The sequence below is a fragment of the Meles meles genome, chromosome 3 (genome assembly GCF_922984935.1).
Source record: "Meles meles chromosome 3, mMelMel3.1 paternal haplotype, whole genome shotgun sequence".
Lineage (NCBI taxonomy): Eukaryota > Metazoa > Chordata > Mammalia > Carnivora > Mustelidae > Meles > Meles meles.
In genome coordinates, this window is record NC_060068.1 from 59,224,920 (window position 1) to 59,297,008 (window position 72,089).

A 72,089-nucleotide genomic window follows, 5' to 3' on the forward strand; every position below is an offset into this window, starting at 1 on the left:
AGGGAGACAAACCATAAATGACTCTTAATCTCACAAAACAAACTGGGGGTTGCTGGGGAGAGGTGGGGTTGGGAGAGGGGGAGGGGGTTATGGACATTGGGGAGGGTGTGTGCTATCGTGAGTGCTGTGAAGTGTGTAAACCTGGTGATTCACAGACCTGTACCCCTGGGGATAAAAATACATTATATGTTTATAAAAAAAAAAAATTGGAAGGGGAGGCAAACCATAAGAGACTACAGACTCTGAGAAACAAGCTGAGGGTTTTGAAGGGGCGGGGGTGGGAGGTTGGGGGAACCAGGTGGTGGGTAATAGGGAGGGCACGTATTGCATGGAGCACTGGGTGTTGTGCAAAAATAATGAATACAGTTACACTGCAAAAAATAAATAAATTTAAAAAAAAAAAGAAAAATGTGGATTTTACATTTGACAGGGCTCACAATGGTTAAAGGACTTTACTGCTTTTGCCCTAAAATAAACTGTCATGAAATTCCAAGTTAATTTCTGTCCTGTATCTAAATTTCTGTTGCATGCTATTGGCAATAATGTAAGAATTGTAGCAGAGTTAATAATATATATGTCAACATCAATTTTAATGATTTTTTAAAACATTTTACACAGCATAAAAAATTCACAAGAATATGAATGTCCTTGTAGGTGTGGGTTTCGATTTTGTCTTACTTCATAGGAGCAATCTGGAATCTCCTCAGATTCTTGTATTTTTTCCTCAATACTGTGTCTGTGAGAATTGATCTGAAATGTTGTCTTTAGACATAAGACATTTAATTAAGTAAATTAAAAAATAAGCCTCATTTAAAAAGTGTTCCGTCTGCATCATCAAATTTTTCTTTGGTATATTTAGGGTCTAAAATTTTCATCTCCCATTCTCCCTATTCCATTGCATCCAGACTCACAATACTATCTGATAATAAAATTTCCTGAAATTTCATTTTATATTGTGAGAATTTCATTTCCCATCATAGCTTGCATACACCGTAAAGGCAAGCTTTTAATTTTGTAGGTTATTTAGGACTCAATAACATAATAAATACACACGCAGTATCCTATGTCGTCTATATATGAACTTCTTGAAAAAATAAAAATTGGCCAATGAAATACATTATTCTGCACATCTGAATTAATGAACATAGGGAAGTTAAAGTTAATAATAGTCTAGAAATAAAGCTATTGGTGTTTAGTTAAAGGATTAATACTATGACATATTTAAATTAGTGATTTAACTTTGAAACCAGATAGGAACTGGTTTGACTTTGAAACCAGATAGGAAACATTAAGAACAGAAGGTGGCAGGGCTGTCTTTGCAATGTTTCCTGCCAATAAATGCTTGCATTGCCCTTAGCTTCTTTTCCACATAATAAACGAAACAAGGTTCAGATTTTCATGTTCAGTACTATAAGATGTTGAAGTGACACTTAAATATCACTAGATTAATCATGTCAGTGTAACCATAGCTCACTTTGTAATTTTAAAACATATATTCTCCAAGTTTTAAGCTATTAGAAACAAACAAAATCTTATTTTAAGTATTGAAAACATTTGGCAGGAATGAATTCATGTGGGAGGGATGTGTTAGAATGACATCCCAGGGGTGCCTGGGAGGCTCAGTGGGTTAAGCCTCTGCCTTTGGCTCAGGTCATGATCTCAGGGTCCTTCAGGCTCTCTGCTCAGCAGGGAGCCTGCTTCCTCCCTCTCTCTCTCTGCCTGCCTCTCTGCCTCCTTGTGATCTCTCTCTGTCAAATAAATAAGTAAACTCTTAAAAAAAAAAAAAAGAATGATATGCCATCTGAACATTTTTTCCTTAAAAAGTTCCTAATTTTCGGGGCACCTGGGTGGCTCAGTGGGTTAAACCTCTGCCTTCAGCTCAGGTCATGATCTCAGGGTCCTGGGATCGAGCCCCACATCAGGTTCTCTGCTCAGCAGGGAGCCTGCTTCCCCCTCTCTCTCTGCCTGCCTCTCTGCCTACTTGTGATCTCTCTTTCTCTGTCAAATAAATAAATAAAATCTTTTAAAAAAAATTTCTAATTTTCATTTTATAAACTTCGACAAGATAATACTCTTATAACTGATGACTATTTATTTTGGATAGCAAGATGGTAGACTCCTTGTAATATAAGAGGTATAAAATAGGCCTCCCATAAAAATATTCCTCATGCCTCATTCCTCATGGAACTTGTCTTAAATTTTAGTATAATCGAAGAAAGCTTCCTAGTTTTACAATAGCTAAATAGGTGGTATGTAATGATTTTAGTTAAGGCTATTTGGAACTAAGTCCTCTGGATGTGTTATTAAATATTATAACTAAAGTAAAGACACCGAGGTAAATTTGAATAGTTTTTCCATTCATTCCAAGAGAAAAAAAAATAAAGAAGGAGAACAATTGAAATGCAGTTTTTAATAAAAAGATAATTACTTTACCACTGCTTTGAAAGATAGGCAGATCACTTTCCCTTGATGTTTGCTTAAAAACAAAATATTTCCATATTCATTACCCCAAATTGCCATCCTTCCTATAAATTACTGACCATTTCTTTAACAGCATTACATTTCAAACTAACAATAAAAACCACTTCTGTTTCTTATATAATATAGTTTTAAATATCCTATTGATGAGTACTTTCAAGTTTTATAAGAAAATGTAGTCTGATATTTGGCTCTATATATGATTTATTTATTCTCTAATTTTGTTCACTCACTTTACCAATCTTCAATCATATTTTTCCCCTTACCACCATTGTTCAAAACAATTTCAAACATTACCTAAAGCTGTAATTTAAACTGAATTCATTACATAAATGTGTTTTCATACACAAAAGTTAACAAAATTGATAAAAGATCTATCACCTCCCAGAAACTATACATCTCCCTTACCCAAAAAGATATCCAAGAAAAATCCAAACATTCAAAACCAAGATGATTATTAATGCCTAAAAATGAAAGATTGCAAAAAACCATAAACATAGATTTATGTTTACAAGAAATGATCCTCATATTAATGTATCAAAATATTTGCAAAAAAGATTGTAAAAAATATAAACAACATAGATTTTGTTTATAAGAAATGAGCCTCATATCAATACATTGAAATATTTACAAAAAAGAGCTATTTATAAAAATAGTTGTGAATTCAAATTTTAATCACAAATATATTTTTAACTTTTTATGTGATTGCAAAAGTAAAATGTCTACATGGTAAATACAAAAGGGTGCCTGGGTGGCTCAGTTGGTTAAGCATCTGCCTTAAGCTCAGGTCATGATCCCGGGGTCCTGGGATCAAGTCCCATGTCCCGTTCCCTGCTCAAGGGGGAGTCTGCTCCTCCCTCTCCCTTTGCCTGTCCTCCAGCTTGTGCACTCTCTCTCTCTCATGCACTCTCTATATCAAGTAAATATTTAAAATCTCAAAAAAAAAAAAAAGGAAATGTGAAAAATTATTATCATCATTTAAAAATATCATTAATTGATATCTTGCCAGAGCATAACCTACTTTTAATATCTTTTTATTGCATTTTATTAATATTTCTACTAATCTCTAATTTCAATAAAAATAAAACAATTTGTAGGTGCCATATGCTGTGTAACATATATATGTAATTATTATAACAAATTTATACTATATATGACCATTTTCCTTATTATTCAGAAAAGGAGAATAACATAAAAATAGAGTCAATTATATAACCAAGGTTACTAAGTTAGTAAGAAGTTAAAGGCAAAACTGAACCAAGATAAAAATCTTTAAGAACAGTCTCATCACCTGAACTGAGTCACAGTAACCTGACAACAGCAAAAATAATTTTCAGGGGTACCCAGTTGCCAGTCAGGATTTAATAATCAGAAAATATACCTGTAAAATGGAAATTCTTGAAATAGTGATAAAAACCTGGAAAAAATGTAGCTACAGAAATTTAAGAGTGTTGGTACAGCAGAGAAATACGTTTTCACCCACAAAAAAGAAATGATAATTATGTGACATGACACAGCTATTGGTGAATGTTCTCGTGTTAATCATCACATTGCAATAAATAAATCAATATTTTACACCCTAAATGTACACAATGTTACATCAATTCTATCTTGATTAAGAAAAGGAAAAAAATAGTGTAAATTCCAGTGTTTGGCATAGCTACTTGCTAGTCTTAGTTGTCCTCTAACTATTGCTTGTATCTCTTTTTAAATTATGTTAGTCACTATATAGTACATCATTAGTTTTTGATGTAGTGTTCCATGATTCCTTGTTTGCATATAACACCCAGTGCTCCATACAATCCATGCCCTTCTTAATACCCATCACTGGGCTAATCCATCCCCCCCACCACTCTTCCCTCTAAAACTCTCAGTTTGTTTCTGGGAGTCCATGGTCTTTCATGGTTCATTTTCCCCTCCGCTTTCTACGCTTCATTTTTCCCTTCCTTCTACTAATGTCCTCCATGCTATTCCTTATGTCCCATAAATAAGTGAACCCATATGATAATTGACTCTCTCTGCTTTACTTATTTCACTTAGCATAATCTCCAGTTCTATCCAAGTTGATGCAAAAATTGGGTATTCGTCCTTTCTGATAGCTAAGTAATAATCCATTACGTATATGGACCACATCTTCTTTATCCACTCTTCTTTTGACGGGTATCTTGGCTCTTTCCACAGTTTGGCTATTGTGGCCATTGTTGCTATGAACATTGGGGTGCTTATGGCCCTTCTTTTCACTACATCTGTATCTTTTCAGTAAATAACCAATACTGCAATTGCTGGGTCAAAAAAAAATTAAAAATATCCCAATTGTCCTTCTACTATCTGTACTGTAGTAATAAAAGATTTTATTTGAATAAATATTATACTTAATTGTATCTATTCTTCATCAACAGCTTTTCACTCAGCCATGAATGGTTATGCCCAGGCTATTTTCTCTCTTGTCTGTTCCAGTCAAGTCCCAAGGTTTCTGCTCAGGTCTGCAGCAAAACCCCCCTTCACTCTAAGAACATCCAGTTTTGGGGCTTATTTTCCACAAAGAAAGAGAACATTACTGTATAAATGTGTATTGATACATCATGACATTCTTTTTTCCAAGGGCATTATTTACGTTTCTGAAAAATTCTAACTGCTTTCATTTTAATGTTCAATGTTAGGCACAGTATTGGTTCTTTATTTCCAGCAGTTAGAACATTTTGTACATTTGGAAATGGAAAGTTAGAACATTCCAACTTCACTATTTTTCAAAATATATTTTTATCTTTCTTTCATCCTGATTGTGCTATTCCCCAGCCCCCACATAGCTGCAGTAATTGGGGGGAATATCTTATTATTTAACCTGTTTTCTCTTTGTGAATGTCTGCTTAAGCAATGTTCGTTACTTTCATCATTTCCTTTTGATAGTGTCCTTTCTTTCTCTGGGTGTGTTCTGAATCTAAAAAAGCAATAGAGCTTCTTGCTTTAGATAACTAAATTTATAGTTGACATCCCAATGTTTTAGTTCTGCTGCAAGTGAAGGAAAATAATCATTGCATTTCATATTTGGATGGCACTTTGGGAATTTCAAAATATTTTCACTGGCTCCTTCAAAACAGTCTGGGTAACTATATGTATTTATACCTTTCTCGTATTGTTTTACCAATGTGTAAGTAAAACTCAGAAAGATTAGGTGACATGTGCACCACTTCAGATACTATATGTAAGATATTACCCTGCCTCCAGTGTGCTTTCCTTCCAACCACATCTGACAGCTTTCATAAAAATACATAATATGCAGTGTCTCCTAGGTGGCTCAGTGGTTGAGCACCGGATACTTATTTTCAGGTCATGTCATGATCTCAGGGTGCTGAGATCAAGCCTTGCGTGGAGCCCTGCCTCTGGCTCCACACCCTCCTTGCTGAGTATACAGACTGTTTAAGAGTCTCTCTCCCACTTTCTCCTTAGGCCCCTCCCCGCTGCCCCTGCTCATATTTGTGCTCTCTCTCTCTCAAAAGAAAAAAAAAAGATAAAATTAAAATAAAAATACATAACATGTAAAGACTTTGATGTACTGAGATCAGATGCATGTCAAGGTTGCTTCTAATCACAAGATGATATAATGGCAACTGTGTCTAGAGGAAGTGAGAAAAGTATGCCAGAAACCATTATTATTTAAATTATTTCTTGTTTTCCCTTGGTCTTTCCTATTTTCCCCCATTACACATTTCCTTTCCTCCTTTCTCACCCAAAAGCCAGAGGATAGAACTATGAAAATCAAGGGGGTCACACTTTCCACATCACCTTTCTTCTGTATAGAGATCTGGAAGCTCAGCTTTAAACAACAGCCATGATGTTTCTGTTGATGGGAATGTTTGTGGGAATTTGCGCCTACTTTTCTGTAGATTGTACTACACTGGAATCAAGAGCATGGTTTCTCTGCTGTACTTAGATTTTAGAGCTTAGGCTATGTTAAGTATTGTCCAACTGCTACGAGACAGCAACTTACTATACTTAGAAAAGTTTAGAATTATAGAATATTTGGCAACATGGAACTTTTCTCCTTTGTAGATTTGAGAGAAAAGTCACTTTGTTGGAATTCCACTGGTAGTATAAATAAAATTGAAGTTGCCTGGGTTTTAGACTCAGTCATTCTCATAAGATTAGTAATAAGATACATTTTTGATGACATCTCCACATCCATTGATATATAAGACAATATCATTGCTTGTGTGCATGGATTTATAGATTTCATGGTATTTCTTTTTGCATTTTTTTGTAAATAATATATTTTCCCTCTTTTAGTTTTATTTATATGAACAAGAGTAGATGACCAAACCAATGAGTTTTTGATTGATTATAAACAGAGAACACGGATGGCAAAATTGACAAAAAACATAGAGCTATTGTGAAATGAATGGCATAAATCAAACTGTGTAACTTCACTTTCAGGCCATAAGCAGGTCACAGTTATGACCATATTTATAATTTTCTATGTAGATTTTCCTCACAAAAAGGCCACTCTGTAGGCCTATAAGCATAAATTTAAATCTCCCTATTTAATACTATATGCTAAAAAAGATGACACAATTTGAAGAAGGCATGAGAAGTACATAACATAAAAGGTTTAAAAAGGGGTTGTCATAACCAATTAGCAGTATGAAAAATTTGGTCAGCAATGTTACAGTTCTTGATTATCAGTATTGTGTGCTAACTGACCAGGAGAGGTGAGTAGGAAGGAAACCTTAGACATATTCTGCTTCTAGGTCAAAGAGACCTTGAAAAATCTGAGGCAAACAAAAAAGTGCACCAGGACATTGATTTATGATTTACTTTTTCTGAACAAATACACTGATGCTGTTTTAGTGTCTTTCTAAGGTTTAAGATAGTAATCCTGAGATCAAAGCTAGCTTCCTCTAGCTAGCCCTTTGGCAAAGCAAAAATGCAAATATTTAAGAAGAGGTTGGGTGCGGTGACAATTAATACTGTGTTCTTATTCTATCATACTTGACTAATTGGTCATACTTGACTAATTGCTACTGTCTTCAATTAAATTTATGAAACAAACCTGGAAATTTATTGAAACAAGTTTTACAAGGCTGAAAAACATTGTAAAATAAATAATCAATGGCCCATACAAAACCAGACCATCAGAAAGACAGATACATAAATCCCTTATTATGCTACCTCACAGGACATTGTTATCTATGTGTGATTAACAGGTTGGCCATGATTGAAGACCGAGCACTAAGTCTGACAAACAGCTTGGCCATGATTGAGGACCTAGTGCTAAGTCCTTTAACCAGGGCCGAACTGAACTTTCCTATATGAGAGATCAGTTGCAGTTCCACTCCATTCTCTTTCTGCCCTGAGATTTCAAAATTATCTCCTTCTATCTATCAACTTATATTTTGATCTTAACTACATTCTCAAAAGTTTTATAATTCTGACAAAGAAAAACGGCATGCAATTTCGAAGTTTACTTCATACATATACATCTATTAAGTGCACTTTATGAATGTAGGCAGGGAAAGTATTATTTGGCATATTATTCCTTTTTATACTTGAACAAAATCCATGTTCGTGGAGAGAGAGAGTAGAGCTCTTCGATGAAATCACATAGCTGGTAAGTGTTCTAAGTATTCTAAGTCAATGGCTTCCAGGTCCAATTCTCATTTTCTTTTCATTGTTCTATTAAGTTTCCTAGTAAAAAAGGGTGACTCTCTTGTACTTGACCATATGAAAAGATTTGTATTTCCTCAGATTCTAAAATAAGGATATTTCAATTAATAAGAAAATGTTTTACTTTCTAGGATTTAACATTAATTTTCAGCAAATGTAGGGATAGAAAGCTTATACATTTAATATAATTTGTCACTATTAACACTAATATCTTTTTTTTTTTCATACCAGGACTCAGCGAGGAGAGACTTTTTTTTTTTAAGATTTTATTTATTTATTTGACGGAGAGAGAGAGATCACAAGTAGGCAGAGAGTCAGGCAGAGAGAGAGAGGGAAGTAGGCTCCCCGCCGAGCAGAGAGCCCAATACAGGGCTTGATCCCAGGACCCTGAGATCATGAGCTGAGCCGAAGGCAGAGGCTTAACCCACTGAGCCACCCAGGTGCCCCAAAACTATCTTTAATTGCTCATGTAAAGAATAGTTAAGCACTGAACCCTAAGATGCTTTTCATATTTTGGTCTATTCAAAACATTCATTTTATTAACACACTTAAATCACATTATCCCTTTGTCATTTTACCTAAGGAAGTGAAATATATATATGAGAAGAAGAATATAGCTGAAGAGAAACACCATTAAAGTCTTCAGATTTGGGGTATATTTGAGAAAGAAATAAACAAGGACCTGAAAGTCAAGATAACTGAAAATGAAACTGCCAGTTCAAGCTGAAAAATAAAATAAAAAAGGACAAATTAGTAGGTAGAACTGTGTGCTGTTTTGTCATCAACTATTATGATTCACAGAACTCCCCTGATCTTCGTCTCAGGAAAACAGCTGTGTTGGGGTAGTCAGTTGACTGTTCATGATATAAACAAAGTACTGAGAGAAGCAAGAGTTGAAGCTTTGCCATTTTAAGGTCAGTAATGTTAGACAATCCCATTTCCCTCCCCTCCCCTCAGCATTCCTTCCTCAGAGCCCATAAAAATCTGAATGGAAATGGTAATAAACAGAGGAACTTGCACACACTCACTGTACATAAATATTTGTGTTTGTGGCAAGAATGGAAAGGTGGTGAAGTCGTGAGAGCCCCATAAGTCTCTAAGGTTTTTGAATATGGTTTCGGACATATGTTGGAAAATTCCACTGAGACTTTTGACCAATATGAAGGTGGTCGATGAAGGTGGTTCCTTTATCAGATCAAAGTCTAAAATATGGCTGAATGGATAATGGGTACAAAGGAGGACACTTGTGAGAAAAAGCACTGGGTGTTGTATGTAATTTACGATGAGTTTGTAAATTCTACACCTGAAACTAATATTACACTGTATGTTAACTAACTGGAATTTAAATAAAAACTTGAAAAAGGAAAAAAAAATAATAAAACAAGGTCAACCATGGGAATAGGGTGGAGTGGGCAAGGGGGAGTCTGGTAAGTTATATGACAAAGATTCAGGAGGATGAAAGGAGTTATTTTCTTTAACATCCTTTAGAGGACCACACAAATAATCATTCTCATTAAAATATTTTCAAATGGTTTGATTTTTCACAAAATTTTCCAGCTGTTCCATAGTCTCCTAAAAGAATATGCTTGACTAGCATAAGATGATAGATATCATTTACTTGAAAAGAACTCTATGCTATAAAATATTTTTATAAAAACTATAAAAAGAAATGATTCTATTTGAGCTAAGTCAAATATGAGTCTATATTTTCAAAAATAAATACAGTTGTACATTAGGAAAATGTGCTGTTGTGTGAAAATTGCACCTGTAAAGATTTAGACTTCACTGATACTGTGTCATTCTAAATTTCTACAGTTTTTTGGAAATAAAGCACAAGATATTCAGAAAGAAGAATGGCTTAAAAACATTATTTCTCAATGGTAACATATAGTCAAATTTTTTTTAGTTTTGAAAAATATCAAAAAGCTACATTTATTGTCATACCATATAAATAGAACATTACAGACACTTGAACTGTATTATTATTCATGCTTCATACCTAAAGTTAAAAATTGTAAGCAGTATTAAATTACCTAATTCTGGATTTGTCTAAAGAAGTTAGAGGGTTTTTGCATTTTTTTCTCAGATTTTCTTTTCCGTGTCAAAGACACAATAGCTTATAATTAGTTGTGTGGTTTCAGCCCTTAAAGGTAGAGTCTACAAATGCTTATATCCCTACCATGAGAATTAGCAGTGAAATAAAAGCATTGAATGATAAACCTCTTCTCCCTCTATTCTTAATAACTTTTTTATAATCTGTTCTGTACTTTGCTCTTATTTCCTGGGGATCTAGAGCTATGTGACATTGTTTAAAGCAGCTCTCCCAAGTCTACTTTATTTCCTACTCTTTTGTAATGATTCATCTCTTCATTATGCAATGGCTCTCACGTGCTTCTGTTTTACTGCAGAATTTAAAAATTGTCCACAAAATACGCTCTTTTTAAAGAACATTAATAGGTGCAACAAGTTATAGATTGATAGGTGAAATGAGTTTGTAAAATAGGAAGTAAGAAAAACTGAGCAGGTTTCCTGACTCCAGATACTTAGTTATATAATATACTAACAAGGAATAGGACTTCCAAGAGAAAGGATACAACATGCCACTAAGTGAATCATTCATTGAAATTTTCTGTGCAGTTAAAAGCAGAAATAAGAAGCCTACTCTTGGGATTTCTAGGCCAGCTATTTTGTTGTTGTTTTTCCTTACACGCAGCTAACAGAATCAAAGACACATTACTCTCTGATTTTTTTTTTCAGTTTTGCTACATTTCAATAGTATATATATTAAAGGATTATTTTTTAGGTCTCATCAGCAACATAAAACAAAAGGTAGTGAGTACTCCACAGGGTTGCCAAGCACCTTAGAAAATTTACATGACTTGGAGGAAATGTGGTTCTGATTATGTTTTGCAGATAAACTGTATGTGTAAAACAAAGTAGGTACTATTATTTAAAAGAAAACCTTAAGTTATTAATTGAACATAAGAGATTAAGACTACTTAATTCTACTGAGAAATATACAGCATTCTAGATTAATTCTACAAATATAAAGAGATTTTACACAACTTGTCCTCAAAACAATCCAGTAAAGAATGATGATGAATTGTTCAGTAGTATCACTGTAGTTTAAGCAAATAGCTCCTGGCTATTTAAAATTTATTATGAAATTTAAATTTCATGATATATAATCTTCAGTAGGATTTTTTTTTAAAGATTTTATTTATTTATTTGACACAGAGAGATCACAAGTAGCAGAGAGGCGGGCAGAGAGAGAGAGAGGGAAGCAGGCTCCCTGCTGAGCAGAGAGCCTGATGCGGGACTCAATTCCAGGACCCTGAGATCATGACCTGAGCCGAAGGCAGAGGCTTAACCCACTGAGCCACCCAGGCGCCCCTTCAGTAGGACTTTTAAGAGGTCAGTAAACTAGATGACTCTAGAATTTTATAAATTTGTCGTTATTAATAATGTGTATTGCGGGATGCCTGGGTGGCTCAGTCAGTTAAGCTTCTGCCTTTGGTTCAGGTCATGATCCCAGGGTCCTGGGATTAAGTCTCTCATCAGGCTCCTTGCTCACTGGGGAGCCTGCTTCTCCCTCTACCTGCTGCTCCCCCTACTTGTGCTTTCTTGGGCACTCTCTTTCTCTCTCTGGCAAATAAATAAAATCTTAAAAAAAAAAAAAAGTGAGATTGCCACCTAACTATCCATACCTGGTTTATTATTTATATTATTTTGAAAAACAGCTTACTTTGTGAAAAGTCTACACAGAGAATTTTTTAAAATTTGTATTTAAATTCTAGTAAGTCAACATACAGTGTATTATTATTTCCAGGTGTACAATGTAAGGATTCAACACTTAAATACAACATCCAGTGTTGATCACAAGGGAACCACAAACTAGCTGTTTTAAACAATGTACTGCAGTGGTGATTATCTGTTTTGTTTTCGAAATAGAGGAATTGAAAGTAAAATGGCAAGACATGATTTTTCATATATAAGTTTACATTTCCTGACCAATTTCTATCTGTTGATTGCATGAAGTTGTTACAGGCTGCCAACACTCCCTTTCTAGATCTCAGCCTGGGACTCTACCCCTAGGTGGAGCTCTGGTTTCTTGCTGAGATGGGAATTAAACTTCGTTCTATCTGATTTTCTGGGGACACCACCACAGGAAGAAAAATCACCAGAAAGAATGAATAACTGAAGAAAAGCTAGTCTAAGGAACTCTAAGCTATTAACATTTTCATACAGTTACATCACTGGTACACTCAGCTGATTATTATAAATACATTTCTAATACATTTCTCCTGTGGTTTTATGTAAGACCTTTTACAGGGATACTGATGGAAGAATATCTTATCTGTAATTTTATACTCCAGCATACTCTATTTGAAAATTTATCCTAAAAACATGAAAATGGCATTCTAAAAAAACTAAATATGATATAAATGAAAACTGAGTAAATGAATATAAATCTAAAATTAAATCTAATATTCAATGTGGAATGTTTGTATGATTTGTTTAACATTAAAATGATATATAGGGGTACCTATGTGGCTCAGTCTGTTACACATCCAACTTTTGATTCTGGCTCAGGTCATAATTTCAGGGTTGTGAGATAGAGCCCCGCAATGGGCTCTGTGGAAAGTGAAAAGTCCGGTGGAAATTTTCTCTATCCCTCTGCCCCTCCCCACCTCAAAGAAATAAACAAATCTTTAAAAAATTGATTTGTAATTATTTTGTAGGAATGATATTAGGATAATATAATAATATATTAGTAATTAATATTAAATAGCTAATTAATAAATATTAATAAAACAAATACATAAATAAAATATATAAATAATATAAATGTAATTGCATATTAAATATATATAGTTTTGTTATGTTAGATAATAGATAGATAAAGCTGGGTGGGAGTCAAGATGGTGGAGAAGTAGCAGCCTGAGACTACATCAGGTAGCAGGAGATCAGCTCGATAGCTTATCTAAACATTGCAAACACCTACAAATCCAACGGGAGAGCGAAGAGAAGAAGAACAGCAACTCTAGAAACAGAAAATCAACCACTTTCTGAAAGGTAGGACTGGCGGAGAAGTGAATCTAAAACGACGGGAAGATAGACCGCGGGGGGAGGGGCCGGCTCCCGGCAAGCGGCGGAGGAACGGAGCACAAAATCAGGACTTTTAAAAGTCTGTTCCACTGAGGGACATTGCTCCAGGGGCTAAACCGGGGTGAAGCCCACGCGGGGCCAGCGTGGCCCCAGGCCCCGCAAGGTCACAGAAGGATCGGGGGTGTCAGAGTGTCGGAGAGCTTGCAGGTATTAGAACGGAGAAACCGGCTGCAAAGACAGAGCCGAGGACTGAACTCTCAGCTCGGGGTTACCTTGAACTGGTCGCGGGCTGGGTGAGCTCGGAGCGCGGCTAGAGGCTGGGGATACGGGAGTGATTGGGTGCTGTCCTCTGGGGGTGCACTGAGGAGTGGGGCCCCAGGCTCTCGGCTCCTCCGGGCCGGAGACTGGGAGGCCGCCATTTTCATTCCCGTCCTCCGGAACTCTACGGAAAGCGTTCAGGGAACAGAAGCTCCCAAAAGCGAACCCGAGCCGATTACTTAGTCCGGCCGCCGGTAAGGGCGGTGCAATCCCGCCTCGGGCAAAGACACTTGAGAGTCACTACAACAGGCCCCTCCCCCAGAAGATCAACAAAATATCCAGCCAGGACGAAGTTCATCTATCAAGGAGAAAGCAGATTCAATTCCTAAGACAGCAGAGCAATTCCAGAGGAGGAGAAAGCAAAGCACGGAACTCATGGCTTTCTCCCCATGATTCTTTAGTCTTGCGGCTACTTCAATTTTTTTTTCTTTTTTCAATTTTTTTTTCTTTTTTCAATTTTTTTTTCTTTTTTCTTTTTTCTTCTTCTGATAAATTTTTTTAAAACTTTTACCCTTTTCTTTTTTAACGTTTTTTGACTAGTTCATCTAAATATATATATTTTTTCTTTCTTTTTTATATTTTTTTATTTGTTTTATTTTTTAAATTTTTTTCTTTTCTTTTTTTTTTTTTTCCTTTTTTTTTCAGAACCTGTTTTTTATCCCCTTTCTCCCCCCCACAATTTGGGGTCTCTTCTGATTTGGTTACAGCGCATTTTTCCGGGGTCTTTGCCACCCTATTAGTAGTTTATTTGCTCCTTCATATCCTCTTATCTGGACAAAATGACAAGGCGGAAAAAATCACCACAAACAAAAGAACAAGAGACAGTACCGAAGGCTAGGGACCTAATCAACACAGACATTGGTACTATGTCAGATCAAGAGTTCAGAATGACGATTCTGAACATTCTAGCCGGGCTCGAAAAAGGCATGGAAGATATTAGAGAAACCCTCTCTGGAGATATTAAAGCCCTTTCTGGAGAAATTAAAGAACTAAAATCTAACCAAGTTGAAATCAAAAAAGCTATTAATGAGGTGCAATCAAAAATGGAGGCTCTCACTGCTAGGATCAATGAGGCAGAAGAAAGAATTAGTGATATAGAAGACCAAATGACAGAGAATAAGGAAGCCGAGCAAAAGAGGGACAAACAGCTACTGGACCATGAGGGGAGAATTCGAGAGATAAGTGACACCATAAGACGAAACAACATTAGAATAATTGGGATTCCAGAAGAAGAAGAAACAGAGAGGGGAGCAGAAGGTCTATTGGAGAGAATCATTGGAGAGAATTTCCCTAATATGGCAAAGGGAACAAGCATCAAAATCCAGGAGATGCAGAGAACCCCCCTCCAAGTCAACAAGAATAGGTCCACACCCCGTCACCTAATAGTAAAATTGACAAGTCTTAGTGACAAAGAGAAAATCCTGAAAGCAGCACGAGAAAAGAAGTCTGTAACATACAATGGTAAAAATATTAGATTGGCAGCAGACTTATCCACAGAGACCTGGCAGGCCAGGAAGAGCTGGCATGATATATTCAGAGCACTCAACGAGAAAAACATGCAGCCAAGAATACTCTATCCAGCTAGGCTATCATTGAAAATAGAAGGAGAGATCAAAATCTTCCAGGACAAACAAAAACTGAAAGAATTTGCAAACACCAAACCAGGTCTCCAGGAAATATTGAAAGGGGTCCTCTAAGCAAAGAGAGAGCCTAAAAGTAGTAGATCAGAAAGGTACAGAGACAATATACAGTAACAGTCACCTTACAGGCTACTAATGGCACTAAATTCATATCTCTCAATAGTTACCCTGAATGTTAATGGGCTAAATGCCCCAATCAAAAGACACAGGGTATCAGAATGGATAAAAAAACAAAACCCATCAATATGTTGCCTACAAGAAACTCATTTTAGACGCGAAGACACCTCCAGATTGAAAGTGAGGGGGTGGAAAACAATTTACCATGCTAATGGGCATCAGAAGAAAGCTGGGGTGGCAATCCTTATATCAGATCAATTAGATTTTAAGCCAAAGACTATAATAAGAGATGAGGAAGGACACTATATCCTACTCAAAGGGTCTGTCCAACAAGAAGATCTAACAATTTTAAATATCTATGCCCCTAACGTGGGAGCAGCCAACTATATCAACCAATTAATAACAAAATCAAAGAAACACATCAATAATAATACAATAATAGTAGGGGACTTTAACACTCCCCTCACTGAAACGGACAGATCATCCAAGCAAAAGATCAACAAGGAAATAAAGGCCTTAAATGACACACTGGACCAGATGGACATCACAGATATATTCAGAACATTTCATCCCAAAGCAACAGAATACACATTCTTCTCTAGTGCACATGGAACCTTCTCCAGAATAGATCACATCCTGGGTCACAAATCAGGTCTCAACCGGTATCAAAAGATTAGGATCATTCCCTGCATATTTTCAGACCACAATGCTCTGATGCTAGAACTCAATCACAAGACGAAAGCTGGAAAGAACCCAAATACATGGAGACTAAACAGCATCCTTCTAAAGAATGAATGGGCTAACCAGGAAATTAAAGAAGAATTGAAAAAATTCATGGAAACAAATGATAATGAAAACACAACAGTTCAAAATCTGTGGGACACAGCAAAGGCAGTCCTGAGAGGAAAATATATAGCGGTACAAGCCTTTCTCAAGAAACAAGAAAGGTCTCAAGTACACAACCTAACCCTACGCGTAAAGGAGCTGGAGAAAGAACAAGAAAGAAACCCTAAACCCAGCAGGAGAAGAGAAATCATAAAGATCAGAGCAGAAATCAATGAAATAGAAACCAAAAAAACAATAGAAAAAATCAATGAAACTAGGAGCTGGTTCTTTGAAAGAATCAATAGGATTGATAAACCCCTGGCCAGACTCATCAAAAAGAAAAGAGAAAGGACCCAAATCAATAAAATCATGAATGAAAGAGGAGAGATCACAACTAAAACCAAAGAAATACAGACAATTATAAGAACATACTATGAGCAACTCTACGCCAACAAATTGGACAATCTGGAAGAAATGGATGCATTCCTAGAGACATATAAACTACCACAACTGAACCAGGAAGAAATAGAAAACCTGAACAGGCCCATAACCAGTAAGGAGATTGAAACAGTCATCAAAAATCTCCAAACAAACAAAAGCCCAGGGCCAGATGGCTTCCCAGGGGAATTCTACCAAACATTTAAAGAAGAACTCATTCCTATTCTCCTGAAACTGTTCCAAAAAATAGAAATGGAAGGAAAACTTCCAAACTCATTCTATGAGGCCAGCATCACCTTGATCCCAAAACCAGACAAGGATCCCACCAAAAAAGAGAACTACAGAACAATATCCTTGATGAACACAGACACAAAAATTCTCGCCAAAATACTAGCCAATAGGATTCAACAGTACATTAAAAGGATTATTCACCACGATCAAGTGGGATTTATTCCAGGGCTGCAGGGTTGGTTCAACATCCGCAAATCAATCAATGTGATAGAACACATTAATAAAAGAAAGAACAAGAACCATATGATACTCTCCATAGATGCTGAAAAAGCATTTGACAAAGTACAGCATCCCTTCCTGATCAAAACTCTTCAAAATGTGGGGATAGAGGGCACATACCTCAATATTATCAAAGCCATCTATGAAAAACCCACCGCAAATATCATTCTCAATGGAGAAAAACTGAAAGCTTTTCCATTAAGGTCAGGAACACGGCAGGGATGTCCATTATCACCACTGCTATTCAACATAGTATTAGAAGTCCTAGCCTCAGCAATCAGACAACAAAAAGAAATTAAAGGCATCCAAATTGGTAAAGAAGAAGTCAAACTATCACTCTTCGCAGATGATATGATACTATATGTGGAAAAGCCAAAAGACTCCACTCCAAAACTGCTAGAACTTGTACAGGAATTCAGTAAAGTGTCAGGATATAAAATCAATGCACAGAAATCAGTTGCATTTCTGTACACCAACAACAAGACTGAAGAAAGAGAAATTAAGGAGTCAATCCCATTCACAATTGTACCCAAAACTATAAGATACCTAGGAATAAACCTAACCAAGGAGACTAAGAATCTATACACAGAAAATTATAAAGTACTCATGAAAGAAATTGAGGAAGACACAAAAAAATGGAAAAATGTTCCATGCTCCTGGATTGGAAGAATAAATATTGTGAAAATGTCCATGCTACCTAAAGCAATCTACACATTTAATGCAATCCCTATCAAAATACCATCCATTTTTTTCAAAGAAATGGAACAAATAATCCTAAAATTTATATGGAACCAGAAAAGACCTCGAATAGCCAAAGGAATATTGAAGAACAAAGCCAAAGTTGGTGGCATCACAATTCCGGACTTCAAGCTCTATTACAAAGCTGTCATCATCAAGACAGCATGGTACTGGCACAAAAACAGACACATAGATCAGTGGAACAGAATAGAGAGCCCAGAAATCGACCCTCAACTCTATGGTCAACTAATCTTCGACAAAGCAGGAAAGAATGTCCAATGGAAAAAAGACAGCCTCTTCAATAAATGGTGCTGGGAAAATTGGACAGCCACATGCAGAAAAATGAAATTGGACCACTTCCTTACACCACACACGAAAATAGACTCCAAATGGATGAAGGACCTCAATGTGAGAAAGGAATCCATCAAAATCCTTGAGGAGAATGCAGGCAGCAACCTCTTCGACCTCAGCCGCAGCAACATCTTCCTAGGAACAACGGCAAAGGCAAGGGAAGCAAGGGCAAAAATGAACTATTGGGATTTCATCAAGATCAAAAGCTTTTGCACAGCAAAGGAAACAGTTAACAAAACCAAAAGACAGCTGACAGAATGGGAGAAGATATTTGCAAACGACATATCAGATAAAGGGCTAGTATCCAAAATCTATAAGGAACTTAGCAAACTCAACACCCAAAGAACAAACAATCCAATCAAGAAATGGGCAGAGGACATGAACAGACATTTCTGCAAAGAAGACATCCAGATGGCCAACAGACACATGAAAAAGTGCTCCACGTCACTCGGCATCAGGGAAATACAAATCAAAACCACAATGAGATATCACCTCACACCAGTCAGAATGGCTAAAATTAACAAGTCAGGAAATGACAGATGCTGGCGAGGATGTGGAGAAAGGGGAGCCCTCCTCCACTGTTGGTGGGAATGCAAGCTGGTCCAACCACTCTGGAAAACAGCATGGAGGTTCCTCAAAATGTTGAAAATAGAACTACCCTATGACCCAGCAATTGCACTACTGGGTATTTACCCTAAAGATACAAACATAGTGATCCGAAGGGGCACGTGTACCCGAATGTTTATAGCAGCAATGTCTACAATAGCCAGACTATGGAAAGAACCTAGATGTCCATCAACAGATGAATGGATAAAGAAGAGGTGGTATATATACACAATGGAATACTATGCAGCCATCAAAAGAAATGAAATCTTGCCATTTGCGACGACGTGGATGGAACTAGAGGGTATCATGCTTAGTGAAATAAGTAAATCAGAGAAAGACAACTATCATATGATCTCCCTGATATGAGGACATGGAGAAGCAACATGGGGGGTTAGGGGGATAGGAGAAGAATAAATGAAACAAGATGGGATTGGGAGGGAGACAAACCATAAATGACTCTTAATCTCACAAAACAAACTGGGGGTTGCTGGGGGGAGGTGGGATTGGGAGGGGGGAGCGGGCTATGGACATTGGGGAGGGGAGGCGAACCATAAGAGACTATGGACTCTGAAAAACAACCTGAGGGTTTTGAAGGGTCAGGGGTGGGAGGTTGGGGGAACAGGTGGTGGGTAATGGGGAGGGCACGTTTTGCATGGAGCACTGGGTGTTGTGCAAAAAGAATGAATACTGTTACGCTGAAAAAATAAATAAAATGGAAAAAAAATAGATAAAGCTAATAACGGTATTAGGTAGGCACACATGGACATATAGTCTATATATATATATAAATCTAAAAGTAAATTAGGGATAGATTAAAATAAAAGATTTTTGTGTTGTTATTTGACTACATTAACAGAAAACCAAAGTATTAGGATCTTGATACTTGAAGAGTAGTCAGAAGATTAGCACCAGCATCACCTAGAAGACTGAGAAACACAGACACCCACCTCAGACCTACTGAATCAGTATCTGCAATTGAACAAACCCCAGGTAACTTAGCAAATCATGCAAATTAAATATCTTCTCAGGTTTTTTAAAGCATTACCAGCAATAAAATTTACCAGAGTCCAATCTATCAGTTCTTCTTTATGTATACATTTTGTGCCTTTTTGATCACTGTAATAACTGTTTGTCAGGCTAAAAATTATCTGTGCTACTGAGCTAGTTTTATTATTTCTAGTTCTTTTGTATTGATACAGTCCAATTTACTACTAGCTGTGTGCAATTAGGCCACATTTTTCTAGTATATTCTACCAAAATACAGCTCACTGATAATAAGTGTAGTCAGTCTTGTTTATTAAGTATTCCCAGTGAAGTAAACAGGAACAACAGCTATGAATCTAGGCTGGGAGAGTGGCAGACCTAAGGATAACAGAACAGAATAATAAACAATCAGAAAAAAAGAGGTTCCTGAAAGGATTTAGGATGTTGATCCTGGAGAGAGTCCTTGAAGTGCTAAATGGAAATGCACATCCATTTTATTTGACGCCTACAGCCTCATCAATAGGTGAATGAGCTCCTGAAAGAGTTTAAGTGGTTCACAAAAAATATGTAACACACAGGAGTCAACAGAGATTTCAAAGGAGAGGGTAATTCCTGGCAGATCAGAGAAGTGATGAATTTCATTTGTTCATTCACATTCTGTCATTGCACAACTACTTTTAAATCCCTAGCATCAACCACCTTGCTGGTTACTAAAGATTCAATGACAGATGTAGGGCCCTGCTACCAAAGGTGTTACTGTCTTAAAAGAGGATACATTTTCTTAAAATAAATTTGATTTGGAAATTTAAAAATTGATGTTTTTAATATTAAGAGTGGAGAAACAGGAGGTTATGACACTTTAGAAGAAAAGAAAAAATGTATTTTACAAGAGCATTTTAGATGGTCCCTTGTGTTGGGACCCATGTTCTGAAGAGTCTGGTCAGCTATAGGTAAATGATGGGTCTGTCCTTTCCAAGAAGATTGAAATAAAATGCTGGCTGTTCCTTTGTTCAATCAAATATTACTTAAAAATTATAATCAAAATGTGAACCTTCTTCTCATCACAAAATGAAACAGAGTCTACGGTACAAGTCCATCTGCTCACAGCTATGCAACTTCAAGTAAAATTAATATTTGACTATGTATGATGTGTTATTGATATTTGAAATTCAGTCCAAAGTTCATGTGAAGATACAAAAAAGTCACAGCTTCCCACACTGTGTGAAGGTGACAGGTTTACAATTTTGGTTTTAGAGAAAAGAATTAGGATGTACCAAATACGCAACTCTTGCAAAATTCCACTTTAATTTTTACTGTATTCAAACTATGTATTGTTGTGATGCTCAGATGATCTGCAATTCAAAATTTTAGATGGTGGCTCAGAGCAGCGTAAAAGGAAGTTAGGGATAGTCTACTTTGCAATTTCAAAATTCTTATGAAGCTAGTAAGTCTTCCTTTGAAGCCCTGCCTGTGAGCTTTCCAAAATTAATATTTTTGAGCTTGACTCTCAATGTATTTCATAAATACAGAGTTTTCATATTTTAATATTGTAACGTTTATATATTTAAACCACAATCAACATCTTATTATAGTTTGCAAGTATAAATTATTCTTTTCATTAAATTTAGCTCATATGTTAAAACAAAGTCATTGCATATATGAATAATGAAATTACAGAATGATTTCCAAATTAAATGTGTACCACAGATATTTCCAACTCCTTAAGTGCTTACTTTGTAGCTTCTTAATATATTTAAATTATCTTGGGATAAAGTATTATTCATATTAGTAATGAATGCACCATATGTCTCAATAAATGATGACATGTCAAATATATACTTGTATCTCTCTAAAGAAAATTAATAGAAAGTAATAATTATGTAAAATTGCTTTATCATGTCAGGGTTTACCTAGAGACCAGTAAGAGATATCACAGGCATTTGTTACAGAGAAATAGTTTATATAGTTGTGAAGGTTAGTTAAGAAGTCATTGTAAAGCTGTTGTCTCAGCATCAGATAATGAAGTTTGAAATACACAGGACATGCAATAAGGAAAGAAAGATTACTGGGTAGGCTGAGACCCACAGGTAGTAGCTGGCAAGGGACAAGGATAGACTAAAATCTGGGCCCCTTACTGTTGCTTTTAACCATAGTGACCAGGTTGTTCTGAAGAAAGCACTGTCCAGGGTCCTTTACCATAAAACTAAACACACACCTAGCCCAGTAGTTAGAGAAACTAAAAGAGGATCTAGGTAAGATGGAGTAATTGCAGGCCACTGGGGCTTTATGTCAACAGTGAATCAGCAAATACACAGGGTGTGTGCGCACAGGTGTGTGCAGATAGATGGGCACTCTATAAAATAAAAGGAAATAGCTACTGCTCCCTCTGGCCTCCAAATCTAGCCACGATGTCCCTGTGTGCGACCCTCAAATGAAAACATAAAAGAAATAGATTCTGGGAAATGTAGTTCAGCTTAGTCAGGTTGTATATTCCAAAGCCATTATAGTGATCTTGACATTTAACAAATTTATATAGCCTATTGCAAAGTAATATGTTTTTTTAAAAAGTGATCTCTTCCACTGATTGCTGTTCAACTTATGCTTCATGTGGTTTAACCAAGCCTAATTATGATTCTGTTAATATTATCACTGATTCTATGTTCTATTACACGAGGGGAGGACCAAAAAAAGGAAATATAAGGGAAAGAATTACGTTCATGTCTCATGACAATTATTTTTCGGAGGATGCAATTTGGAAAGAATTCCTGGTTTCAATAGTGAAAGTAATATTAAAATATGTATGATTAACTTAATTACCTGTTTATAATTCATGATTCAGAAATAATCATTTTTCCCTTTATTCAAAATATTTAAAAATTAATTTTTTAAGAGATAATTGCCAAGTCACATGCAGTCTTAAGAAATATTAACAGAGGGGCACCTGGGTGGCTCAGTGGGTTAAGGCCTCTGCCTTCAGCTCAGGTCATGATCCCAGGGTCCTGGGATCGAGCCCCACATTGGGCTCTCCGCTCAGTGGAGAGCCTGCTTCCTCCTCTCTCTCTCTGCCTGCCTCTCTGCCTACTTGTCATCTCTGTCTGTCAAATAAATAAATAAAATCTTTAAAAAAAAAAGAAATATTAACAGACCCCATATACAGTTGACCCATTTTCCCCAAAATTCTCATCTTCCAAAACTATTATAAAATATCACAATCAGAATATTAACATTGATACTGTCCACATATAGAACATTTACATCACCTAAGGGTCCCTCAGGTTACCTTTCTAGCTACATTCACTTTCCTCTCACCCTCACCTCCTTCTCAACTCTTGGCAACCACTAATCTGTTCCCTTTTTCTATAATTTTGTTATATCAATAATGCTATATAATGTTATGTAAGTGGAATCTACGGTATGTAACTTTGGGTGCTTAGATTTTGTCACTCAGAGTAAATCTTCGGAGATTCATCCAGGTTATTTTGTGTGTCATTAACCATAATGACAAGGCTGTTCTGAAGAAATCACTGTCCAGGGTCTTTTGAACTGGTGAATAGTGTTCAGTGCTACAACCACACAACAGTTTAACCCATCGAAAGATACCTGCATTGTTTCCTATTTTGGCTATTTAAAATAAAGCTGCTACGAACAATTCTCTGCAGTTTTTTTTTTTTAATGTGTGATTGATTTCTCCTCAATAAATGTCCAGAAATTTAATTCCTAGGTCTTGAAAACTGGAGGTTTCATTTTCTGCATGTTTGTTAAAAGAAAATGCTAACCTGTTTCCCAGAATGGTTGTACTCTTTTTACATTGCCATTTCCATTGGCACTGTATCCAGGTTTCTGAGTCCTTGCCAACAATTGGTGGTTTGTTGTGGGGCTCCATCCCAGGACTCTGGGATCATGACCTGAGCTGAAGGCAGAGGCTTAACCCACTGAGCCACCCAGGCAGCCCCAGTGGTTACTCTTAATGTCTTCTATTTCTTTGCTGAGATTTTGTTTTTCTTTGATGAGGCTTTCTTTTTTTCTTTTTTCTTTTCTTTTTTCCGTTTGTTTTAGGCATTTTCAAAATTGCTCATTGCACACTTAAAAAAAACATATCTGCTTTAAATCTGTCAGATAAACAGTGCATTATCTCAGTGTTGGTGTCTATTGATTGTCTTTTTTCCCCCAAACAGTTTGAGATATTCCAGGGTCTTAATAAATTTTATGGACTTTCATCTCACAAGAATCTAGATATAATATCTCTCTGGACATTTTCTTATGTTGTGAGAATCTGGATCTTATGTAAAGCTTTGCTTAAGTTGGCTCTATCTGGCAGTTTGGGCACTATCACCCTATTACTTCCAAATGGATTCAGAAGTCCAGGTTTCTCATTTGGCCTCTGTTCACATCCAAGGTAGGGGCTCCTTGCTACTGCTGGGAGGGGATAGGAGTTCTGACTCTTGACGTGGTCTCCACTGACACTGTGGTGACTGTGGCTATTATCTTTGGGTAATGATGAAAGCCCGGCTCTCCACTGGGCCCCTGTTGGGACTACTCCAGAAGGAGAGGGGAGAGGTGATTCACTGATGCCATGTCGGGGTCCAGTAGGTTTCTTTACATGGTCTCTACTGACACTATGTTGGAGAAGGGCCTTGTTAACCAAGCAGTTGGGATAAAAGCTTCAGACTTCTATTTGATCTCTGCATTATCCCAAAGGAGGTGTTGGGGTATATCATCACAGCCTTTCAACGGTGGAAATCTAGGCCACCTTCTTAGTCTTTGCTGGCATGGGTGTAGATGGAGTGTGTTCTATGGTGTTTGGCTAAAAAAGAACAGTTCTTGTCTGAATTAAAATCTTCTTTGATTAAAATACCTATAGTGGTTTGTAGTTTAGGTTTTTTGTTTTTGTTTTTGTTTTCTTCCATTGGAAGCTGACTTATACATCCATTTAAGTGTTTTCCATACTCCTCCTATTAACTTCTTCAGGACAAACAGTGCTTAACAGCCATCTTTAATTAATCGTCTTACTTTCTGTTCTTCCTAAAGTAATATGATGCTACTGAGCCAATGAAGGCAATGAATTTGTTTTGGTTTCTATTTTCTGCTGATATTCTATATATTTTTTTCTATTGGAAACATTTGAGCAAAAAGGGAGCCTTTTTCCACTAGCTAGCTCATGAAATATGCAAAGCTTTCAAAATGATAGCCAATTAATAGGGGTGCCTGTGTGCCTCTGTCTCTAAGCATCTGCTTTCGGCTCAGGTCATGGTCCTAGGGTCCTGGGATTGAACCCCATATGGGGCTCCCTGCTTAGCAGGAAGCCTGCTTCTCCTCTTCCCACTCCCCCAGCTTATGTTCCCTCTCTCACTGTCTCTCTCTCTCTGTGAAATAAATAAGTGGAATGTTTAAAAAAAATGATAGCCAAATAACAATCACTCTTGTCATAAGCAAATATTTACTTAAAGTTGATCACAGCCTTCTGTTTTTAACTTATTTATTTATTCTCATATATGTCTCCATTTTATATGTTCTTTTAAATAAGCTTGAATTATTATTTTTTTTTTTTTAAAGATTTTATTTATCTATTCGACAGACAGAGATCACAAGCAGACAGAGAGAGAGAGAGGAGGAAGCAGGCTCCCTGCAGAGCAGAGAGCCTGATGCGGGGCTCGATCCCAGGACCCTGAGATCATGACCTGAGCCGAAGGCAGAGGCTTAACCCACTGAGCCACCCAGGCGCCCCTGAATTATTTTTTATTAAGTAAAGACCACAATTTAAAGAAAAGAGCAATCAAGCTATACATATGAAAATTCTTGAAAATATATGCACCTTTAAAAGGACAGGAGCTGAACTATCTGTACTTATGTCTCCAATGCCATTCATAGTAATGGGAAACCATCTTTACATACCCAGTTGTAACTGTGCATAGTTAATGTGGCTTCGCATATTTAACTGCCACAAAAAAAAAAAAAAAAAAAGAGCCTCAAGCAAAGCGATGACCAAAGTAATGATTCTTAGCAGAGAAAGAAAACAAAGTGAATAAAAGCAGGTATTAACTCAATTAACATGCATTTGTACCACATACTGCAACACATGTACTATGAAATACTGAATTAGATTTTCATTTAATAGAATAACACTAAGAATATTCAGAGAAGACTCAATATCTCCTGAGTTACTTGTTACTAATTATAACATTTTATTTAAAAGGATTTCTCATAAGAGAATTGTATATATTACAAATTGTAACAAAACCAGCTATAAATATCTTGATATATATTCCTTATTTTCATAGAAGTTTCTTCTTCAAAAAGAATACACTAAAACAAAAGAAACTAATATTTTCATATATCAAAAACTTACAGGTATCCCATACTGTTTTCTCATAATGCATTTATTCATATAGAGATTTTCTTATTCTTCTGTTTATTCTCTCTCTTTACCCCTCCTTACCTCTTTTTTTCTTTCTTGGCCAAGGATTAGGAATAAAATATGTCAGATAAACCTTACTCTTTTTTGTTTTGCTCAGAAAAAAAAAAAAATTCTGGAAAATATGAGTTAAAAGAAGTTCCGAGCTTTTATGATTTTTATCAAGCCCTATCTGTTAATAAGTTTGATCAGCTCAGAGAAAGTTGTTCCTTTTGATAATTAGTGGCGTGTGTGTTTCTTCACATTGATGGTTTCCCACTATAAAGCATCTTATTCCCTTTTTATTCTTGACTTGTTCTTCATCTTCCCACAAATCTCAAGATAAAAACATGTTCACCAAAACCCATGTGGTGCCAACCTCTCTAGAAATGTATGTAGGTCATAATTCTGAAGCCAGTAATTTGGAGAAGCTACCTTAATCTTTTTTCTTACTCTAAAGCAATTTTTTTCTTTTTCTTAAAGATTTTTTTTTAAAAGATTTTATTTATTTATTTGACAGAGAGAGATCACAAGTTGGCAGAGAGGCAGGCAGAGAGAGGAGGAAGCAGGCTCCCTGCGGAGCAGAGAGCCCGATGCGGGGCTTGATCCCAGGACCCCGAGATCATGACCTGAGCCGAAGGCAGGGACTTAATCCACTGAGCCACCCAGGTGCCCCTCTTAAAGATTTTTATTTATTTATTTGACAGAGAGAGAGTACAAGCAGGGGGAGCACAAGAGGGAGAAGCAGACCTCCAGCTGAGCAGGAAGTCTGATGTGGAGCTCAATCCCAGGACCCAGGGATCATGACTTGAGCCAAAGGCAGACGCTTAACCAAATGGGCCACCCAGGTTCCCCATCTAACGTAATTTCTGTTTAACTTTATACAAGGATCATCTAGGAAAAATAGTATGTGTCGCTTCTCCCTCTCTCAGGGAACTTAGATGAAAATGATGAAGAAAGGGAGTATAAATATAATCACAGCAGGTGAATGATAAAATCTTTTAGAAACTAATAGTTGACAAAACAAATATACATACCCGAACCATCTGACATAAGAACCTACATTGTCTACCATCTGCCATGTTAAGAAATTTTGCAAGTTGTTCCTAATCTCCTTTTCAGATGGGTTATTTCCAACAATTGAATTTTTTTCTTTTTTTTTTTTTTACATTGACCAATTTAAGATGAAGATCTGCATAAGGTAAAAGATGAACAGTTGTAAGTTGTAAGTGACTAAATGATATGAAGCTGTAGTGATGTCGTACTCTTGCTGTAGGCTCCTCAAAGTGAACATGCCAAGCTTTCATGGGTAAACATTACACTATCATCACTGTGACACAGTGATTGCTAGTTTACCAACATAAGATAATTGAAACGTTATAATCAGTTGCTGAATTAACAGAGACCAAATAACTATTTTTAAAGTTATCTGTCAAACTGAAAGTTTGTTCACATACCACACACACACACAAACACATTGCTTGTGTTACACATACTCACAAACTGAGCACCAAGGTCCACTGTCTTTTTTTTTTTTCATTAACGATAATGTCCACATTCCCTACCATCTGACTTTACACTGTATAATATTTGTTAAAATTTTAGGTGTTTATTGTTTTACTGTGATTCTTCATTCATCTTTCAAAGCATAATAATGTTAAATGATATTTTAATAATAAACACCCATCAATAGATTTTACCTATTCTATTTATTCATTCTATTTATTCTAGATAAAATCTAGAATTTTGATTATTAAATTTTAACTGCTGAAAATATTAAAAAATATGGAAAGCTGAGATTAACATCAAAGGTTTCTTTGATATAATATATAATTATGATATTTGATATAATATATAATTATGATTATTATATAATATATAATTATAAATATGATAAAATATAATAATATATTATCTGTGTGGAAACAAGAATTTAAAAAACAGGCATATTAATAGAATTAAAAGAAAAATCTTCAAACTTTATAAGTCTTAAACCGTGAACTAAATTATAAGTCAAATGCTAAGTGTGCACAACTTTCATAAATTGTTAAAATCTCAATACTCAGAAGTATTTATTGGGGGAATAACTTCACTTAATATTAACTATTGATTGAAACTATACATTTTCCTTTATTCTATGTTTTTCTAGTTATAAATATGGTAGATCATGAGAGAATCTAATGTTTTAAAAATTACATAGTTCAAAATCACCATAAAATAATCACTTACTGTAATTTAGGAAAATATATTTATATGTTCTCTCAATGGCATCAAGTGAATTTTAAGTTACCTATTTTCACTTATTGGTCTTTCAAAAAAATAGAAATGTTTTAAAGAATAAGTAAATCTTTTGTAAAGTATATTTGTAGTAAAATCAATTCAAGGAAATTTAATTCATGCAGATTTTCTTTCAAACTCTTCAAAGAAAATGAAGGAAAATGTAAATTATACACATAGAAGGAAATATTGAATAAAAATGGATAAATCTGTTCAAGTTAAGACAAAATCTTGAGATTTTTCAAATTAACAGTATATTTAACCAACCAAAAAAATTGACTATTTAAACTAATTTACTTTCATTTAGTCAGAATAGTACCTCTGTCTTGATTAGCTTCTGTCTTAGTAAATGAAATCATTTTCCTAAAACTCACTTAATTTCCACGAATTTAATGCATATTCATTTCAATTATTACATCTAAGTTGAATGTGGTTTACTTTCTAACAACACACACATATATAATTTTATTTACTTACCTAAATACATTTTCCTGCCTACTGTATTTAGTTTATCTATTACCTGTCATAACAACATCTTGGAATTTGAAAATCACACATCTGTTTAGTTTTGTTTTTTATTGTTTTTCAATGCATCCATTTACTGAGTGCCAGAATGCTGAATAAAATATCTAACAAAAAATAGCTCTTATGGAAACAAAAATACTGATCAAAGGATTCCGTAATTTCAGTTCTCATATCACAGCAATGGCTGCTCCCCTTTAGTCTGTCACTACTTATTTACTGCTGTTATTTGGCCTAGGTATTTTACATATATTCCACTATTGTCTCCTTCCAATGATACAGCATAATAAACACGTTATAAACATTGCAGTTTGAGGAAACTGAGGCTCAGCAAGCTCAAATGGAAAGTATGTAGTAAATCAAGGATATAATTCCAGGTTTGGTTGACTGTACACACACACACACACACTATTTCTATGATATGTACAATATATATCTTTCAAGATTCAGCTCAAGAAACAGAATTGACCCTAGGTGTTTCAATAAGAAATCACTTAGTAACAATACTTGAGTCCTAACAATATCACTGGACATGCTGCTGGAAGAGAAGTAAGGGACATTTGGTTTTTATATCAATGCGGTAAGAAATCAGTGGGAAGAAACTGCAGCCACAACTACCAAACACTCATGGAGCTGGAGCTCTCGAACATGGGAACTGTCCACTGTCCCACTCTTTATCCAACCTGTGTGCCAGCTGACACAGGAATATTTTTGGTCTCACACTTCTTTCAACTTCTAACCCTAAACAAATAAATCTCATTGGTAGAACTGATATAAACAATCAGAACCCTAGACACAAAGGACCTGGGAAATGTAGCTATTAATTTTATGTACCCAGTGACATCGAGGAGAACACAGAAGGGGATGGCAATGCTGAACTGGAATGGTCCTTGCTGAGCACAATATGTTATGTATATTCTTCAGTGACTTTCACAGTCCTAGAGAATGACAAAGATGGAGAGTAGTACAAATTCTGATACCCTATTAGGTATTCAATTTATTTTGCTGATATGATTGTGTGAAAATAAACATTAGGACTGTATGACAAAGGGACTTTGAGACTGGTTTATATATTGTGCTTGGTTCAAGGTTCTTTTTGTTGCATGCTCAATCACGGGATGAAATGATCTTACATATGCCAACAAAAAAGCAAGAAGACACCCAATTCTTTAGTGCACTTCAGATATTTAAATATAGCACTTATTTATTTTTGAGGGGAAGGTGAGGTTCAGTTAGCGGAATAGAGTTTTAAAAAGAAATAATACATTGGAATTGGAAGATACAGTAACTTTTATTCAAATTTTTTTTTACATTTCAGTAATGTTTTAGTACCCTCACCATTTTGCAGCACTATTATAATTGTTATTTGGGAATGTAACAATAATTCTCTTTTTATTCTAGAAGGTGTCTCATTTTTTGACTACTTGATCATGTATAATTTTTTTAATATAATTTTGGAGTCCACTTAAAGGACTGGCGCAAAACAAGAAGAAAAGTCAAGTTGTGTGATGAAAATTTCACAAGATATCCAACAGAAAGAAAAACTAACTTATAAAAGAGGAAGAAACAGCATGAAATGATATTTCTCATCTGCAACATTGAAGGCTATAAGATAAAGCAACACTAGGTCAAAACTACTAAGAAGGTAAGATTGCAGCCAAACTATTGTTTATCTGAGCTAAAAAATTTAGACTGTGTTACCCATATACCTAATCTTAGGAAAATACTTGAAAAGTTCCATAGTTAAAATTTAAATAGTTCAAAAAGAACACCTCATTACAGAGAAAACAAATCAAGTAAAAAGAGAAAATACTGTAACCATGCTAGAGTTAGGAATCTTGGATTCATATGTAAATGGATGATAACAACTGCCATTGGGAATTTAAGAACCAAAACATATTCCTGCAGGAAAAAAGGTTTTAGCACTAGATGAAATCATATTTTAAATATGACAGTTATTTACTTAGATAATTAGTGATGAAAAGAAATTATTGGTGATTCTAGTCTAATGGATATCTATTGATTTCGCTACCTAATATCCATGATAACAACAACTTGGATTTCCTTTGGGGAACCATCCTAACCCTGCACATAGAGTCTTGTTAGCACTGACAAGCAAAATACAATGTATCTCTTCAGGGCCAAGTAATGGGCACGAGATCAAAATGCACCCATCAGGCACTCTCTTCTTGGAAATTACATTTTGAACAAGGTCTTAAAATATCTGACAATAACTTAACCCTTTGACAGTACCATAAAGATATTACCCACATGTGCCACCTTCCAAATTCCTATAACCATTTGTTTCTGCTGCCTGCTTATTCAGCTTCCTCATTCTTCCCCATTCTTCCTTTGATTGTGTGGATCAACCCAGTGATCATTCAAAGAATTTTTTTTTCTGTTTAAATTAGCCAGAAGTGGTTGCAGTTGTTGCAACAGAAACAATACACTAATTGACTTATTATGAGAGAAAAATATCAGAGAGCTCAGTAAACAATTACGCATATTATAAATACTTAAAATTTTAAGGGAATATTAACATTTCCCTGACATCTAATGTTTGGAAGGTTTCAAACAAATATTATATATGCAAGTTTGACATGGAATATCTTCATGATTTTTTAAACTGTATTAAATAAATTATCAATCCCTATCATTGGAAGGTTTTTTGGGGGGTTTGTTTTTGGAGGGTTTCTTTTTGGAAGTTTTTAAAAGTAATGTGTGTTTCCAACTACGTATATGAGAAAAACGTTAATTTTAATTATGTTTCAAAACAATTGCATAAATGAGACTCAAGTCAATGCATACTAATTGCAAGCTCAGCAAAACTATATTTAAATATTTATAGTTAAAAGAATGGGTACGGAGAATAATGACAACAATGCAATGTTGAGGGATGCCTGGGTGGCTCAATCAGAAAAGTCAAAGACAATGAGTAGAGATCAGAGTCCCAAAGTCAATATTTTTATGAAAAAATCTTATTTTCGAAATGAATCCAGTGTTTTTTAAGACATTGAAAATGTCAGTGAAATTGAAATAATCCATAGAAGTTAATTCCTCCTAATCCTAACTTGTAGTTCTTGGGATTCAATATTACTATAATAATTTTAAAGTGAGAAAGAAGAGAAAATATTAAGGACATGATGATAACCTTCAGAGTTCATTAATTTTCAAAATATTGTTATAAGGCTTCTTCAGCAGTTTTTAACAAAGTTTATTGGTTTTTTTTTATGTTTTTTAAGTTATTTGTCAGAGAAAAAGCAATAGTGAGCACAAATAGGGGGTACAGCAGGCAAAGGGGAAAGCAGACTCCTAGCTAAGCAAGGAGCCCAATATGGGACTTGATCCCAGAACCCTGTGATTACTCCCTGAGCTGAAGGCAGATGCTTAACAACTGAGCCACCCAGGCATCCCAACAAAGCTTATTGTTGTTGAGATTGTTTTGTTGCCATTTTTTAGAGAAAAGTAGAGGCATCTAATTTAATACTTCTTTGTACATTATGTCAGTATAAGAAAAGTCTATGAAGCCAATATAAGTTCAGTGACATGATACAACTCTAACATTTATTCAGAATTTCCCAACTGATAACAAGTTAGGAAACGACAGATGTTGGTGAGGATATGGAGAAAGGGGAACTCTCCTACACTGTTGGTGTGAATACAAGCTGGAGTAGCCACTCTGGAAAACAGCATGGAGGTTCCTGCAAAAGTTGTAAATAGAGCTACCCTATGACCCAGCAATTGCACAATTGGGTATTTACTCTAAAGATATAAATGTAGTGATCCAAAGGGGCACATGCACCTGAATGTTTATTGCAGCAACGTCTACAATAGCCAAACTATGGAAGGAACCTAGCTGTCCATCAACAGATGAATGGATAAAGAAGATGTGATACCCAAACACACACACACACACACACACACACACACACACACACACACACACACACACAGGAATACTATGATACTACGCAGCCATCAAAAAACTCCCAAATCCTGCTATTTGCAACCATGTGAATGGAACTAGAGGGTGTTATGTTAAGCGAAATAAGTCATTCAGAGAAAGACAATTATCATATAATCTCTCTGATATGAGGAATTTGAGAGGCAAGACCAGGGGTCATGGGGGAAGGAGGGGAAGAAAATGAAAGAAGATGGGACCAGGAAGGGAGACAAACCATAAGAGACTCTTGATCTCAGGAAACAAACTGGGGGTTCTGGGTTATGGACATCGGGGAGGGTATGTGCTATGGTGAATGCTGTGAATTCTGTAAGACTGAGGATTCACAGACCTGTACCCCTGAAGCAAATAATACATTATATGTTAATAAAATTTTTAAAAAGTTAAAAAAAAAGAATTTCCCAATTGATTCTCAAACTAATTTAAAAATGTTCTTTTTACCACCATACATTCATTTCTTTATTTTAAAGAATTATTTATTTACTTAGAGAGAGAGAGTTAGCAGGGGAAGGGCAGAGGGAGAGAATCTCCAAGCAGACTGCCCACAGAGAGCAGAGATGGGATGTGGGGCTCAATCCCAGGATCCATGAGATCATGACCTGATCTGAAACCAATAATCACTTAACTGACTCAGCCACCCAGGCACCCCAAACCAGCATATATTTAAATAAGAACTTATGAAACCTGAAGCAAAGGTAGAGCTTAAGTATGAAGGTATAAGAAACAGCTCCTTTATTCCAGTAAACCAGTTTGAAATAATATCAACAAAACAAACTTATTTTCGATAAAAAATGAGAAATAGGTTTATAAGAGACCTCACCCTTATGTTGTGCAGGGTGTAACTAACTTATTGGTAATAAAAACAGCTATTTATAAAATCATGCACTATATGAAAATGGCTTAGAAAGGAATGTAAATATCATCATATCCAGTCCAAACACAGAGAAATTTTAATTATTACTATCAGGTGGAATAATGAGGAATAATGCTATAATGTTACAACCATGGTTGATCATCACAGGAAAAGAAAAACTACCTGATTTTTAATCTACCAATGGTCATATTAGTAACCACAGGAACTCTTAGTAAAATATAGTTCCAGAAAAAAAGATTTCTGTACATAACCACGAAAGTCATTTATCCACTGAAATGTAAAATGTAGATAGCAGTTTTTAGATGGCTTAAAGTCTGTTTTCACTACCATCACCATCATTGGATAATGGGTTGATAATGATAGCTAAATATGTTTGACTTAAATCTAGAAAACTCAAAGACAATGACTAGAGATCAGAGTCCCAAAGTCAATGTTTTTATGAAAAAATCTTATTTTCGAAATAAATCCAGTGTTTTTTAAGGCCGTGAAAATGTCAGTGAAACTTGAAATAATCCACAGACTTGTATAATTCCTCAGAATTCTAACTTGCAGTTCTTGAGATTCAATATTACTATAATAATTTTAAAATGTGAAAGAAGAGAAAATATAAGGGATATGATAATAACCTTCAAGAGTTCATTAATTTTCAAAATATTGTTATAAGGCTTCTTCAGCAGGTAACAGAAAATTGCACTGATTTTCATAAGAGGGAACAGGAATTGATACGACAGAGTCATCTGAGCACGAACTGAGTGTTGTATGACTGAGTTGGCCACGTATAAAAAGAAAATCAAGAGTTCTGATAAAAATCTGGGGAGTGTAAACATGCTAGAGTTAAAAAGTGGCACAGAACTTCTGAGAGAAGCAGTATTTATGTTTCCGTTTCCTTTATTCAAATGAAATGAGTTGAAAATCCTTTGAACTCAGTGACAGCCACCAGGGTTCTGTGCAGCATCCTCTGAAAATGTGGATAGTTAAGGGGAAAAAAAAAAAAAGCAAAACGCATGCAAGCCTATGTCACACCTGTGGCATGTAGAGGGAAAATGGTGTAGACATTCAAGCTAGAGTCCAGGAGATCCAAATCCAAATCTTGGCTTTGTCATGAGTAAGGTATCCAAGCTCAGTGAGTTGTTTCTCTGAAAGTGGTCAGTATCAGTATCATCTAGTTTGAAGAGTTCTTGTGACAGTTAGTGATAATGCCCGTGAACTGCCTACCATCGTTCCTGTATAGAGTAGCTGCTCAAAATAGCAACTTCTGTTATTTAAGCCTCACAAGTACACATTCTTTTTGAAGTAACTGATTATTATCTATTTTTAGTAAGGCTGTATATGCCACATGTGTGTATATGTAAATTATAAATATTACATAAGTACAAATATAGGTATAAATAGATATATTATAAACCTATGCTAAAAAAGAAAAAAACTTGTTCATTCATTTTGATGATTTCACAATGTCTTAAGGTTGAATACATTCATAAATAATTCCTAAAATATATCTCACCGCTTTTCATTTATGGTCATTCACCCACTGCGTTTTTGACAGTCACACTTCCAACCAGAAGTACATGGGCAGAACACATGCTTCTAAGTGCCATTTTTTTTTCCAACATGTTTTCAGAGGACTCAAAGAAGTTTGGTATGAATAGCTCAAAAATGTCCAAGAGTTATTTAACTCAACCTGTTTGGAAAATGACCAGTATGAGTAATTCTTCAATTTAAAATGCTCTCTTTCTTGTATTCTATTACCACCAAAGCACTTAGAGTTATGAATATTTTATATATAAATAAAAGTGATATTTTATGTACAAAAGGATACAATTCTGTTCAATTTCTGATAGCATTTTTAACTTGCTCCCAAAAAAAGAAGATTCCCGTGGAAGGAAAACTGCTAATATAAAAGGGAATTGTCCTTGCACTTAAAACAGGAAAATCTAAACTTCTCAGAATTACCCATCCACCATGACCATTAGCTTGCCTATGCAACATAGAAGAGTTCTGATGTTTTAAAACATTTAAAAATCATCAGCTTCCCCCTCTGATGGTTTTCAACTCTTTAAGATGTAAATCTACTATAAATACACCATGTACCCTGTGTAGTTTCATTAAGGCCTCAAACAAAGCATATTATTTATCAAGATACATATATCTATATCTGTATCTGTATGTATACCTATCTATCTCTCTAAGAAATCTAGCAACCCCAGTACAAAATTAAAATGAATTATTTTGTCTGGTTTACTCTTAGTGAAATAATCCAAATAATCATCTTTTTTTTTTCTATATTAACTATCAGGTAATATGCCAACCTAAAGTGTTTACACATGATTTAAAATAAAGATAAGAAATGTAAAGTTTCGGGGCATCTGGGTGGCTCAGTGGGTTAAGCCTCTGCCTTTGGCTAAGGTCAGGATCTCAGGGTCCTGGGATCGAGCCCCGCATTGGGCTCTCTGCTCTGCAGGGAGCCTGTTTCCTCCTCTCTCTGCCTGCCTCTCTGCCTACTTGTGATCTCTCTCTCTGTCAAATAAATAAATACAATAAAAAAAAAAAGAAATGTATAGTTTCTGCGATACACCTAAAATCCACATATAAAGTATAGGCATTTGTCCTATCTTTTTTTTTTTTTTTAAGATTTTATTTATTTATTTTGACAGAGAAAGAAACAGTGAGAGAGGGAACACAAGCAGGGGGAGAGGGAGAGGGAGAAGCAGGCTTTCTGCAGAGCAGGGAGCCCGATGCAGGGCTCCATCCCAGGGCCCTGAGATCCTGACCTTAGCGGAAGGCAGACATTTAACAGCTGAGCCACCTAGGCACCCCTGTCCTGTCTTTCCTTTTGGCAACACTCAATCTCCATGATTTCTCATATATTATTTAGAGTCATCTACAGCTGCAGACAGATTCATTGTGGCTAATTTTCTCATGCAAGAAACAACAAGCAGACAAAAGATATAAAACAATGTTTCAGACATTGTACACCAGGGGGAGGAACTAACAGAAGGAAGCTCTTGAGAAGAAGAAGAAAGAGGAGGAGGATGGGAGACCCTGGGGCCGGGGGGGGGGGGGGGGGGGGGGGGGGGGGCGGAGGAGGAGGAGAAAAAGAAGCAGCAGAAGAAGGAGGCTCTTTATCATCCCTGCTCTCTGCTTGAAAACAATTCTAGACCACAGTGCCAGGGGAATAATCCCAAGCAAAGTTTGTGAGTATTGCTGAGTTGAGGAAAAAAAAAACAATAGAGTTTGAAGAGGATAAGCAGTTGGAAACTGCAGGGTAGAGAACTGGAGAGGGGGTGGTGATGTGTATGAGAAACTTGAGGAATCTACACATACGTGCAAGTAAGTCATCAACCCATCCACCTCAAGAAGTCAAAGAAGAGCAGGAAAGAAATTATAAGGAATTCATAAGAGAAGGAAGGAAGGAACGAACGAAGGAAGGAAAAGGGGAAGGGAAAGGAAAAGAAAGAGAAAAGAAAAGAGAAAGAGAAAAAATACAAAAAAGAAAATTCAGAGACCAGTGTTGATTTTTTAAAAATAGCTATAAAGTTGATGTATTCCTAACCAGATGAATCAAGAAGATAAATGAACAATAATGAATGAATGAATGAGGAGACATCACTATAGATTCTACAAACATAAAATTTTAAAGAAATAATTATGAATAATTTCATTCTAACAAATTTCACAAAATTTAAAAATTCTTGCAAAACACAAGTTACCAAACTGACACAAGACGAAACAGAAAACAAGAAGAGTGCCATGTCTATTGTTTCAAAAATATTAATACATAGTATAAAAACCTTCCTGCAGAGAAATCTTCAGGCTCAGATGGCTTTCCTGGTAAATTATAGGAAATAATATCAATCCTACACAAATTATTTCAGATACTAGAAGAGAAAGGAATATTTCCCCAGTAATTACACATCATTGGGTAATTGAAAAGACTCATGAGGCTGCACAGGATACACAGATGTAATGTTTTAATAAAGGTAAAAGATATGCTAAGGGGTAGGGGGGCTAGGCCAAATAAATGAATGAGATTAAGAGTTATAAGTTTCTTATAAACTAAGTAAGTCAAGGGGATGAAAAGTACAGCATAGGGAACATAGTCAATAATATTATAATAATGTCATACAGTGACAATTGGTAACTAGACTTACCATGGTGAACACTGTATTATATATAAACTTACTAAAATACTGTGTAGTACACCTGAAATGAATCTAACATTATATGTCAACTATACTTCAATAAAAATAAAAAAACAAAACACAGACATGGTAAACAGGAGAAACAATTCACAGGCAAACATTACAAAGGCACAGTGCCCTTCTTTCTCAGTCAAGCAAGAAAGACAACTTCAGCTGCAGAGTTTAAACCATCAGATAAATGTGAAACACCTTAGTTTAAGGGGATCCATAGTCTATTCCAAAGAGCTTTTTTATATTCTTCCACTCACAGAACTAAAACCTGGGTGCATGGTAAAACTCAGCAGCAGGAAGCAGGAATACATGAAATAAACTATGTGCAAAATACTAATTAGTTAGCAAAAATTCCAGATTTATATTGTTTGCTAACTGGCTTTCCTCAGGCTTTTCACCTAAATAAACAAAGTTTTACTGTTCATTATTCTATGCCTATATATGCCCATATTGGATTTCAAATATGGCAAAAGAAATAAGAATATGATTTCAAAAAAAAATTAATTAGTTAAATGATGATAAAAAGGTATAAATTGTTCCTGATCTATATCAGTCCCTAACACAGGAGTATATTAATCACTTGATCGCATATTTCTTTTAAGCTTCATCAAGGATTAGCTCTATGACTTTAGGCTACCCAAGAGATAAGCACAAGTTTTAGCATGCAAGCTTAGATTAAGAATGCATGCATACATCTTGCTAACTCTTTTTATGACACCAGCATTACCCCAATAATGTAACCAGTTAAATACATTACAAGGAAAAACAACTACATGTCAGTTTCCTTCAAGAACATGAATGGAAAAATCATTGACAAAATTCCACCTAGTTGAATCTAGTAAAGTATAATCAATATAAAAACCAGAACCAAGTGACATTTATCCTAAAAACCACAGGTTGGTATGACATTTGAAAATAAATTAATGCAATTCACTATATAAATAGCATAAAAGAAAATTACAAGGAAATTATTTCCAGTCATCAAAACTAGGCCTTAATAGATGCAGAAAAAATAATTTGAAAAAATTCAATACCGATTCATAAACAAAAAATTAAAATCTCACCACATTAGAAATAATAAGGAATTCCCTTATTGTGATTAAGGGCATCACAGAAAAATCTAGCTATAACATCATACTTACTGGTAAAATAACAAATATTTTCCATCTTAGATCTGAATAAAGGCAATAATATTGTCAAAAAATTTAGAAATAACAGAAGTAAAACCAATGAAGCACTAAAGTGCTAGTTAGTAAAAATTGGTTGTACACACATAGTTCTAAATAAGTAAATTAATGGAAAGACATAATATGTTCACGGATTGTAGAACATAAGATGTTAATCCTCTCCAAATTTTTCAAAAGATTTAATGTAATTCCAATCAAAATCCTGACAGGTATTCTATAAAAACTGACAAGTTGAATCTAAAATTTATATGTAAATGCAAAGGATACAGTACACCCAGAACAACTGAAAAAGCATAGAATATTTATACAATTCAAACTATTTGATTTCAAGGTAAAGCTACAATAAGATAGTGTGCTATTAGTCTAATGATTGGCATATAGATTAATGGAATGGAAAAGCCCAAAAATAGACCAATATATTTAAATTAAAATAAATTAATTTGGAGGGGAGGGCACCTGGGTGGCTTAGTTGGTTAAGCATCCGACTCTTGATTATAATTTCAGGGTCCTAGGAACCAGCCCTGCGTTGGACTCCAAGCTCAGAACAGAGTCTGTTTGTCCTTTTCCCTCTGCTCCTCCCCCTACTTTCTCTATCTCTCTCTCTTTCTCAATAAATAAAATCCTCAAAAAATTAAATCAAATTAATTTTCTGCAAGTATCTGTCAAGATAATCCAATACACGAAATATATGATGAAATAAATGGTTACCTACATGGCAAAAAACAAACCTCAATTCTCAAAAAAAAAAATTCAAAATGGGTAATGGACATAACTCTAAAACTTTTAGAAGAAAACTCTAGAAGGATATCATCAAGACATGGGTGGAGGCAAATGAGGAGTTCCTGTCTGGTAATGGAAGAGTTCTGAATCTTGATTGTGGTGGTAAATCTGTATCTGTGAAGCTATTTCAAAGAAACACATACACACGGCCACACCCAAACGTGTGTCTGTAAAAAGTGGTATAATTCTATTAAGATCTGCTGTCTAGTTAAGAGTAGTATGACATTGTTAATTTTCTGATGTTGATAATGTTCCATAGCTCTGTGCGATGTGTTAAATCAAGGAGGTCATTAGCCTAGGGTGATTCTGATGCTTTGGTAACCTATTTCTCCAAAACCTATGGTAGGGTCAATGCACTTGGACCAAGGAAAACAAAATTTGAGAACAACCAATCACAAACAGCCAACTAGCCTTTCCAAAATAAGGTAATTGTTCAAGCAGTAACCAATCAAATAATTTCCTTACTCAGCGTTCCCATCTCCTCTACAAAAATCTTTCCCTTAACCCCCAGTGAAAGAGCTCCTAACCACTTTCAGTTTGGCACGGCCCCATTCAAACTGATGTTTGCTCAAGGAAACTCTTGAAAATTTTAATATGCCTCAGTTTATGATTTAACAGACCTTATATTGAGGGAAGCTAGGTGAATGGTATAAAGCTCTCTATGATGTTGTTGCAAATTGTTATGTCTATAATTATTTCCAAATTGAAAGTTTTAATAAGAGCATCTTGTTGTTGTAATGGTCTAATCTGCCTGTTTGGTTCCTTGTAAAACATAAGGCAATCTGCTTGTTCTGGAGGTCATACCGACCACACCAAATTTTAGACTTGAATTTGAAGAAGTGCTATGTGAAATAGTTCTGGAGAAAAGGAGAAGGCATCCAGAGAACTCCTATAGAGTCAAATGCCAAAATATCAGCAATACTACCTTTTTCCATTTTCTGTTCTCTTCAGTCACTTTTTTCTTTAACTGTATATCTCCTATTTGTAGATATGGGTTTTAAGTGTAAGATAAAAGAGTAATGGTCGAAATATAAATGGTTTACTTTAATATCACTTATTTTTTACTTAAAAAGTCAGAGCCCATTTTTAATACCTTGGTTGTATTTTCAATCGTGCCCTTTAATTATAAAGGAAATTGAATATTGCTGTATCTCTCCAAAATAAAAAATGACATTTGAGAGCAATGCATTTTTATAGCACTTAAATGGTATATTAAATAACATTTCCTAGATAATATCTGACTATGATTGTAAGTATTTTCATTTTGTTCTTTTGCTGGACACTGAACTTTTTAGATGGAGGAGGGAATGACAATGACTTGACTCTTCTAGAATCTGTCTTGTGGCTTTGAAACTTACGATTTTTAATGTGTTCACAAAGTTCAGCCAGCCCTAGCTATCATGAATCACATTTGTATTTATGCTCAGTTGTTAAACGGTCTCTTTGAGTTAATATCTGCTAAGCCCAAATAATCCTCCTATTTTGTTATTCAATAGATTAATCACATTTTTATTATAAATTGAAGGTTTTTCCCTTTTGTTTGGTGACGATTCTGTCTCCTTAGACATAGAAGAGTACTAAGGTTTGCCTTTTTATCTGCACTACACTCAACATGCATTAATTATTTTTCTAAATTCTTTGGGGAAAAAAATCCTATGAGAACCCATATTTCCTTTGCAAGTTTGGTGGAGTGAATGCCTACCCAAACAAAAAGTACTTCTACAGGACATTGTAATAAACAATGCACGTGTATTATGTTCTCCCATAAGTGAGCCAGTCATGAGCAATTAAATATCAATGGCTTAAGCATACAGACACTGAAAATGATTCTAATATTTACTTTCAGTTTTAGATCAATGGTAGGATGGATGTGGTAGATATTTTTAAATTTTCATTTTCAACAGCCTAATATTTCTTTTTTCACTATAGACAGATAAGTTACAAATTCATTAAAGTAGAGAATAATGACATAAGAAGCAGAGAGGACACATCCAACGCCGGGCCTAAGGTTTCTGGAGCACATTCCACATTCAATAATATTTTAGAATGGGATGCTGGATTAATAAACTAACCATAGTAAGCTAACAGTATTCTTTAAAATATTATCTCCCTTTTCTACCAAAGCATACGTACGTGAAAAATACTGACAACCATATTAAGACTCTTAGTTTGAATACTAATTTTTTGTGGGTTCTTCATATAATCACTAACATTTTTTAATGCCAGTGCCAATGATCTATAAAAAGAGTACACTGAATGATATGCACTATACACAGGGCATTGGTATAATTGTTTTCCACCGTTGTAGAATCGTTATGCTGAAGCGATTTCTTGGCAGAGCACTCTTGGTAGTGGTATTTGGGAGTGAACACAGGAACCTTGTAAATTAAGGGATATAATACTCATCTATAAGGTGTATAAAGTGAACTTTGGAGTGGAAGTCATCCTATGAAATAAAATTTTTAGCAAACATGTAATTACATTCTAATGAAATTGAAGGATAAATTTGAATAAAAGGAAAACATAAATATTCACCTAAATTTTGAATTAACATATAAAAATCAATAAAACTATATGCAATGATCTAACCACCATTAAAATTTATAGTAATTGTACTTAAACTGATCATATTAAAATATAAAATTATATTAAATATTAGTGCAGTAAGAATAGAACTTTGAACATTCCTTCCACTTGACATTTTGTATGAGTATATACTATATATCATTAAGACTGTTTCTTTGTAGTATAGCATGAACTACAGATTTAGGAAGTTATAGGATTAATCTGACTAATTACCCTAATAATTTAAAACACCATTTTGTACAAAACCCATCTTAAGGTTCTAATCACATGACAATATAGACGAACCAAACTTAATTATCAAACTAGCACACTTTGTTTAGAACTTGGAGAATGACTATAAAGATCTTTTAAGTGTAAACAGAATGGTAAAATTGATCACAATTTCATAAAAATATTAAGTACCTTCTGGCTTATGTGCTTAGCCCTACTGCCTTCATCCAAAAAGGTCTTAAAATGGCTTATTAACTACATATAAAGCTGAAAGTAAGCTAGAAATTGTTTGAATGCAGAAAACATTTTAGCACTTATCTTTATCACTTAAGTACTTCTAATCCCACAGTGTAATTGTAGGACTTACTCTCCAGGGCCCAACTGTACTAAACTATTAACAAAATTCAAAGCCATATATATTTTTGGGAGAATACTGTTTGATTTATTAAAATTCTAACAGTGATTTTGAAATAATGTTGATTCCTTTAATATCATATCAATTCTGGAGTATATGAAAAGCTTCTATGTGATTTGTTCCTCTACTCAGCCAGGCTGGTGGTGAGGGTGGCCCAGGGAGAAGAAGGAGAGGGAATGAGAGGGAGGGAGGGTGAGGGAGAAAGAGAGAGAAAGAGAGAGAGGGAATGGATTTTACAGTGACATTAATGTGAACTATTCTTTAGAGAATTTATACGGAGTCTTGCAGACCCCGGTGAACCATTTAGTCAAGTAATGGCGTTATTTATTAAAGGTAATCCAGTGACATAAAAAGTCTGCTGAATTATAAGTCAATAATTCTGCAAATGAATACAGACATATTTGTGTATGTGTTTATTTATTGATTGATTGGTAAAAACAAAAACCAGAAAAAGGTTACCCAGAATTGATATATTTGGATGTTTTACAAGTTACAACTCATTGGCAAATGATAGAAATTGGAAAAAAAAAAAACAAAACTATTCTTACGATTTATTTGTATATGTTTTTCCTAAGAAAGTTTGTTGTTCAGTCAGTTGCATTTATGCACCCAGAATCCCTGAGCTATATTTCTCTAATGACTTTCTCAGATATATTTATCTATATATAAATATATATATACATATATATTTTTAAGATTTTATTTATTTATTTGACAGAGAGAAATCACAAGAGAGGTAAGCAGAGAGAGAGGAAGGGAAGCAGGCTCTCCGTTGAGCAGAGCCCGATGCGGAACTCAATCCCAGGACCCTGAGATCATGACCTGAGCCGAAGGCAGCGGCTTAACCCACTGAGCCACCCAGGTGCCCTATATATATTTTTTAACAGAAACATTTTACACTAAATGGTGTAAAATAGTAAATCCAAACTGGGAAGGGCAAAGTAGCTATATTCACAATTCACAACTCTAAAGCCTATCTTTCCACCTCCCTATTTATCTCTGTCACTGGAATTCAAAAACTGCTGTGTTGGTTACGAAAGGCCAAGAAGAATTAATCTGCTGATTTATATCGTCTGTACTGGTAATAACCTGAGAAATAATGCCACAAAAAGCTTAGATAAGTAAGAGAAGCCTGGCTATCCCTTCTCAGTAATGAATAATCTATAAGTTCACATCCTTCTGAATCATGAGATGCTTATCGAGCAATACTGTGGCAGACACTGTTGAGCCCAGCATATACTGGCCCTCAGACAGACGGGATCTACCTGGAGTGCCTTTAGCTAACTTCTTCCACTGACCTCCCCACTTCACAGACAGTGCTTAGAAACAAGCACACATCCCAGGAAAGCAGCCGCATATGCAGTTGGAAAGAATTTTAGTGTTATTCAAGGTTGCATGAACATCTGTTCTGGTTTACCAATTTTCACCTGTTATTCCAAAATCCCATCTCGTTTACTAACCTTTGTCCTAGGCAAAGGTATCATGATCTAGACACCTCCCCAAAATAAAATGATTTTTGGAAATATTTTTATTTCCTTTGAATATGCTGAATTTTTTAAATGTATGGAAGGAAACCATAAAGACTTATATTTAAACAAACCGAACAGATATTCTTTCCATATCCAAGAGGGTGACACTTCAAAATTATCATAATGGAAGACTGTGTGAAGTAGTGAGATTCAGGTCAAATGATGACTAAATATGTACTGATCTGTCACTCAAAACTTGTTAGGACTTTTCTTCGTATTTATCATTTCTTTTAAAAATTCCCCCAAAGCATTAAGCATAGCAGTAAAAGTGTTATTATATTAAAAAAGGATTTCTCGGGGGACGCCTTGGTGGCTCAGTTGGTTAAGCGGCTGCCTTCGGCTCAGGTCATCATCTCAGCGTCCTGGGATCGAGTCCCACATCGGGATCCGTGCTCGGGGGGAGCCTGCTTCTCTCTCTGTCTCTGCCTGCCACTCTGCCTATGCTCACTCTCGCTCTCTCTCTCTCTGACAAATAAATAAATAAAATTAAAAAAAAAAAAAAAAGGATTCCTCGGGGCACCTGGTTGGATCAGTGGATTAAAGCCTCTGTTTTCGGCTCAGGTCATGATCCCAGGGTCTGGGGATCAAGCCCCACATTGGGCTCTCTGCTCTGCAGAGAGCCTGCTTCCTCCTCTCTCTCCCTGCCTGCCTCTCTTGCTTACTTGTAATCTCTGTCTGTCAAATAAATAAATAAAATCTTTAAAAAAAAAAAAAAAGATTCCTCATTAACCAACGACAACAAGTACATGAAGAAATTATCAAATGATAAGTACATATGTGAAATTATTGAATAATAACAAGTGCTACTAGAATATAGAAAGATGGAAACATTTACTGCCAGTAAGACCACAAATCAGACAACTGCTTTAGAGACATTTCTGGATTTTCTTTTTATGAAATTAAGTATGTGTCGCAAGGCTTAGCTTTTTTTTTTTTTTTAAGATTTTTTTATTTATTTAATTGACAGAGAGAAATCACAAGCAGACAGAGAGGCAGGCAGAGAGGGAGGGAAGTAGGCTCCCTGCTGAGCAGAGAGCCCGATGCGGGACTCCATCCCTGGACTCCGAGATCATGACCTGAGCCGAAGGCAGCAGCTTAACCCACTGAGCCACCCAGGTGCCCCAAGGCTTAGCTTTAATATACAATCCCTACTGGGTTCCTGAGTATGTTCTTTGTTTGTCTGTGGTGGCAAAAGTTGGAGAAAACTGAGCTGTCATCATAAAGAGAATTAATAATAAAATGTATGTCCATATGCAGTGATGTTATCTAGTACTCTGCTTAAAAACGTAACACTGAGTATAAAAAATGAGAAAACTATTTAGCATAATTTGATTGATATAAATAAAATTGCAAAGCAAACTAATATTTTTCAGGTATATTCTTATCTAAAGATATATTTTAAATATATTAGCAAGATTCCTCCTGTGTGATATGAAAGAGAATATTATTGGGGAAGGGGGAGAATGGAAAATAATTAAACATGATAAAAATGTAGCATTGTATGTGTTTATGATATTGACAAGCCACCATGAACTAAAGAATTTTATTAAGCTCATACTCTATGTAAGGACCATAATAAATTAATTAAATGTAAGTAAATTAAATATTGATATTATAAATATCAATATTAAATTTAATATTGATATCATCAATACATCAATATTAAATATTGATATTATCAGCATATCAATATGAAATATTGATGTTTGCAGTAATGGGCATCCACTGTCTCTCACAAACTGAGAGTGCCTCTAAAACTCATCAGATATGCTTGTCTTGGCAAGATTCACCAAAGTGATCAACAAGGCAATGTAAAACCCTACAGAGCCCATCCTAAGTAGTATGCATGGCTCTGTCACTTTTTGTATGTAGATATACAGAAAACTGACTTTTCATTTTATTATGAAAGAGTAATGACTGTAAAACAGTCAAACAATACAGAAAGAAATTTTTAAAAATATAGAAACTAAGTACCTATCAACACAGTGACCATTAATTCCTAAGTATATTAGCCTTCAGATACATATGAACTCAAACCAAAAAATGAACATTCTACATATTTATCAGACCAATTAGCTGTTAGTTTTCCTAAGGCTACATATATAATATATATCTATAGATATATATATATCTATAGATAGATATATATATATCTATAGATAGATATATATCTATAGATAGATATATAGATAGATAGATCTAATATATATAGATATATATTATATCTATCTATATATACCTTTATGGTATATATAGTATATATATAGTATGGTATATATGGTATATATATATATACCTTTATGGGCTTTTTAACAGTAATGTAATGTTTTCCTTTATAAAAATCATGACATGAAAATAATATTTGAACAGAAAATTTTTAGTTTTTGTGTTTTGTTTTCATTTGAGTTTATTTTCTTTGTTGGCTGTGTTATAATTATAAAATCTTGTATTTAGCTTAAGTTGCACATGTTTAAATACTTATTGAAGGAAACTTTGTTTAAATGTTCATTGAAGGATGCTCTGTATTTAGCTTATGTCTTTATAGAGACTGCGTCTGTATCTTGTTTTTCAAAAAGTATACGATGATAATTTTTCTTTTTAAATATACCAAGGAACACTTTAAAAACCCATAAATTTATCATCTTAGAGTTTTGTAAATCAGATATATGATCAAGTTCTCACTAGGCTAATATCGGAGGGTCAATAAGGCTGTATTCCTTTCTGCAAGACCTAGGTGATAACATATGTCCTTGTTTATTTAGATTGTTGGCAGATTTCAGTCCCTTGCCATTGCAGGAATGACATTCTCTTCCTCTCTGGCAGTGAGCTGTCATTTCCAGGGTTTGGATGCCACTGGCATTCCTAAACTGGTAGTCCCTTCCTCCATCTTCAAAACCAGCTACAATGGGTTGAGTCTCTCATACTCCAAATATCTCTCACCTCTTCCTCCATTACACATTTTTGACTAACTATGCTACCTTCCTCTTTTGCTTTTAAGGACTTCGTGATCATATAAAACCCATCAGGATTATCTAGGATAATCTCTATATTTTAAGGTTACCAACCTTAATTCCATCTGCAACTTCAACTCCCTTTTTGCCTAGTAACATAGTCACAGGTATAATACTAGGGAGTGAATCATGGAGGCCAAAATCCATGAATCATGGAGGCCAAAATCCTGCCTCCACACCCTGCTCAGCATCACTCCCAGTGATTCTCTTTGTGCTACCTGTCCCTGACTCTTTGGCCTTTAGGGATACAGAAGGTGTTATTTCTAAAGGGAGAATATTTTCTGCATAGTTACAGCAAGATTCCCAAAAGCTATGGTTCCTACTTGGTCACTTTGGAATCCTGTGCAAAGGAATCAGCAGGCAAGAAGAGAAGCACGACCATGGTACCGGTAGGCGGCCATGATGGGAACAGACAGGGCTGCCGTCACACAGTGATGGCAGAGGAAATAGCTCTCACTGTACCTTGGTCTACCACCTTGCCCAAATGGATCATAAACGGTATAGTACAATAATGTCATTGGCGCAGACATCGGAGAGACAAGAGTGTGATCGCACTGTCAGGGAGACCTAGCAGAGTTGCTAGATGAGAATGAGAGGAGTCAAAATGGATGGGATGCAGAAAAATTTGCTTTAGATAGGGAACTTTCCTAAAAAGTTAAAAATATAAAAGATAAGTGAAACTATTTTTAAGATAGACCTGGAGCATATGTACCCAACAATATTTTTGAGTAAAAATTAACATTAAACTAAAGTGTAAGAATAATTAATGATATATAAGGATACTCTCTCAATACATTTTGGGATGCTGGATGTTGTACAAGTAATAAAATGAAAATAAATAAGCAAAATGCCTAGCCTAGCAAATATATTTGAAGTAATACTGAAGGATTAAGAACAGTTCTATAAATGATGGGCTAATAAATAAGGAAAACACCAGTGGCTATCAATACCAGTGGAGGAGAAACACACACACACACACAAACACACACACACATACGAACTCACTTTTTTAGGCAATGTTCACAAGAAAACCCACTGGTAATAATCAGAGAAGATCTTCCAGGGTCTTGCTGCAACAGAGGTAAGCTGCTGACACTAATCTAATTGACGAGCAAAGCAACTAAAATGAGCTAAGATAAATTATGTTGTATTTGTTATGCCAAAACTTATACCATATTTCTCTTTCAATTATTTATCTGCTAGATAAAATAGTATGCAAACCTTTCACTAAAATTTTACAATTTGATCAGATTCATTAGTGAGAAGATATATCACTATAAGACCTCACCTATAGGAAAGTAATATAAACGATTCAGAATTTTTTTTGAAATAAAAAGTCCAAAATAAATGACCAGACATGGTCATTATTCAGTAATCTGTTTATAAATAACATGCTATTTTATTTCAAAATTGAAATTTGACCTTGAAAACTAGAATAGTCTTATTCTTACTTTGTGAGAAGAGAAAATGCATTTCATTGGTTGGACTTTCTCCATTAAAAAAAAAAAAACAAAAAACCAACTAGTCCGGACTTCAGTATATTATAAATACAGGCTGAAGTGTGTACAAAAACTATACGACGTTATACTAAGCACAGAGACTACAGAACCTCATGGACTCGGTGTGAACCCGGAAGGCTAGGGGTGGGGCTGCCAGAGTTTCCTTCTTTTGAGAGGGAAAGAAGAGTAAAGAAGGAAGAAAAAGAGCAGCTCTGGGGTGACAGCAGTGGTGCATATAGACACTGAGCATTGTTTTTCCTTCTTCATCTTGAATGAATAGGAATTAAGAACTTACGTTTTTGGAAATTACTTTGGACTATGACACCATATGGCAGGGATACCAGTACCACTCTAGACTGAACCAGAGCAATCATAGCTTCAGAATTCTAACTTATATCATACACAGCCATTCACACATATTCAGGTTAGAGAGACTGAGAGAGACAAAGATAGGGAGATATAGTGCATATTATATAGCCCATACTTATAGTATATATGAAGTCCATATGATTCATTGTAAATACATGTATTCAAAACTAGAAAATAGGCATAACAAAAAGTTACTTTTTCGTACAATAAAACAAAGAGAAAGTTTTATTTCTTTTTTGTTTGAACTTAAGTTTCTGAGATTGTGTCCAATTTCCAAAATAATGGGCATCTGGGTGGTTCAATTGGTTAAGTGACCAACTCTTGATTTCGTCTCAGGTCATGATTTCAGGGTCATGAGATCAAGCCCTATCTTTGGGCTCTGTGCTGGGCATGGACCCTGCTTAAGATTCTCTCTCTCCTGGAGAAGGGAATTGAGGGAAATTGGAAGGGGAGAGGAACCATGAGAGACTATGGACTCTGAAAAACAATCTGAGGATTTTGAAGGGGCGGGGGGTGGGAGGTTGGGGAGCCAGGTGGTGGGTAATAGGGAGGGCACGTATTGCATGGAGCACTGGATGTGGTACATAAACAATGAATTCTGTTACACTGAAAAGAAATAAATTAAAAAAAAAAAGATTCTCTCTCTCCCTCTCCCCCTCACCACCATTCTCTCTCTCTCTCTCTAAAAAGATTTTATTTTTTAATTTACAAAATGATAGTGTTTGTTTGCAAATTATCAGATTAAGTTTCTTCTTTCTGGGGAAAATAAAGGTTTAGTAGTCATGTCACTATTATTTCTGTTATATAGAAATAAAGATTATGACATTTTTGTACCCAGAGTTTGTGCGACTATAATTCATTATGGGATGTACACTATGACATGTAAAGGGAACTCATCTATGTTTCAAAAGGGGTATTACGCAAAGCATAACCTCACCACAAAACAAAACTAAATTAAAACCCTATACACAAAGAGAAATTATCCTGAGTCTTGGTGATGTATAGCTTCTATCTGAAAGTTGAATAGCTAACAGAACAAAATGCCTGAGTAGAGAAGAAATACTAATTCTGAAAGAATCACTTCAGGTTAGAAGTTTGGTTACTTTGGGCAAATGGGAAGAAACAGTACTTTGAGGGAAGACCAAGACTGTGGGAAGTCCTACAGCAGACATTCAGGATGGCTTGGAGCTCTCAGGACCAGACCTCAGAGCCATGTAAAGTCCACAAGAACAGAACCTTAGCCAGCACTCACATCCCTCTCAGATCTGGAGGACTTAGCACATGAAGTTTTTTACTATAAATTATAGCCTGAAGGATAAAAGTTCATTTTTCCAAACCCCAAAAGAGAAAACAGCATGATATATAGCAAAATCTTGAGGATCGAAGTGGATGTTCATACTAGATGCAAACCTGCACCTTGCTCTATCCGTCACGGTTCTTGAGGAAGTGTGTGTCAAGAGATAAATCCATATACTTTTTACATATTCTGGGGTCAAGAAAAGCAGTATCTTCTATACAATGAGAAACTCGAGGAAGCAAAACTAAGACAAAAGCAAATGAAGCAAACACAAAGAAATAAAATAGACCCTTATTCTGTGTACACTACCACCACCATTTTCTTTTAAATCTGAAATAACATGAGAGAATATCTCCAAGTATTCTGCATCCCCAGGATGTGAGGCTGAGTAGAAAAATAGGTCTAAAGAGGCCTCCCAACAGTGCTCACCTGCTGAACTACAGAGCAAACAGAAGGACGATTCAACAGTTGGTATATAAGTTCCTGGCCACCACCTCACTCACCTTCCAAACCCAGAAGAGAGAAGGGGGAAACAATGGAGGAGAAAGGACAATACTGAACTGACTGATTACCTAACCTCTGGAAGGTGGCGGGGGGAGGGGGGAGCAAGAGGGGTGCAGAAACAGAGAGAGACAGAGAGAACTGATTTTTCCCTTAAGTTGGCACTAATTTTCTAATAAAAGCAGAAGTTGGGACCCAATACCTAAGTCCACTCATGAAAAATAAAATTTTACTTGGGAAATTTGTGTTTGCAGACCATGAATTTCGTACCTACTCTACCAGTGAAGACATTGTGACACAATAATGACCATCTTACAAAGTTAGTACCATTATATGACAGCGATACGAACAAATTGTTTCTCAAGTTTTAAGAATACTTGAGCCAGAGGAAATACTAAGGAAATGTGTATTTCCTAAAAGAAGAAGAAAAAGAAATAGTTCTCTGTGAGAATTTAAATATTGGAATAGGGTAACTTGTGAGATGGGAGAAATGCCATCCATGTTGGCTTGAGTGAAAGGAAAAGGACAAAAAAAGAAAAAAAGTATACAATAGCCACTACCTCGACTGCAATTATTAACCTTTTAGAAGGAGAGGGATTAAACTAGATGATTTCTCAAAGTACAATCTAGGGCTGTCATTCTATCATTCTATGGCTCTTTGATGTCAGAATGCAATTCAAGGCTTTTGAAGTATATTAGAAAACCCAGTATAACTTGCTGTCTCCTGGGCCACGAGCCAACCTGACTCTTATGAAAGAAAGTGTCAAGGATGGCATTCACTAAAGATGCAAAAATCACCCAAAGAAATAGATGAAAGAGGGAATAAGATAGTGAAGGATGCATTAGGAAGGAAAGTAAATTGTGGAGATGTAAGAAACTCAGGCAGAAACAACCAGAATTAAGATGGTATATAGAAGGTGTAGTGCATATCTGGTTTTATCCATTTAGGATACCTGAATTTTGATGTTAATAGCTAAGTATGTTGCAGAAATAGCACAAGAAATTATAGAACTGTGTCGAGAGGAATTTCTTAAAACAGAGTGCTATGAAGAAAAAGCTTTAAGAAATCAGAAATCCTAGAAATAAAGTATATATGTGTGTATGGGGGGGTGAGAATTCTGAAGATCTCACCTTTAGAAAATTTCATGTACACAATAGATTAACTATACCTTCCCCACTGTACATTAGATCTCTAGAATTTATCTATCTTATATGTAAAAGTCGTATCTTATGACCAACATCTCTTCATTTCTACCACCTCCCTGCCCCTGGCAACTAGCTTTCTATGCTCTATCTCTCCAAATTCGACATTTTTTGGTTCCCACATAAGCGATATCACGTAATATTTGTCTTTTGATGTCTGGTTTATTTCACTTAACATAATGTCCTCCAAATTCATCCACACTATAAAAAATGGGAGGATTTCCTTCTTTTTAAAGACTGAATAATATTTAAATGTAGCTAGAAGGCTTCAAGAACTGTGGGGATGTGAGACAGGACTGGCTGAAGAGTTCAAACAGTGAGGAGTCTGAACAGTGAGGAGTGGGGGAGAAATAGGTAAGGAGCTCTGCATTTCACCTCATTAAGAAAGTGAGGAAATGGGAACCCATGTCATTCCCCATACAGTCTCTATCATAATCTTTTCTAAAATTGATCTTTCATTTTCTTCCCACAGAAAACATGATGGCTCACTCGAACAACTCATTCGGGGGTTAAGTCAAAGACCTACTCTTTCTTTCTTCATCCTGTTTAAATCTCAAACCCCACCCAGCGTTATGTGTTCCTTTCACTGGTTTTATTTTTCTCCTTAATATTTATCATCAGTAATGAAGTAGATTTTTCTTCCTTTTTTTACTCTGTGTTTGGCGGCTCTGTTCCCAGCATCAGAACAGTGCAAGAAAAATATAGGATGAATTTAGTAAGTATTTCTTTAATTGAATTAAATTAAATTATCCCAACTCTGCTGATCCTTTTCCTTCTGACAACGATTTTATGAGCCATTACCACCAAATACTTAGCCTTTGGAAAAAAAACAAAAACAAAAAAAAAAACACAGTTCGCTTTAAGTAGAATCTACATCAACTTTCCACAGAGACTTTGCTTCCCTCTGATATGTTCTGCAATATGCTGACTGACAGATTTACTTGTTTTGCACAGAAATAGTGTCTGTCTGTCTTCTTAGGCTACAGCTCTCTCTATCCTGAAATGCCCTACTTACTTCAGGGTCTTTTGCCATGTTAACTATGAAGGCAGGAGAAAGAGATTTCTCTCATGTGGAATTTGAACTAAAAATAGGCTCTCCTTCATACCTAGGTCCTTAACATTTCCTGTGTAATTCCAGTAAATATTCACAGGAAGCAATTCTGTATAATCAGTTCGATGTGTTCCCTACAAAATAAGCCCAGAGACAATGATGTGCACGCAGGAAGTGCACAGAGCCATATTCTCAGGACGGTATCTATGAGAATGTACATGAAGCAGGATTGGGAAGACAAAAAGGAAGAACTAGATATAGTAGGAACACAAGCATCAGACAACCCCACAGTTATCTAAGAAGGGGATGGCCTTTCATAGAACTCCTAAATCAAGGCATAGCAGCTAGCCCTCTGTTGCCCCACATCAGCCAGAGATGGATGCTGGCCACTCCTGGGGTGCGATCATGGAGCCTTGGGAGGCTCAACACCTTTCGAACAAAGCATTTCTGAGAGAAGCACTCAGCTGTCAGTCATTATCACGCAACACTCCTGGTTTCTAACAGAATGCATGTTTCCTGGGGGCATATGTAGCATCCACCACAAATTTCATATTCATTTATGAGATTAACATATGAGATGAGATACAAAGGAATCACAAGATTCCTTTTTTGGTGGTATATAGAAGAATGGGTATAAAATGGAGCAGGTAGATCAGGAGTTAATATATAACAATAACATATAAGAATATTATAAGATCTAGGGTATATAGTACTCACTGGTTAATATTTCTACCTGATTTTAGGGGAAAAAAAACAAAGATTTTTTTTCTGTTGAAATAAGCAATTATTACTATGGCTTATATTAAATAATTAATAAATATACTTTCTTTATGATCATTAATAAAAAATTTTTTGCAATTGTCATTGTCTTATAATAGTTATATACATTCATAATGAAAATTTAAAAATATTTTTAAAGCATAAGAAAAATAAGAACACAAAACCCCACTACCCCAATGATTCTTGTTACCACTTCGTTATAATTCTTTTAAGGTGCTAAGGAGTCAGTCTCTCTCTTTCATTCTCTGACTTTCTATACATTCTATATATATACATATATACACACATGTTATACTCATCTATACTATTTTTATCACAAAGTACACATAATTATTTAACAACTGCATTTTATTTAAAGTATCATGAATATTTTATTAACATCAAATATTCTTATAAAAATACTATTTTTTACTAGTTACACATTAGTTTATTATACATATGCATTTTAATTTCTGCATTTCACTAGGTTACCAGAATTCATTTAATCAATGAACTTTTTTATATAGGCAGATAACACTTTAAGCTCTCTCTGATTTTTTTCTTAAGCCTTGGGCTGGCTTTTCTGAAACCTAGTTACTGGAGAATATATGACAACATATTTTACACGACATGTTTATAATTCCTCAATATGTTCCTCAGCATGTAAAGAAGCTTTGAGGCAGAATATATCTTTGAAGGTAATTAACACACTAAAATGTTAAGCCTCTTAAACATATGATTATTTGTGTTGTTTATATTTTGTTGAATCCAATTTTTATTATTAAAGAAACTCAGCATTACTATCGACTTCCCTAAGAGAGAATATGTTCTTTAATCTTCATTCACATAACTGAAGATTATTGGACATAAAGTTCCTTGTGCTATATTTTTTTCCTTGTGCTATATTTAAATATTTCCTTTAATAAGAAAGGGGCAGTATTAATTAAATATTTAATTCTGGGTAGCTTGTCAGCACCGTGTATTGCTAGTGAAAGCACATTAATGGGGGTAATTAAAGAAACTGGTGATGCACCAGATAGGAATTCTTAACATTCTTTTACAGTAAACTCATTTTGTGTAGTAATAAGCTTTGTCATTACAAATGAAATGCACCACCTGGTACAATTAGCCTTATGCCTCTTATTTTTTAGTACATCTCAGAACTGTAGCACAATATTATAATTTGCATTGTTAAAGCTCAAACAAAATGCCAAAACTTGATTCAAAAATGTCTTTACACCAGGGTCTGGGGTCACTGAAGTTATCATATTCCAGTTAGGTGTCATGAACTTTTTAAAGAAAGCCTAGCATTGAAAAACAATGGCAAAAGTTTAAATATAAGTAACAAAAGCTTTCAGGTAAGAGTACCTGACTTGTAATCCAGTGAAAATTGGAGTGTTATATTAACTACCCAAAGGAATCTACAGATTTAATGCAATCCCTATCAAAATACGAATAGTTGGGCCGCCTGGGTGGCTCAGTGGGTTAAGCCTCTGCCTTCGGCTCAGGTCATGATCTGAGGGTCCTGGGATCGAGCCCCGAATCGGGCTCTCTGCTTGGCAGGGAGCCTGCTTCCTCCTCTCTCTCTCTGCCTGCCTCTCTGCCTACTTGTGATCTCTCTCTGTCAAATAAATAAATAAAATCTTAAAAAAAAAAAAATACCAATAGCACTTTTCACAGAACTAGAACAAACAAACAATCCTAAAATTTGTACAGAACCACAAAGACCTTGAATAGCCAAAGCAATCTTGAAAAAGAAAAATGAAACTGGAGTTATCACAGGGGCACCTGGTTGGCTCAGTCAGTTAAGCATCGGCCTTTGACTCAGGTCATGATCCCAGGGTCCTGGGATAGAGCGCCTCATCAGTCTTCCTGCTCAATGAGAAGCCTGCTTCTCCCTCTCCCTTTTCCACTTCCCTTGCTGCTGCATACTCTCTCTCTTTCTCTCTCTCCCTTTCTCAAATAAGTAAATAAAATCTTAAAATATATATATATATATATATATGTATATATATATATAAAATTGCAGGTATCACAACTCCAGATTTCAAGTTATATTACAAAGCTATAGTAATTAAAATAGTATCATATGGCATAAAGATCAATGGAATAGACCAGAAAACTCAGAAATGAACACACAATTATATGGTCAATTAGTTTTCGACAAAGCAGGAAAGACTATCCAATGGGAAAGAGACAGTCTCTTCAACAAATGGTGTTGGGAAAACTGGACAGCAACATGCAGAAGCATGAAAGTGGACCCCTTTCTTACAGCATACACAAAAAGAAACTCAAAATGGATTAAAGATCTAAATGTGAGGCCTGAAACCATAAAAACCTTTGAAGATAACACGGGCAGTAATCTCTGAACATCAGCCTTGCAACATTTTTCTAGATATGTTTCCTGAGGCAAGGGAAATAAAAGTAAAAATAAACTATGGAGACTACATCAAAATAGAAATTTCTGCACAGCAAAGGAAACAACAAAACTAAAAGGCAACCTATGAAATGGGAGATTATTTGCAAATGCCATATCCAATAAAGGGTTAGTATACAAAATATATAAAGAACTTACAAAACTCAACAGCCAAAAACCAAATAACTCAATGAGACATAAACAAACATTTCTCCAAAGAAGACACACAGATGGCTAATAGACACATTTATCATCAGGGAAATGCAAATCAAAACTACAATAAGATATCACCTTACAGGGGCACCTGAGTGGCTCAGTGGGTTAAAGCCTCTGCCTTCGGCTCAGGTCATGATCCCAGGGTTCTGGGATCGAGCCCCGCATCGGGCTCTCTGCTCCGCGGGGAGCCTGCTTTCTCCTCTCTCTCTGCCTGCCTCTCTGCCTAGTTGTGATTTCTCTCTGTCAAATAAATAAAATATTAAAAAAAAAAAAAAAGATATCACCTTACACCTGTCAGGATGGCTAAAATAAAAAACACAAGAAACAACAAGTGTTAGGGGGGATGTGGAGCAAAACGAACCTTCTTGTGTTGTTAGTAGAATGCAAACTGGTGCAGCCACTGTGGAAAACGATACGGAGTTTCCTCAAAAAGTTAAAAATAGAATTACCCTACAATCCAGTAAGGACCCTATTGGATATTCACCTGAAGAATACAAAAACACTAATACAAAGGGATACATACACCCCTATGTTTACTGCAGCACTATATACATCAGTCAAAATATGGAAGCAGTCCAGGTGTCCACTGATAGATGAATGAGTAACAAATACATGGTATATATACACAACGGAATATTTTCCAGGCATAAAAAATAATAATATGGATATAGCAAATTTTTGGATGGATGGAACATGGATGGAACTAGAGAATATAATGCTAAGCAAAATAAGTCATTTAGAGAAAGACAAATACCATATGATTTCACTCATATGTGAAATTTAAGAAACCAAACAAATGATGAAAGGAAAAAAGAGAGAGAGAGAGAGAGACAAACCAAGAAAGAGACTTTTAACTATAGAGAACAAACTTACGGTTACCAGAAGGGATATGGGTTGGGGGATAAGGGAAATAGGGGAAGGAGATTAAGGAGTACACTTACCATGATAAATAAATAAATACATATGTAAATACATAAAATCATAAAAAAGAATGTTATACTAAAATATAAACTGAATACAATTAATCATGTAAGTGTATTAAACATGTAAAGTAAATTAAAGTAAAATTGTATAATAATATTTAGCCAAAGCATATAGATTATCTTTCCAACATACCATGGGAAGATGGGAGGTAATCTAAACAGAATGGACATGAACTTATTAATTAACTTGGGAACCCCTCTTCATAAGATAAAGATAGCACTGTAGTTTAAATTCAGGACAATGATGATTCCAATAAAACAAAGGTCAAAAATACATAGAGTGTATCTCTCACTTATGAGGCAAATTCTAAGGGACTCTCCATCTCCCAAATTTCACTAAAATCACTATGGGACATATATGCAACAATAAAATTCAGAATGCCTTGAAGACTAATGAAAAAAATAGAAACAAAATGATATCTATAGCTCTTGATATAGCCAATTTAGAAGACAACTTAGGCAGAACTTTCAAAGTATGCAGATGTAACCCTTCCAGGGAAAGACTGCGAGGTGGACCATTTTGCCTGCTCCCTCAGTACTGAGCCGGTGGAAGGGTAGGAGTATGTCTGTGGGAAGTGTCTCTGTGCTCATTAGCCCCTGCTCCTTTGTTTGTTGTAGTCTTTCTGTAGAGTCTTATGGACCCTAGGCTAAGTGAGATTGGTAGTTCCTTACCAAAGTGTCTTCAGTCCTTCCTACCTGTTTTTGATGCTTGTGTTTTCTCATTCACCCTAGCTAAACAAACAAACAACATTTTCATTGGATGACAGGCATTGGAAATTTTTAGATTGTTGGTTACTGAATTTTGTTGTCTGAGTTCAGGCCCGAAAATCCTATTGTTCAGGGTGAGTTTAGAGGAGGAATCAACAAAGTTTTTGTAAAAAGGCCAAACAGCATCAGTTTCAAGTTCAGCAGGCTAAAAGGGCTCTATCTCAACTGATCAACTCTTTTGTAACACAAAAATCTCCATAGATAATATGTAAATGAATGAGAAGAGCTGTGTTCCAATAAAATTTTATTTATAAAATCAGGCAGAGGGTTAGATTTGGTTCTTAGTTTGCTGACCTCAATCTATAGTAATCTATTCTAGAGGAGTAGTTCAGCCCAATTACTAAAGCATGGCTTTGCATCTCTACTAAGTGCCCTACGTACGTAATGAGGTTTCTTCACTGTGGTTGCTAGGTTTCAGAAGGATCCGTGGCCCTGTCTGAGGTATAACGATTGTTTGGCTTATAGCTACTTCGCAATTATTTCCTCTGAAAATTTTCTTTGCCTGCTCTCATGGACTTTAACCTTATACACACAGGTTGGTATTCAGTCTAAGACTCCAAAGGATCCTTGTGCAGATTTCCAGAGCTTTCTCTGTGTAACTCTCTCTTCCCTGGTAATCTGCTTCCAATATTCTAGCCACCATGGTTTTTCCAAACTTCAAACTACATCTTTTGTGTCGACCTTCCCTGCTCTAGGATTTCAAAAATTGCCTGTAGGAGGAAAGCCGGAGTGATTGAGAGCAGTTAATTCTCTTGTTTCTCTTCTGTCACAGTCAGTCTTGCGTTATCTGCCACCCGGTACCTGAAAACAAATGTTCTGTCAAATTTTCTAGTTGTTTATGGAGGGAGGTAAACTTACCTGGAAGCATAAGTCCTCTGTGTAGTTTTGATGAAGAAACTTTTTATCAAGAAACTCGTTACCTATGCACATTTTTTTCTGAGGAACACTTCTGGACACTTCTGAAAATAAAAATACAAATTCAATAGATTACTGTTCTTTTCTAAAATCCACAAGAACTTAAAGGATTGTATAAATTTTCCAGTGTGTTCTGATGGCAGAGTCCTACTTTGAAAGTATACATAAGCAACACTGTAGAGCCAAAAATGCTCTTATGCAGAGGTTGAGCATGTTGCTTGTTTAGAGAATTAAGACCACAACTATGTTAAAAAAAAGTAAAGTTTCAAATTTCACTGCATAATCCCACTGATTCTACCAGCTAGGAAGGTATTTAGCAGGAATTATTTGAAAGAGAAGTCAAGTTTTAATAGTAACTTTAGGAGTTTTTGCCCTGATTATCAAACTATTCTAGACCTAATACTGTCTCTTTTTCCCTAAAACAGGTTATATTAATATCTATAGGCATTATAAATGCCATCTTTCTTCCTTTCCCATTTGCTAATGTTATATTTTGGGATTTCAAATATTAAAAAACCTGCTTTCATTGTCACTTTCTTGAGAAAGATACTGGTGTGTAGTCATAAAGCTGCCCTGGCAACACAGCGATATAATCTCTCCATTAAACAGGCTCTGCTATCCAAGCAGAGAGAATTTAAGGACCTAGATACAACCATGGAGAGGAGCTAACAATCATGGTTAACTTTCTGAAAAGCACTTTTATCTAATTTGAATAGCCAAATTTTATATGATAGCTGTATTAGGGTTCACCAGAGAAACAGAACTAATAAGATAAATATGTAGAGAGACAGAAGGTGGGAGAGAGAGAGAGACAGAGAGAGAGAGAGAGAGAGAGACAGAGATTTATTGTAAAAAGTTGGCTCACACAATTATGGAGATTGGTGAGGCCAAAATCCAGTATGAATCATGGGGCTCAAGACAGAGAAGAGCCAATGGTGCAGATGAAGTCCAAAGGGGGTTTGCTAAAGAATTCCTTCCTTCTCAGGGAGGTTGATCTTTTTGTTCTATTTAGGCCTTCAACTGATTTCATAAGGCCCACCTACTTTATAAAGACCAATCTGATTTACCCAGAATTCATCAATTTAAATGTTAATTTCATCTTCCAAGTTGACACATAAAATTAACCATTGGAATCGCATTTACATTAATCCCTTAGGCCTTATTAAAATACTGACAAGAGGGGCGCCTGTGTGGCTCAGTGGGTTAAAGCCTCTGCCTTCAGCTCAGGTCATGATCCCAGGGTCCTGGGATCGAGCCCCGCATCGGGCTCTCTGCTCCTCAGGGAGCCTGTTTCCTCCCCTCTCTCTGCCTGCCTCTCTGCCTACTTGTGATTTCTCTCTGTCAAATAAATAAAATATAAAAAAAAAATACTGACAAGAAAACAGGTAACATAAAAGGAATGTTTGAAAAACTAACAAGGACATACTTTATAGGGTGTAATGAAGAAGAGCTATTATGAAGAGGAACACGTGGAGGTTATAGAAAAAGCATCAGAAGAGGGAACACTGAAAAGCTGATGTAAAAGGAAAACAGTAGTATTTTTTTTATGCTACTATTAAATATCTTAAATGTTTACGATTGTCCCAAAGGCATAAACATCAGCTGCACATAAGGATAGCTGCGGAAACTCAGGAGCACTAATGACTTCAGATACTTCAAAGAATCATGTGTGAAAATTCTACAATTAGTGTGACAATTAGTAAGCAGTTTTAATCACACAAGGGTAAGAGATTTTTCAACCTTAGTCTTTGGTGTTAACATTCCTAAAGAGAAAGCAGTATTATACACAGTAATAATTAAACTTTGGTAAAGGTGTTCCTATTCTAACTCCCAATCTACAGGAATTAGATTGATGGGGGGTGGGGGCTTTTTCTAAACCTCTCCTATTGGTCCTGAGGCAAGAGTCAAGGTAATTTGTGAGGAATTTCCCCAGCCATCTTTCTTCTTCTCCATGGATACTTAGAATGTATACAATTTCTATACGCCCTTGATTTTAACCTCCATCCTTAAAATTTTATCCAGTGAATAGGAATATTTTGGTTCAGCTATGCAGTCATACTGGGCGAAACAGGAAATATTAAGCAGCAGAATCTTCTGCCTTTTGTGTCAAACACAGCACTCTTCCAAGCACTCAAAGTTAATCGAGCCACCCCTATTTTCACAAGCTTCTAAAAGACTGACTCAACAACTGTCTTTCTTCAATCTATGTAAAAATAATAAAATGGCTCCTAATTCATTTGCATTTTATATCTTCATTCTTTCAAATAACCTGTCAAATATCCTTACTGCTCTCATACCACATTTTATTTTTATATTTGGAAACAATACTAAGACCTATGTAAAGATTAGAGTGAGTAGGTGATGGTAGAATAATATCAATTAGATCTATTTTCATTAATCATACATTCAAATGTGTGCTTTCAGGCTTTATATATGAATTTCCCATGGAAACATGGAAACATTTAGGTAACTATTACTGAACATTATGTGCAACCATGTGATCATTCATGAACATTTATATGAATTTTTCATTGCCCATCCAAATAAATGCCACATTGAGCATTCAATATGTTTGAATGTGCAATCTCTCACAAAAAAAATAATCTTTCTTCAAACCATAATGTTAAACATTACCTTACTATTGGGCTTTTACTATTGTATTAGAGTGTGATTCTGCACATATTATCTTTGGGATTTTGTGCTATGAGCCATGGGACGCTCCTATACAGTGGTTCCTGGATCAATGGACCTGAGCTTTATTATCCTACTGCAAAGAGAAAATAGAGCAGAGGTGCTTGCCACTTATATCACTGTCTCTTATTTTGATTGTTTCATTTAGACAGTAAATCTCAGTAGCATTAAAGGTGATCTGAAAGTTAAATATTGTAAAGGATTTCCAAAATTAACAATGGGCCACTTCAAACTGCAAAGTGAACAAAATCCACTTAAAATAGTAGGTGGTATTTATTTTTTCATCACTTCTTTTTATTTTTCTTTAAGCCTCCAAGAATTAATTAAACAGCCCATATTTCTAAAGCTTACAGAGCAAATGGGCTTGCTGAAGTTAGACTTAGTAAGCCTCAGAAAAAGCCATCTTTTTGCTAAAAATCCTGAGTGTCTTGAAAGAAATACATTCTCATTCTTATAGAAACGTTAAATAACAAAACACATGTAACTTTACATAGTGCCACCTGTATGAATATTAATGACAGTACAGAAAAAAAGCTAATGAAACTTGAACCAACTTAGTTAATCCTCCCAGAAATTATAGTAAAAACAGGTAGGAAAAAAGCCCTAATATTGTTACAAATGCAAAATCAAGGAGTGACCAAACAACACAATGTCATTCTCAATCACTTTCTGTAGCTTATAATACACGCTACTTAGACCTTTTAGGACTGAGACACATTCTCCCACATTTTGAGAATGCCAGTAGCTGAGTTTCTCTCTAGAAATTCTCTTTAGCTAAAGAGAATAACTACACTCAAATCATACCCCATCCCAAAGTAGAAGTTAGATACTTCTTAGATACTTAGATACCTTAGATACTTAGATACTTAGATACTTAGATACCTTGACCCATTGTCAAGGAGTGTAAAGTCATAGTTCCTTTGTCTCAAGGGAAGGCCATTCTAAAGGGCCATCCCAACTCCACTGGAAAAAAATGTTGATATTGAGGGTACAGAGAGACCAAAACACTTCTCACATAAAAATCTCCATCTCAGTCTGTTTTCCTGACTTAAGACAATCAGTATCAGTAGTACTCTAAGTATATAGGTTTTATGGGACCCTGAAGCTGAATGCTTTGCTAACAAGGGGCAAGGAGGACTCCATAACTTTCAGTAGCTGGAGCTCTTCAATTATAGCAGCACATTTATTAAAACCCACCCTGTGGTGAACTGATTTGGTATGCTGGTGCAAATGAATGTACTCACAAGTGCAGTATCTCAGGCTTTTGAGTCTCTCAGGGAAGTATTAGAAGGAAATTGCATCAGATGTCTCTTACTGAGTGACTTTGATGCATCAGAGAAGACCAATAAAAGGCTGTGGGTGATTAATCACCAACTGAAGGTGAAGTGTAAAATTCAGAGGGCCTCCTTGGCAGCTTATAAAGAGGCTTTTATCTCCTGTAGCTGGAGGCAGGGGAAAAAAAAAAAAAAAAAAAAAAAAAAAAAACCTGAGAATTTGGCCCAGAAATTAATTCTAATAGTAGCAGAGAGTCTTCTAGAGAAGGTTGAATTGTCAGTCTTTCCAACAAAGGATGTATTAGTGATAGATTCTTGGTTGAAAAGAATGAGACCATGAGGCTTGACTTGGGGACATCTGGGTTGATAAACTCATAAACTTTAACTCCAGAGCCCTTGAATCCTCTGGGCTTGAAGAGAGGCCTGATCCTTCTGAATAAAGGCTAGCATGCCTCCATTGCTTGAAAATGATGCAATGATCACTGCCTCACAGGACATCATGAACATCATTCAGTACCTGCCAGTGTTCCCCATTTAGCCTCTAGGCTGGGAATGTGTGAGGCATGCTAAGGAAAATAAGGGACTATATCCCCAAGGGAACTTGAGGGCGCTTCTCAATGAACTAGTGGGTTCTGTAGGACCTATACACTTGAAGGAGCTAGAAGAAATGATTGGGACTACATCCTGACGGTTCCATATGGAGAACAGGAGATTGGAAAAGGATCTGTTTAATTGATAAGAAGGAATTATCCCCTTATAAAGGATTTGAGACCTTGACAAAGACCTCAGAAAACAATGCTAATACATTGTCAAGATGATTCCTGGAAGCCTAGAGAAAATGATAGCCAGTAATAAGTAGAGTAGAGAAGCCAAAACTGTCATGCCAGACACGAAGAAGAGGCATTCAAAAAATTCACAAAAATGGCCAAGCTACTGTATATACTATGTAAGGCTAGAAAAACCTACCAGTTAACTGCATTCTAAGGGAAGGCCTGAAATATACCCCAATTACAAAAGCAGTTGTAATGCATTAGTAAGAGAAACACCATCATCTTTGAGACACTGAAAGGCACCTGTCTTCTGTTGGTAGGGCTCATGGTATAAACGCTGTTACAGAACCGTGTTCTCAGAGGTAAGGAGGATGATAGAATCTAGAAAATACAGAGGCCAAAGGCAGTATCTAACTATCAGAAGCAAAGTGTGATGCCATAATGAGTGGAAAAAAATGGAGTGGCTATTATGGATTCTCCCAGAAAGTTATGGAAATGGTCACCTTTCATAATATGTGAAATAATACAAATGGTACCGGGATTAATCAAAAAATAGATGGTAAGATCAAGATTTCGAACTGGCTGGCTTGCTATCCATCAAGATGCAATCTTGAAAGGAAGGTGGGACACTAGTGCAAGGTGTAGCCCAACTCCTAATAATTTCACCAGCGGTGACCTGGGAAAATGTCCCAGTGGGCGAGAACATCTTTTCAGGCGTGATGATATACATGTTGGAGGCAGAAGGGATCAGTATGGAATTCAATGTGACCTACTTGGACATTTCCTATTATTTCCCATTACTCCCTTCCTCTAATGTAATTGTGAAGACACACACGGAGCAAACTTGTCCTGTAAAGATGACATCCAAGGAGTCAGAAAACTCATGAATGAAGGTTTGAGTCAAACCACTAAGTAAGCTACCAAGACCTTCAATGGTGATAGCTGAGGGTTAGAGGAGGAGAGAGACAATGAATATAGGATATAACCCTATGAACATTTGCATGCTGGGGGCTGTATTTGTTTAACTAACTACTGCCTTCTAAGATTTCTCTTAGAAAGACAGACCCAGGAGAATCATGGAAGAATCCTTAACTATGGTTAAGAACCCTAGTTCTTTTTTTTTTTTTTTTTATTCATTTATTTGACAGAGAGAAATCACAAGAGAGGCAGGCAGAGAGAGAGGAAGGGAAGCAGGCTCTCTGCCGAGCAGAGAGCCCGATGCGGGACTCGATCCCAGGACCCTGAGATCATGACCTGAGCCAAAGGCAGTGGCTTAACCCACTGAGCCACCCAGGCGCCCAAGAACCCTAGTTCTTAAACTAGGGTAGAGAAGTGAATCTGGGGCAGAGAGCAGGGGGGGGATAGGTAGTGGCAAGTAGCCATGAAAATGTACTGCTGACATGCCCTGCTGCGGAAAGCATAAATGATAGAGGACCGCAGGGCTACACTATGAATTTACCACCCCATTCCGGCCAAGGTCATACTTCCTATGGGCTGCTTCTGACTAATGAATAATTAGGGCAGAAATACTCATGCCCTTGGGGCACCTGGGTGGCTCAGTGAGTTAAAGCCTCTGCCTTCAGCTCTGGTCATGATCCCAGGGTCCTGGGATCGGCCCTGCATTGGGCTCTCTGCTCAGCAGGGAGCCTGCTTCCTCCTCACTCTCTCTCTGCCTGCCTCTGTGGCTGCCTCTCTGCCTACTCGTGATCTCTATCTGTCAAATAAAATAAATAAAATCTTTAAAAAAAAAAAAAAGAAATACTCATGCCCTCTAATGGGCAACTTTGCTTTAAGGATTCTCCATATGCTTGACCAAAACACTCACAGAATTGTACTAAAGACTGAGATTTCACTTCCTACACAGCCTCCTCCCTTCCCTCTTCCTTCAGAGGGCTAAGACTTACATAAATTTGATGATTCTCTGTGCCTCCTCTGGCTGCCCCCGGGGTATTGGTCATAATCTCTCCTCCAGTATATCTTTTGCATGTGTAATCCTGCCTTGGCTTCTGCTTCTTGCAGGAAATGAACTAGCACATACGTGATCTCTAAGAGAAGGGAAATGCTTGAAGCAAGTCTCATGTTCACATTAATTTCTGAATATATTCCATGTTCTGGATTGAAATGCAGGAAGTTAAAAGCCAAACAGAATGCAGTTTGCTGAACTGCAGAGAAGATACTTGTGTTCTAGACCCATAAATTGGCTGGAATTTTCCAGTAAGTAACAAAAGAGGTAGAAATATGCAGAGCCGGAGCCCCAGAATTTCACTTGAAATTTCCTGCACACTACTGCTTGAGGCCAGGGCTGCATATGTACACAGGGAGTCTTTTGTTTGTTTGTTTTCTAGAGAAAGAGAGATGGGAGTGGGGAGGGGCAGAGGAAGAAGAGAGAGGAAGCAGGCTCCACACTCAGTGACACTCCAGGACCATGGATCCAGGATCATGACCTGAGCCAAAATCAAGAGTCTGACACTTAACCTACTAAGCCACCCTTAGTAAGACCTAACAGAGAGTAGCTGCTGCAGGATGAGCTAATAGAGACACCAGAAGTCATATAAGGAGGGGAGACTGTGAAGTTATAACACATTCAAGACTTCCTAGAATGTGTTATCTATTCTCAGTAGCCTCTCTACCATAAAAAGAGAGAGAGATGCAAAACACATGACCCACAATCAAGCAAAAAGAGTGCACAGAAACATAACCCAATATAAGCCAGATACAGAAATTATCAAGACTTTAAAAGAGCTATAACAAATATGACAAAGGTGTTACACTGAAACATGATGAATACTCATATGGGGCCTCTCAGAACTGAAACAAAAATCTATGAAAGTGAAACAAATGGAAATACAAAAATACAAACATCTGAAATGAAAATGTTAATGAGCAAGTTTAGTGGGAGATTAGATACAGCATGAGAAAATGTTAGTGAATTCGAATACAGTCCAGTAGAGATGACCAAACCTAAAGAATAAAAAGGAAAAAACAAAAAAAGATGGGAGGAAAATAAAAAACAGTCTCAGTAGCCAGTGTTTAGATAGCAAGTGTATGATACATGTCCTTGTCACTGGTGTTTCTTAGAAGACGAAAAAAGAAAATAGGTCAGAAAAAGAGGTCAAGAGTGATGGCCAAAACGTTCCCAAACTTTGTGAAAAACATCAACCTGTGATCCAGAAAGCTTGTGAAACAACTCCTACACACATAATAGACTGCTGGAAATTAAAGATAAGACACAGAATTCTGGGGGCTCCTGGGTGGCTCAGTGGGTTAAAGCCTCTGCCTTCGGCTCAGGTCATGATCTCAGGGTCCTGGGATAGAGCCCCGCATCGGGCTCTCTGCTCCGCAGGGAGCCTGCTTCCTCCTCTCTCTCTGCCTGCCTCTCTGCCTGCTTGTGGTTTCTCTCTGTCAAATAAATAAAATATTTGGGTCTTAAAAGTCAAACACGGCGGGGGGAGTCAAGATGGCGTGGAAGTAGGAGGAGGCACCATTTCAACCTGTACCCTAAAGTGAGCTGATTACCTACCAAAGAACTCCGACCACCCATGAAATCAGCCTGAGATCAGAATTATACACGTCTGGATCTCTACAGGAGCAGAAGACGCCAGTGGCAGGTAAAGCAGACTGGGAACCTCCAAAGATAAACAAAAGGGGGAGGGAGCCACCAGAGGTGACCTATCGGAAAGTAACACCCCAACACGAGAGTGCTCTGCGTCTGGGGACCAGCATTAACTTGGAGTCTGGTTGAAAGCACTCAAAAAACAAAGAGCAAAGGATCGCGGGGGGGGGGTAATAGTGGGAACCTGGGCGGTTAGGGTCAGGGACCTAAGTCCCCGGACCCAGGACAGCCTCCCCTGGCACGGAGCCAGAGAGAGTGCGGCGGAGAAATCAGGTCTCCGTCCCTGAGCGGCCACTGCACCTGAACGCCAGCGTGCCCGAGAACGAGTGGGGTCTGGCTCCCATGAGGGGCTGGGAGCCTGGCCAGACGGCAATCCTGAAACGCGCGCGTCCCACACCCTCCCTTGGGATAGGTGCTCATAGGCGCTAGCCTGGAGCTCTGGCAGCCCGAAAAACCAGACATTCCCAGCCCGGGACAGCGGGAAAATCTCAGTGCGCGATCTCTGCTCGGAACCTCTCTGGCGGTCTGGAGCTGCCTAGACAGCCACCGCTGCCCTGGTTTTGGGTACAACGAGGAGCTCCTGCATCCCCAGGGACAGTGACTCAGAACCGACTCTGCCAGCAGCTTTTGCAAAACAGTCTGAGGCTTCTCTCTGAGAGGGAGGTTGGGGTGCTGTTTGCTCTCCTCTAAACCTCCAAAAACCATCAAAAGCTGTCAAGGCGAGAGAAAGCAGATGAAAGAACATAAAAACCCCCAGAGAACAAAAGGCTGAAAAAAAAAAAAACAGTTTCCTGAAAAAAAAAAAAGAGCTCACCCCCTTGAGGGGAGCGGGAGGACCTAACTCAGGGAACATCATTGTCTGAAAACCCACGTGGCAGGCCCCTCCCCCAGAAAACCAACCAGGAAGGAAGAAAAAAAAAAAAAAAGACTACAAGAGAACAATCACCACTACTTCATAAATACAACTTTTATTTTTAACTCTTTACCAATATTCTGGTTCTTTTTAAATTTTTTAACCTATTTTTTATACTTTTTATAATTTTTTAACCTATTTACCATCACACTGAGATGTCCAGTACATCAAATTCTTTAATAACCTTCTAACCTGAACTTTTTGATACATACACCCGTGTTTTTCTTTTGTTTTTCTATTTTTTTAATTCTTTTTAATTTTAACTTAGTTTAGTCTAGTTTATTCTTTTTTAATTTTTATTTGCTACTATACATATAGAGTTAAACTTCAAGGTAATCCCCTTTCCCCAATCAAGGCTACCCCTATAGGCAAACCAGTTTCTAATCCCCCTGTAACTTAGGAAAGTTGAGTCCCTTAACAAAAACATCAAGATACCTTCAGGAAGAATCAAAATAACCTTCCTCACCCACACTGAGAATCTATAACCATTCTCCCAATTTTTCCTTCTGTCAGTGTTTCTGTGAATTTGTGTTTGTCCTAATAATATATAAACCTTATACTTGGGGTTCTTTCTGATGAGGTTCTTCCCTTTTTTTTTGCTTATATATACATATTTTTTTCTCTTGTCATATACTTTTATCACTCTTTTTGTCTGTCTGTTTTTGTTTGTATACTCCACAAATCTTACCTTGTGGCCCATTTGGGCTGAGCCTTCTCTTTTATCTTCCCTTTTTTCCTATCTCTCTCTCTCTCTTTTTTTTCCTTTTTTTTTCCTTTTTTTCCCTCTTTTCTTTCCCCTTTTTTTTTCTTTCTTCTTCTCTATTTCTTTTTCTTTTCTTTTTTCTCTCATTTGGGTGGGGAATCCTGATTGCACAGAAGCGTTCCAGGGTGAACATTGACTGCACCACAATCGATAAGTCCAGCTGCATCTGTTTAGTCATCTCTTACCAAAATGACTAGGAGGAGGAATACCCAACAGAAGAAAAATACAGAGGATGGGCCTTCTGCAACAGAGCTAATGGCTATCGACATAGACAATATGTCAGAAAAGGAATTCAGACTAACAATTATCCAGGCAATAGCTAGGTTGGAGAAAGCCATGGATGACCAAACAGAATTGATTAGGGCAGAACTGAAAGCCACCAGGGATGATGTTCACAATGTTAGGGCAGAACTGAAAGCCACCAGGGATGATGTTCAAAATGCTCTCAATGAGTTCCAATCCAATCTAAATTCTCTAAAAGCTAGGGTAACTGAGACAGAAGATAGAATTAGTGATCTGGAGGACAAACAGATAGAGAGAAAGGATCAGGAGGAAGCCTGGAACAAACAGCTCAGAAGCCACGAAAACAGAATCAGGGAAATAAACGATGCCATGAAACGTTCCAACGTCAGAATTATTGGAATCCCTGAAGGGGAAGAAAAAGAAAGAAGTCTAGAAGATATAGTGGAAGAAGTTGTCTATGAAAATTTTCCCAATCTCACGAATGGAAACAATGTTCATGTACTAGAGGCAGAAAGATTTCCTCCCAAGATTTTAGATTCTCGAAAGTCCTCATGGCACCTTATCGTTAAAATGGGGAATTATGTTTCAAGAGAGACCCTCTTAAAAGCAGCTAGGACAAAGAAGCTTCTTACATACAGAGGAAAGCCCATTAGAATAACGTCAGACCTTTCCACAGAGACCTGGAAAGCCAGGAAGGGCTGGCAAAATATATTCAGAGTACTAAATGAGAAGAACATGCAACCAAGAATACTCTATCCAGCAAGACTGACATTTAAAATGGAAGGAGAGATAAAGAGTTTCCAAGACCGGCAAGGCTTAAAAGACTATGCAACCACCAAACCGACACTGCAGGAAATATTAAGGGGGGTCCTATAAAAGAGAAAAAATCCTAAGAATATCATTGAACAGAAATATAGAAACAATCTATAGACAGAAAGACTTCAAAGGCAACACGATGTCAATAAAAACCTATCTCTCAATAATCACTCTCAATGTGAATGGCCTAAATGCGCCCATAAAACGACACAGGGTTGCAGATTGGATAAAACGACAGGACCCATCCATATGTTGTCTACAAGAGACCCATTTTGAACCTAAGGATACACCCAGACTGAAAGTGAAGGGATGGAGAAGCATCTTTCATGCCAATGGGCCTCAAAAGAAGGCCGGAGTAGCGATTCTCATATCAGATAAATTAGATTTTAAACTAAAGACTGTAGTCAGAGATACAGAAGGACACTACATAATTCTTAAAGGGACTATCCGACAAGACGATCTAACAATTGTGAATATCTATGCCCCCAATATGGGAGCACCCAATTACATAAGAAAACTATTAATCAAGATAAAGAGTCATATTGATATGAATACAATAATAGTAGGAGATCTTAATACGCCTCTCTCAAAAATAGACAGATCATCGAGGCAGAAAATTAATAAAGAAATAAGAGCATTGAATGAAACATTGGACCAGATGGACCTCATCGACGTATATAGAACATTCCACCCTAAAACAACAGAATACTCATTCTTCTCAAGTGCACATGGAACCTTCTCCAGAATAGACCACATACTGGGTCACAAAGCAGGACTCAACCGATACCAAAAGACTGACATTATTCCCTGCATATTCTCCGATCACAATGCTTTGAAACTGGAGCTCAATCACAAGGAAAAGTTCAGAAGGAACTCAAACACCTGGAAGCTAAAGACCACCTTGCTTAAGAATGCTTGGATCAACCAGGAGATCAAAGACGAACTTAAACAATTCATGGAAACCAATGAGAATGAAGACACCTTGGTCCAAAACCTATGGGATACAGCAAAGGCGGTTCTAAGGGGGAAATACATAGCCATCCAAGCCTCCCTCAAAAACATTGAAAAATCCAGAATACACCAGCTGTCTCTACACCTTAAAGAACTGGAGAATCAACAACAAATCAAACCAACTCCACATGCAAGAAGGGAAATAATCAAGATTAGAGCAGAGATCAATGAGGTAGAAACGAGAGATACAGTAGAACGTATCAATGAAACTAGAAGCTGGTTTTTTGAAAGAATCAATAAGATCGATAAACCATTGGCCACACTAATCCAAAAGAAAAGAGAGAAAGCCCAAATTAATAAAATGATG